Genomic DNA, 72089 nt, shown 5'->3' with positions numbered 1-72089 from the left:
TAGCTTTGAAAAGTGATTCAACAAAAGACTGACCGTTGACAATTATCGGGATTATGATTGAATTTAAAATTGAGTTTTCAAATTATAATTTTATGATTGGGATGTTTTAATTCAGTCATCCATTATATTATATTTCGACAACAAACTTTTAAGGTTAATGACATTTGATTATTCACTAATCATTCAAAAATACATAGCTTTAAAAAACATGATGTATCTTTAGGCTGGAATTATTTTTACAAATACTGGAAAGAACATATGTAATGATCCACATATACACTGTTATCAATGTAAATAATATTTAGTAATATTACATCATATTTTTAAAACTCGATAATGATTTAGCATTCCACAAAAAAACTATATACAGGTGGCATATTAAAACGCATACACTACAATCGTTTCTCGAATGTTCCAAATAATAGAAATAAATTTCTTGCGATTGGCTATACGCCTAAAAATTTTACTTCATGGCTTATTTTTTTTGGGGAAAAGGGTTAAAAGTTTTATTTTTTATGACAAGGGAAAGGCAAAACCCCCATTTCTTTTTGGTTTTTAAAGTTTTGGTGACTTTAAAAGCGGGGTTTCCATTTCCCAATTAAGTTGATCCCCTGCAAAAATTTTTTTGACACTGAATATAAAAAATACAATGTTTTCCCATTTTTTTAATCCCAATCTATGCTTTTTAAAAAAGTTTTTAATTTAAAAATTGTTCTCTATTTTGCTGGAACCCGTATTTTCCTACATGTTATGTGGAGATAATATCCTGCTAATCGGACATGTCTATGTTACAAGAAACTTTTTCAATTTCACCTAAACTTTAAGAATATATTTTGTCTTGAACTTATCTCTGAAACGCTGTTGATTTCACTGAAAAGCCACATTTGAGCCGCGTTTCACGGCATCCGCGCAGACTGTCAGGAAAATCCATGCTGTTCGCTATTTAGTTTCTCTACGTTGTAAAAAGGTTTTGGTGAGCGAACAAAAGGCATTGATTCCCCCCCCCATGATCCAGATGCACGGTGGCGCAGGTTTGGTCTGGATCCATGCTGGTCGCAAACGACTATGTTGGTTTTGTTCGTGACGGGCTGCTTCTATTTTTGTTACAAATCTCAATTCTATCCTATTCTGGAGCAAAGTTTTTTTTATTGAAGTTCTTTAGTTTTAATTGAAAATTTTGCCACTGGCCTAATAATCTGTAGATAGAATATGGGTGTTGAGTAACAGAGACATATAATCTACAAAAGGTAAAACTGATATTGTTCTATAATGTATTGTCAATAATAAAAGAATTGATGACAGAAATTATGCAGTCTATAATAGAAGGTATCTATGAATAAATTCCTTTTCTTTACACTAGCTATTGTACCTTCTAAATGTGTAAGTATAATCATTCTTTGTACCAGATCTCCAAGATGCGAGTAATAAATTTCTTACTCGTCACCTTTTACATCAAACTTGCAGGTTAAAACAGCCATGTTATTCGTTTATTGAACAATCTGAAGACAGGGACAGTTCTATAATAGATCTAAATCAATTAACGAGTTATTTTCAAAATCATGGTGGAACTTCTTGGTCAATCAAAGAATGACAATTACCACTACTGTCCATGAACCGGCTTAACCTTTGGCGATTCTGTTTTCATTGTTTATTTTGGAAGGGCAGCCATCTACTATTTCCTTTTGGGTTCAATCTTGCAGAACATGTAGGAACTAAGCCCGTGTGCATAATATTTCTTATAGTTTACTTAAATCATATGATGAAAATACGGAATAATATTTTGAAAAGTGGAATCACTTCACGATGTATTATATATGTAACATTACCTTGTGGCGTGACCAATCAATAACAAATGTTTACACACTCCATTTTTATTGCCGTCATCAGAATGATTTTAAAATATCTAGATAATTGACAAAAGCACAAACGAATCTAAAAAAGAATAAATAAAAATCCAAAACCAAATGACATTTGAGAGAAAAAGAAAGGGAAAAATAAAAAAGGGGGAATGAGGGCTCCCCTAAACACAAAACCCCCATCAAAAAAGCCGGGCCCCAAGGACCGTCAAATTTAAACAATTTAGTAGGGGGCAACCCTAAAACAAAGGGGGAAAGGGCAGGACTGTCCCAAACAAACCAAAAAAATAAAAATTTATTAAAAAATTTAAAGGGAAAAAAATGATAAACAAATTTTGAAAAATTTTTTTTGAATTTTAAAAATAGGGGAAAAGGGAAAAACGGGAAATTGCAGTCAGGTTTAAAAAAAAGGTGCATTTAAACACAAAAAAAAATTATATGAAAAATTTCAGACTCGATTTTTTTGATTTTTTCCCCCGAGGGGTAATAAAAAAGTGCCCTCCCTCACGGGCCCCCTAGCCACCGTACTTTAGTTTTCAAAAACTTAAAAGTGTGTAAAGCCCTGGGTCCTGAAGAACCAGAAAAATATAATAAACACTGAAGTTACACAGTAATGATATGCGAAATGTTATATTATTACCCTAATCTTTGAAAAGTCGACATCAATGGACTTGACCCCAAAGAAAGACTGCTAAGCATGTATAATAATCTTATGCTGGGTTTGATTTGATTATTTAAGAATATAGTGACCATTAATATATGAATATAGTGAACATTAATATATGAATATAGTGAACATTTATATATAAATATAGTAAACATTAATACTAAGAGGATATTTTTTCGTTTGAGTGAAATATGGAATATATTTTCACGAAACATGATAAAATGCCACATATTTTCACGAGCCGGGACGGCGAGTGAAAATATGTGGAATTTTATCATGTTTCGTGAAAATGGATACCATATTTCACGGAAAACGAAAAAATAAAATTTTTATTTAATTTCATTATCAAAGAAACTAATGTTAAAGACTGAATTAAAGATATTGGTGTTCGGATTTATTTCCTTACTTAGACCATTTTCTATCATTCTAGATAGTTTTCAAAACGAAATTCAACAAAAAGTTGTTTTGTATTTCATATTTTTCAAACAAAATGGCGAAAGAAGTCCCTTAAAATAAACATGAGTTTTGACTCCGCCCACTTTCATATTTATATTTCATATTTATTTTTAAAAAATATGAAATATATTTGACTGATATAGCACCATATGTCATGGGGAAAATTAAATAAATGAATATCGTGAACATTAATATATGAATAAAGTGATTATAAATGTATAAAATATAGTGATCATATATACATATATATATATATATATATATAATATATATTATATATATATATATATATATATATATATAATATATATATATATATATATATATATATATATATATATATATATATATATATATATATATATATATATATTTATTTATATATATTATATATATTTAATTTGGATCGTTTTTTAAAGTGTATTTTTTCCAGGTAACGAGTGAAAAAATATGGTTATTTTGTATCGAAAATGTATAAAAAAAAAGTGTTCTTTTGCCATTTACTACTAGGTTTTGGCATCAAACCTTAGAACATATTGTTTTCAAATAATACTACAGAACTGGATGGCACATGTTTAATAAGATAAAACATAATATGGCATAATTGCTATAAATATGCTTGGGATTATTAGCTATTCCCATAAGTTGAATATTTAATTCCATTCCATTATCATGATCAGGTTCTACTGTTTTGTCTATGATAATGTATTTCTGTTGTTTGATATCTCTTATATTCATTTTAATACTAAAATTGATAATCTGTCACCATGGCAACCAATTAAAAACACTGTAAATTTCTTTCATTTACCGACATGTATAATTTGAAAATTTCACCAAATTTTCAACTTGTGAATCTAGGGCGGTTAAAATTCCCGAATTTAATATGACTGAGGCAAATTTTGATACGTTAAGCTGCGTACAGTATTTAATGTTTCCAAAAGGGATCAGACATTAAGAAATAGGGAAAAAACAGAATTCATAGAGAAAGCCCAACACGGCAAAATTGAAAATGTCACAGGCTCGGTTTGATTGAGTCTGTTCATAGATGGTAGTGGTAATTGCAAACACAAGTACCACACACACAACAATAATTCATCGAGTTTGAACGATCTTCAAGGATATCGGAAATATAACATCTCTGGGTGACTAATTACTCACACGGCACAGACAACGCTGATGTGACGATAAAATAAAGATGAATAGAATAGAATCCCTAAAGAAAGAATGGATATAAAGAGGGAGAGTGCACAAGGGAGGGGTGAGAAAGGAGGTAAATGTGTCAATAACTATTACATTAAACAATATTATAACAATATAATACGGAAATTATAAAAGAAAGGAATGGGGTGTAAGAAAAAGAATGGGAGGCACAAAACGGGAGATATGGCGAAAAAAGTAATACGGAATGTTATTATTTTCCAAGAAAAGTTTTAAGCAGTACGTAATGACTCATAGTTTATACGTTATATACTAGTATATTTAAAACAATAAAAGTTTATAATATTGTTATGAGTTTAGTTGCGTATCAATTATTGCAAGATATGCAATGTAATGTTAACAATTGTCTAACTTTTATATAGTTTTAAAATTTCTGTAAATACAATTAAAATATGGTCCTCCACTTTTGGTTTTATAGCAGCTGAGGTCTTCAATCAATGCCTCATTTTTGAATTTAAATAGATCCGCAGATGTGTTCATTCTAAATATATGTAAATAGTAATATGTATGTTAACCTTTTTGTCAATTTGAACTTTTTAAACGTTTCAGTGTTAGCGTAGTCATTATTATATGAACTGAATGTGTCTGTAGTTAATGGTAAAGCTACTGATTGATAAAAATTGTTTAATTATAAAAAGATATTTGTTGTGATACAATTTGGAACGCATTGCATAAAAACGTAACTGGTGATGAATAATAGCATTCTTAAACCTATGTTATTCTCAATCTTGAATATTTGAATATTAAGAAAATTACATGCGTCAATATGTTTAAAATTTAGCCAATATTTATGGAACAATGAAATATCATGACTGCCATTTTAATGATTCTCGATAATGAATATATAAAGTTTTTGCAAAATAAGTACATAAATGGTGGGCGATTAGAAGTTTAAGGAAGATGACTGCAATATATTCATGTTTAGTTTTTATGCAACATCGTAGTTCAGATGTTACGGTTTTTTAATTAAGAATTAATAAATGAAAATATGATATAGAGGATATTTGTTAAGTTCAGTGTAAGATCGGAATATATTTCGAGTGAGCACCAAAAGGTATATTTCACGAGTGGCGCAGCCACGAGTGAAATATGAACTTTTGGTGTTCACAAGGTGAAATATATTTCAATCTTACACTAAACTAAACACATTTTCTTTTTATTATATGCATAGAAACGTTTTAAAAAGACATTTAACCTAATACTGAATGAAAAGCGCGCCAAATAATAATATAACGTGACGTCATTTACGACGTCACGTCATTAAGTTGGTTCCCAGTACTGTGCACGCTGGTATTTCACTGAAATAACGTAAGGGGTTTAAATTCAAAACAGTGAAATTATCAAAGTGGTAATTTCACTGTTTCAAACAGTGAATTTTTTATATCACTGATATATAGAGGATATTTGTATATTTCTGTGGAAGATTATAATTTATTTCATCGAGTGAGCGCCATGTCCATATTTTCACGAGTGGCGCAGCCACGAGTGAAAATATGGACATATGGCGTTCACGAGATGAAATAAATTATAATCTTTCACAGAAATAAACAAATTTTCTTTTTATTTTATGCTTACTTTAACCAAAATTGCCATGTTTTTATATTTTACCCGTGCGCATCATTAATACAAAACCCTTGGGGAGCCCCTGTTCAAGGAGAACGTTATTTTGCCAAATTTGTAACTCCGCACATAAAATAGTGCATATATTTTTTTCGTTTATTTTTTACGGCATAATTTTGCCATTGTAATGAAACCCCAATACACATTTAAAAAACATGTAATTTCATTTATTCTTTTCATTCGTAACAAAAATCAAATACACTTTAAACATATTTACGATAAATATGAAAGCGGATTAATTCAAGTTTTCAATACATGTAAAAATTCATTCATAACAAGAGCGGCCATGTTGGTCAAGTACATGTGACGCTAAAAACGAGTTTAAACAATCTCAGTTTAATTCAGTAAATGTTTTCATTCTTCTGTGAGCAAAAAATTTGTGCACTTCTTTGGATTTTAAATTAGTGAATTTCAAGTCAATCACTGTCACTGTCGGATATCATGCGGATCCGTTGGTATTTTTTTGGGTGCAGTGGCGAGCTGTCAGCGCTTGCAAACTTCTGATTCAGTACTTGGGATTTATCACCTGCTGTGACAGCTTTTGTGTTGAAGTTTGTTAGAGGAATGAAAATTAAATGTGACATTTCCATGGAAATGGCTATTAATGAAGAAAAACCTCTAGATGCAGCACCTTCACTCTTTCCATTAAATGTTGTGGGTGGGGTGTTGGTATCAAGTGCTGAATTGCATGGAGCTACAGACTGATATGATGTTGATTGGCCTATCAGATAGAATATTTCAAATATTTTTTTACATTGAGCATTGTTCAGTTTACTGTAATTATTCAGACTGTTGACATTCTTGTGGCCGGATATTTGAACAATTTTTGATTGGCTGGCACGCCATCATTAGGACAGCTTTTGAATAAAGACGTTTCCTTGCACTGAAGATAAAAAAAACAAAACAAGTCAGGTTAGTTTGTTACTCCACTCGAGATAACTGTTTTTGTATTTTGTCTCATCTACAGTTATTTTGAGGTTGTGCCGAACGCCTGTTATCAACTGTGTATTCATTTTTGACATCAATGTAACATTTATGAAGAATTTACCATCAGCAATCAATAATTGTCAATCAAAAAATGATGTTTTTTTTGAATTCATGCATGTGTAACTGTGTGTTATGCGTGCTACAACAAGAGAGATGCTTCTAAGTTGTAAGTAACAAATTGTTGATTTTTTAATAAGCTTTTCTGTTTGAATTTATTTCATATTTTTTTATACAAATATACAGTAGTGGTAATATCATTTTTATTTCATTCACTTGAATAATAGTAGTATTTCACTGAAAATACAAGTCACCAATACAACTGAGTAAATTCTTACCTATATGGGGTTATTGCGTGGGGCTTTCAATCCCTGCATCTTCCTTCATTTCTTTCATGATGGAATTAGATTTTGTTAATTCCCATTGGTGAGTTCCTAAACCAGCATTTTTGTGATGATTACCGGGAACCAGGGGAAAAATGGGCTGTCATCTGTATTTGAAGCATTTGGGCGCTTTAGACTGTATAATTTGTACAGGTAAAACAGGGTCTCGCTGTGGATTTTCTGGATTGCTGAATGCTTTTGGTTTGATTAGGCCTGTAAAATAAATAAAAAAAAAAAATTCAGTTTGCTCTTTTCTTATCTGGGCCACATTGATTATCATTCATAAAAAAATAATAATATTTATGTTTTGTTACCAAATTACTAACAACTTGGTTTAAAATAATTTAAAGAGAAGATACATTTTTCAAAGAAAAAAAAAACATGCATTATATTAGGCCATCCTTAAAAAAATGTTTGTTTGCAGTAACCCGACCCAGAATTTTCAAGGTGGGTAGGTAGGTCGCATTTTTTTTTTGATTTTTTTTTTATTGAGCTGTACTCCCTGTAAACATGGAATTTTCAAAAATGCTGGACAATATATGCTTTTGATAATCTGGTAACAATTTAATGAATTGATAACTGAATTCTAATTTAATTTTATTTCTTCTATTAAACCTTTAAAAAGAACAAAAAACAAAGCACAAGGCATAATTTTCTGATTCAAAAAAAAAATTTATTCAGACCATGAAAAAAAAAATTTGAGTAGGGGCAATTTTTGTGAGTCGGTCGCGTTACTGCAAACAAACATTTTTTTAAGGATGGCCTTATTGCAGACTGACAATTGTGAATTTTTTTTATAGCTTTACTGTACTCAATATTGTTTTTGATTTTTTGTATCTTTAAAGAATATTTTTACCTTGTATCCTTTGGATTTGCACCAGTCCTTGTTTTTGGTTTGTCTTTCTGTGCTCCAAAAAATTAAAGTATTCTTCTCCTGTTTGTCATTTCCATTTCTAGATTTATGTCTCCCCACCTCAGGTTATGGATTTCCTGACCAGTTCTCATTCCAAAATATGTTGTGCAGATGAGCCAAAGGGAATGAATGAGAGCACGTGCATTGTCGTCACCCAGGTTTTACATTCGTACATTTATTTATGTGTTTCTTCTGTTAGAGGTTCTGCTGTTTTTGGGTTTATTTGCCATATCCCAAGCTTTTTCAGCTGTTTTTTTGCTTTTCCCTTTAAGGACCATTCTAGTTTTACAGAATTCAAAAAAAAAAAAACATCATTAATAATTTTTACATTTTTATTTTCGAACTTTTTTTTTGACTTAAGATATCGGTCAATAGAGCTGACAAATCCCTTAAAAGTAGTTGGTTCATATTTCTTTTCCATCAGGTTTGTTTGCACCTAGCAGAAATTCACAAAGATAAGTGTTTCAAAGTGTCTGGTGGAATGAATTTCTGGTGTTCTTATTTTCATTTCTAGACTGTAGGGAATGCGTTAAAAATTATTTGATGTCACTGTCTGTTTTCTTTTTAGTGTTTTTTGTTGACAAGAAGTTTCTAAAAAAATTGATCAACATTTACTGTTTCTGAATGTTTCTGTCATTTGGCTTATTTTGTTTTTTCTCATCGTTTTGTATTTCTTGGGATGTTACCTCCTCAAAGTGTGCTTCTTTCATCAAAAAAGATGTCCAAAAAAATGCTTCAAATTCAAAAAATCTCCAATTTCTTCTAAATCCTCCATTGTAAAATTATGCATAAGCAGACGGTGATAAAAGGGGAGGTTATATATTGTAGATTCTATGTTGATGATTTTTTTTTTTTTTAATAAAATTATATTGTATGTTGATATTTTAGTATTAATTAATATCATATATATTTGTATAAATAATAAATATTAAAAATAAATATAAAAAAATTCATGAATATCAAAGGGGAAGTAATTAAATGGAATAAAGTAAGGGAGGTAATTCAATTTGGAAAAAAGTAGTTCCGTCAAAACAGTGAAATTACCATTTTTGTTTTGAAAACAGTGGATTATCAATTTTAAATCACTGATGAAATTTCTATTAATTCATTAGTAAGCATAAAAATAAATTTCTATAAAACCACCGAAAAAGCATGTAGTAAAAAGTTTAATCAATCTATTGACGTCGGGTTGTACCCAAAATTTAAGATATAGCATTTTGTAGAGTTCCACGCCTTATCTATGTATATTGAATGACATAATTTTTGATGTGACAGGGCCCTATACCGTTAATATGTACATATACGTACTATCAATTACAGACAGTCCCACAAGATGCTTTATTATGTTGTTGTTATTATTATTGTTATTTATGTATTTGTTTATTTATCTCGGCATGTTTGTTTAATTTTGCAGATGTTGTGTTGTCTGGCGCCTGTATATCTGTATTTCGGTAATATAGAATACAGATGAAACAAATATTCAGTTACTTTTTAATATCGAATATTTTAGATTATGGCCAGGTCTAATCGAAACAAATTCTTTCTTAAAGGCTTTTCTATTTAAAGTGTAATATAATATTATTAAGAAATCATTTGATATAGAAGTATTACCTGAATGTTGTTTTATATTTGATGTTTATGCGATTGATTCAACCTTATTATATCATATACTGACAAGCTAAAGTTAGATGTCAAAACAAAATAATTAATAGTTTCTTGAAAACAGGAAAAAAATTTGTATTTCTTTTGGGGTTTCTCCAAAAACCCCTTTTTTACATTAAATTAAGATCCCCAAAAATTTCCCCGAAATATTTAGGGAAAAAATAAAAATATTATAAGCCCTTACGCTAAATGACTCAAAAATCTAAAAACTGGGTGATTTTTATTCGCGGGCCCGGGGCCCTACAAATTTAAAATTAAAAATCAGTCAATATTTTTAGTTTAATAAATGAGGCCGGTTTACGGGGGCAAAAACCCAAAAATAAGGGTTTTTCGACCAGGGATGGGTCCAGACCCCGGGATGCGCATCGCCGCACTTTTGATCAGGGTCCATGCTTTTTTCCCCCTAAACAGTTTCTTTTACTTGTTTTAGGGGTTTTTAAGCGAACAGCATGGAAACCCCAAACAAAATAGGGGATTTTCGGGAGGGCTGGTTTTGGGTCCCAAAGCTGGTCCAAACCCATTTTTGTTGGTTTTGTTTATGACCGGGGGCTCCCAAAAGAAAAATGCAAAAAGAAACAGGAAAAAACCCAGACAGGAAAAAATCCCGCTTTCCCCCCATCCCCTTCGTTAAAAGGAAACGACAAACCCAAATTAAAATAGGGTTAAATTTTTCCATTTATGTTTTATGTTTTTCTCTGAATTTTAACGACAGAAAGGTTTAAATTTCAATTTCATTCTTACTTTTAAAATCAAAAAAAGAAAAGTCATGTGCCCTTTTTTTTTATGGTTGTTATTTCCCTTTTATTATTTTTAATTTCAGGGGTATTTTTTTCCCTAAAAATGAAAAAAGGTTTTAAAGTCATTTTAAACAAAAATTTACGTGTTTTAAAAAAAATAAAAAGGGCAAAAAAAGGGGGTCAACAAGATCAATTTTCAACTTGACATCATTTCTTTATTTGAAGTACATATTGTGGTCAACTGTGGTCATTTACTGGATATTTTTAGAAAAAAATTATTTTTGTATAAAATATATAAATAGCGACCAATAAATTTTTCGGAATTCTAATCGATTTCATTTTTTCAAGCTATGTTTGTTTGTCGGTTTTTTTTTCTTCCAATTTCATTTAAAGCATATAACTATACCATCCTTTGAAGGTAAAATATTTTAAATTCATAGGAAAAAAAAATTGAAATTCTTTACTGAATAATTATCTCATGTGAATTAAAACTAATGAAAAAACATGTATGGGGAGCTGCATTCCCCTATTTACAGGTTCAAGTAAAAGCTGGTACCTTTTTCTTTTAAAAATATTGCCAGTTTTTTTAAAAACAATTTAACATATCTAACTTTTTGTGGGAAGTCAAAACATGGTTTTTTTTATATTTTTAACAAAAGACCGTGTTAGAATTAGTCAACATTTTTAAATTATTAAATTTGGCATAATATAATCTATAAAACTTTCGCCGACTGCACCCCTTTATTTTATATACAAAAAGAAATTTTAAAAAATCTATTACGCCTTTTTTTGACATTTGTTTCTCTTTCCTTTTTTTACCCCATAACACCAACATTGAAAATAAATTGGGAAAAAAAAACATTTAAAAATAACACTAGCTTTTCAAACCCAAGTATTTTTTTCTATTTGGGCCCTGTTTTTTTCTTTACATTAAATTATGGGACTTTTAGACGTTTCCCCGTCCAACTTAAATAATCTTAACATTAAAAAAAAATTTAGGTTTTGAAAAGATTTTTCAAAATGTTTATTTAAAATTTTTATGGGGGTTTTTTACCTGTTTAAAATTTCCCATCCTACTTTAAAAAATTTTTTTCCAATTTTTGGCCCGGGTTTATTTGGCAAAATTTTCAAATTTTTCTTATAATAGCCAAACAGAATTAAAAAATATCCCCTAACTTAGAAAAAGGGCGGATTGTCACGTTAAAATTAAACCAAAAATTCAAATAACAAATTTTAACTGAAATTGTATAGCTTTTTTTCCTCGTGATTTCAGGATAATCGGCTTTTCAACAAATTTGACTTTGGATAAAAATATAAGCAAAATGGTTGATGCGGGTTCTAACTTAATAAGGGGTATAAGTCCACAACTGTCAGGCACTGAGAAGACGGGGAAAAACCGTTACATGTCACCAAATCCCCAACTGTCCTTCGTTAGTATTAAACTTAAAGAAAATTCACTAATGCGAACTTAATATATGTTTAATTTTTTTTTCTAATTTGAATACACGTAATACAATAACTAAGGGATAACAAGGCAGGCCAATGAGACCCAAATTATAGCATTCATTGCTAAATTTTATTTTTAAAAAAATATGTTGAATTGATTGTTGCCAAAATAAAATAAAAAAAAATAGAAAGTAATACCGGAAATTGATGTTTGTTGGCCTTGAAACTATAAAACACTTATAAAACTATTTTACAAAAAAAAAACAATTTGGGGCATGAAAAGAAAATTCTTGCATATCAGGGACTGGCGTTTCCGTTAGTTTTTACCCATGGGCCGGGAAATTTTCAATCTGGCCATGGGGGTTTTCCAGATGAGGGGTTTTTTTTCCGGGGGGCCGGGTTTTTGGGCTTGTAAAAACCCAAAATGGGGCGCAACGATAAAAAAGATGACGTCATTTAAAAACCGTTATTGAATGCGTTTTTGTAAATTTATAACGCTGTGAATGAAGAAAGTTTACGGTTGTAATTTGATATTAAATTTTTTCATTTGAAAAATAAAGGATAAAGAAAATTTAATTATAATGGAATTTATGGATAGAATATTGCAAAAAAAAAAAATATCTACATATTTTTGGGGGTTTGGGGATCGGGAAAAAATCCGTCCCTGGGGTAAACCCCGGGGCCCATGGGCGGTAACTCGGAAAAGCCTCTTTAAAACCCCGCCCAATGGGGGGAAATTCACCTCGGGGACAGAATATTCCAAATCCGAAACCGCAAAAAAATTGACAGATTTTTTATTCGGGAAGTCTCCTAAAAGCAGTGCCAGCCCTGGGGGGGCCTTTTGTATACACCCCGGGGTTCCAAAATTTTTCATTTAAAAAACCATGTAAAACAATTTTGGCAGACTGTTTTTCATGACGTTTTTAAACATTCCCTGAATTTTCTAAAATAATAATTTTTTACAAATAAGTTTTTTCCGGGGAATATGTTTTCTGTATTGGAAAATTTAAATTTAAAAAGGGGTTTCCTTTTTTAAATTTTTCCTCTTTTTTTTCTCAAAAAATAAAAAAATGATTTTTGCTTTTAAAAACCCAAAGATACATTCGACACGGGCCCAATACTTTTCAGGGCAACCCAAAGCAAACAAACAAAGGGTTTTTTCCCTTTCCCAAATTTTTAAAATAAGGTTTAAAGAAAAATTAAAAAACGTTTTTTAAAAAACGAGGGGGGCAGGCATGTAAAAAGGCCCAAACCCGCCCCTTTTAAAAAAAAAAGATTTTTTTTCTTTTAAAAATGGGAAAATTAAGGTTAAATCAATTTTTTTAATCTTTTCCCAAAGTTTTTTCCCGGGGTTTAAGTTTTTTTAAAAATTAAAGATACAAAAAGGAACCTTTTTGGGGAAAATTTCAAAATTCTTTGGAATTCAAAAAATTTTACTTCGTAAATTTTCCACGTTTTCAACCCCCAGGAATTCACAAATTTTCGCGTTTTTCACCCTTAGTAAATTTTCCACTTTTTCCCTGTTGATAATGCTGTTCAGTTGAAAATTGTGAATTCGTGAAGGGAAAAACCCCCGTGAATGAATTTGTTAAAAAAAATCGGGGGAAAATTCGAAAATTTCTGCCCAAGAAAAACATAGATAAAAATTTTTTAAATCTGATTCTTTTGTTTTAAAAATCTTTTGAGTAAAGGGATAAAACTCAAAGGAATTCTTTGAAACCGGTTTTTTTTAAAGACCCACACGAAAAAGGGGGAAAAAAAATCACAAAAAGGAAATAATGAGAGTTTAAACTTTCTGAGTTTTTACCCCTTTGAAACTTTTGGGAACATCGGCGCGATCCCATTAAAAAAAAATGAAACTAAAAACTCTGTCTTATAAAATTAAAAAAACTGTTTTTTATTTGATTTATTTAACCCGAAGGTTAAAACGCGTATTATTATTTTTTTTGCTATATCACTATTTTTCAGTTGCAAACAAAAAGTGAAAAAACGGGGTTACAAGTTTGGGGTTTTTTTTTACTTATTTTAACTAAAATTTTTAATTTTGGTTTATTAGCTTTTGAAAAAAAACGTATCGGGTAGTTTTTTTTCAAAAAATTATTTTTCAAAATTAGGGTTTCCCAACCATTTTAAAATAGTGAGGTTTGGAAAAATTTGAAGATGCAGATTTGTATTTTTGTTTTTTCTTTTTTTACCCTTTGGATTCCTGAATTTTTTAAGGAATCCCAAATTAAAAGGTTTTAAAAAAAAGGAAAAACTGCCCTTTGGGACCAAAACAATTACTTTTAATTTAAAATTTTTGGCCCAAAAAAAGATTAAATTTCCCTTTTGAATTTGCACATAAAAAATTGGGGTTTTTAAAAAACTTTATAAAACAGATTTGAGTTTTTAAAAACTTTGAATTTGAAAAAAACCCCCACAAATTTGAAAAAACGGGAACATGTTGAAAAAAAATTTAAAAGTAATTTTGACAGAAAGGGGGTTTAAAATTTTGTTAAAAATTCGCAAAAGGGCCCATAACTTTTTTAAAAAATGGAAAAAATTTGTTTAAGGTTTTCAGACGAAATTTAAAAAAAAAAGGAACTGGAATTTTGGTTTTAAAATCAAAGATGATTTTTTAATTTTAAAAATGATCTTGACTGTAAAAAAGGTTAAAAATTAATGAATTTTTTCATAAAAAATTTGGGCCAAAAAGTTAAAATGGACGGGATTTGTTTTTGAAAATTTGGGACAAAAAAAAAAAACTCTTATGCTAAAAAAGAAAAGTTAATAATTCAAGTATAAAACCTTTGGGCCCTTTTAAATTTAACTTTAGGGGTTTTTTCCCTAAAATGGGGTTTCCCTTTTGGGGAAAATGGAATTAATTTTGGGGCAGGCCCCCCCCCAGAGGTTTAAAATTGTGGGGAAAAATTATGGCCCTTGGTTGTTTTTTTCCCAAAGAAAACCCATTGGTTTTTAAATCCCAAAAAACCCCATTTGGAACTTTTCCTTTTAAAGCAACCAAAAGGTTTTCCCAAAACAAAACCATTTGACTTTCCCATTAAAAAACCCAAAAGGGACTTTACAAAAAAAAGAAAAACCGGATTGACTTTTTTTTTTCCCCAAAAACCACGGGACTTCCAAACCCAAAACCAAAAAAAATTTTTTCAGAGAAAAAACGGGGCCAAATTTTCCCCCTAACCCAAAAAAAAATATTGCCCTTCCTTTTGAAAACCGGGTTGATTTTCCCAAAGCAAACCACAGACTTCTAGGGGGAAAAACCAAGTGATTCCCATCCCAACCACTAAACTTACCTTTGGAAAACCCTATTTTGCAACTTTTTGGATTTAAAGAAAACCATTTACTTCTATGGGAAAGCTAGTGATTTTCCCCAAAAGGCCCCCCAATGGGAAAAACCCAGGGGGACTCACTTTACCCAATTTTTTGATTTTGATTTTCTTATCCCTTTTCGGGGTAAACTTTCCTTAATATTAAAAATTGGGATTTCCCAAATTTTAGAAATTTCATTAAATTTTACCTTTAGAAAACCAGGGGGACTTCCATTGAAAACCATTGTTTTTTCCCCTTTATTTAAACCATTGATTTTCCATAGAAAACCAAACGGGAATTTTTCCAAAAAGCAACCTTTAAAACTTCCCAGGGAAAAAACCAAATTTATTTCCAAATAAAAAACAGTGACTTTAAATTTAAAAACCCAAATTGATTTTTCAATGGGGAAACCCCACTGATTTTTGCCATAAAAAAACCATTGACTTTCCGTAAAAACCCCCAAGGGACTTTCCTTTAGCAAAAAAAATTTGGGACTTTTTCGTAGAAAAACTGCTTTCCCATAAAAAAAAAACCCCTTTTAAATTTTTCTTTTTCGAAACCCGTTTGATTTTTCCAAAGAAAACCAAAAAACCCTTTTTAAAGTAAAAACCAGTAAACCTTTTTTTTTGGGCAACCTTTTGATTTCCTTTGAAAAACCAGGGGTTTTTTTCGAAAAAAACCATGGGACTTCCAGGGAAAACCATTTAAACCTTCCTATAGAAACCCCACTGATTTTTTCTTTAACCCAAAAAACCTTAAAACTTCCATCAAAAACTTTTTTGACTTTTTTTTTTCCAAAAAACTTTTTGGACTAAACCCAAAACCATGGGGATTTTCCTTTAAAAAAAAGCCCAGTAAATTTTTTCCTTTAGCATCCACATTTTTCCCAAGAAAAAAACAGGGGAATTTCCTTTAAGAAACCCAAATTTGGGGATTTTCCCCTTAATAACCATTGACTTCCAAAGAAAAACCTTTGGGATTTTCCCAAAAGGGGTAAACTTTGGGACCTCAAGTAGAAACCCGCGGGAATTTTCCCCTTTAAAAGCAAACCTTTAGACATCCAAAAGCAACCAATGTTTTTCCAAAAAACCCAAACCCATTTTGTCTTTGAATAGAAAAACCACGGGGATTTTTCCATAAAAAAACCATTAAACCTTTCCTTTTGGGAAAACCAATGACTTTCCATAAAAAAAAAAAACCCCAAATTTGATTTTTCCTTTAGAAACCCTCCCTTTCCATAAAAAAACCCTTTGGGATTTTTTTGCGGGTCTTTTAAAATATTCATAACAATCGAAAAAATTTAAAAATAGAAAACCGGGTGACTAACATAGGGGAAAAGGCCCCGGGGGGCCCATTTTAAAAATTTTCTTTGGAATTTCCCCGGGTTTTTCTTTTTTAAATGAATTAAAAAAATTTAAAAACTTTTTTTTAAATTTCCCCTTTTTCCCAAAAATAGGAATTCCCCGATTTAAAAGGCTTAAATGAAATTTCACGATTTTCAACTTCACAATTTTTCCCCGTTTTTCAACTTCAGGGAAATTCATGATTTAAAAACTTCAGGGGAATTCAGGGATTTCAATTTTTCAGGGAATTCACAAATTTAAAAACCCTTCCCCAAAATTCAATTTTCGTAATTTTCCACGTTTTCAAAACTTCACAGGGAATTTCAGCGGATTTCAACTTCATGAAATTTCCACGATTTCAAACCCTTCAACGAAATTCCCACGAATTTCAACTTCACGGAATTCAAACGAATTTCAACCCTTTCATGAAAAATTCACGTTTCAACTTTCACCCGAATTCAACTTCGGTGAATTTCACGATTTCAAAACTTCCCACGAAATTCACGATTTTTTCAAAAACTTCCACGGGAATTCAGACCAATTTCAACTTCACGATTTTTTCAACTTCATGGAAAGTTGAAATCGTGGAAAAATTTCTTTGAAGTTGAAAATTCGGGAAACTTTCATTGAAAGTTTTGAAATCGTGAAATTCATTGAAAGTTTGAAAATCAGTGAATTCCGTTGAAGGGTTGAAAAAATCGGAATTCACCGAAGCTGATATCGGGAAAATTCATGTGAAAAGTTGAAAAAAAATTGCCTACCGGTCTTTTCGTACTTAACATAGTAAACCCAGTGACTTCCATAATCAAACCCCATTTAACTTTACTTTAGGAACGTGTGAAAATCTATTTCAATGGAATTTCATAAAGCATTCAGTTTCTTTCAAGTAAAACCTTTGATTTTTGCATTAGCAAAACAATGAACTTTCATTAAAGGGGTCATTATTGTTTTCCCATAAAGCTAAAAGCAAATCAGAATTGGCTTTCAGAATTTGTTCTGCCCCATTTTGGTTTGTCAAATTGGTTTTTTGCCCTATAGACATATATTAAAATCGGCTTCTAAAAGTTTTTCGTCTGAAAATCTCTTAGATTTATGGTGTGTTTTGAAAGCTTACTTTAATTTGGTCTAAAGCCCCTTTGGAGTCACAGAACTGTAAACTTTAAATTTAAACAACCTTTTAACCCAAATTTGCTTCTGTTCATTTAAATTGTAAAGGTGCAACCATTTACTTTTTTAAAGGGAAAAAAACAGGGGGGGAGGAAGTGTTACAGGGAAGGAGGGGATTTCTTATGATAATTTTGTTCAGGATTTTTCTTTTTGAAACTTTTTCCCCCGGGGGTTCGAAAAGGGAAAAAAAAAATCTGATATACTAAAAAAAACCACTCTTTAAAAAAAAAGGGGGTTTTTTTTCATTTTTCCCAAAAATTTGAGTTTTGGGGGTGCTAATTAAAATTTAATGATTAAGATTGTCTTACAAACCCTGTATTATGTGTCAAAAAAAAATAATTCACAGGGCCCTTTTTAATCGGGCCCCTTGCTTTTAAATTTTTTGGGTTAGTTTTGAGGTTTTAAAAATTTTTTGCCAAAAATTTAAAAAAAAGTATTTGACCTTGTTTATTTCTGGGTCCTTTCATCCTTTCCATCTACATAATTACCTAATTATAATTGCAAAAAATTTGCAAAACCATAAGCATTCGGCTAACAGGACTTTTGTAGCCGATTTTTCAAAAAATGTCCCGGAGTTCCTTTTGATAAACTCTGGAATGTCAACAGAGTTTCTTATTGATAAAACTTTTGTTATTGCAAGTGTGTTGTCCTTGCCGCTAAAAATCACGGCACCGTTCGTTTTAGCGTTTTTTTTAGTTTATCTCATTTTGAGTGATGGTGAAAATCATTATGACAACATGTAGGTACGCTTCATCCTTTGCGCAAAAAAAATAGGATATATAAAACGTTGGTTTTTGAAGTGAAATTTTAGTTCAAAAGAAGATATTTTTTTCTTTCCCCTTGTTTTCTTTTTCGATAGTATTCTTTTTTGTTTGACTGAAGATTTCGTTAAGACTTTGAAAAAAATGATTTTATGTTACTGGTTTTTTCCTTGCGCAGGTTTCCGGCCCCTAGCAGGTTTCTGGCCCCCTTTAAATCATTTTCATTTCCAGGCCCATTTACAGTCTATTTTTTCTCAGTTACAGCATTCTATGTTTTACTTGCATCAATCAGAGAAAAACATTTTGTTTTTCTATGTAATAAACAGCAGTTATATTAGTACAGCGATTTTAATATGTTTCAGAGTTTTGTCTGTTGTTTTAAAGTTTACATTAGCAGGAACTTTGCGGCGACACTTTACAAAAGGCAACCACCTGGGGGAATTATTTAGTTTGAATGCCCATGCACAATAAAATCCCATTCTAGGTAAATTTTCTTGGGGAAAACCTGAGGCGAACAGTTTCAAATTTTTTTTTTCGAAGAGGATTGGTTAGTTTAGAGGTCAACGCCAGTTTTTTTATCATGTATCGTACTTTTTTAGAGATATAGGTTTTGGAAATTATCCTGGTTATATAACTTATTTTATTTATTGGTATAAAAAAATGATACAAAATTACTTAGCCCTTTAGGTAAGGGAAGCATGGGGCCTATATATTGTTCTGCTTAAAGAACAGGTGGTTTGCTTAAAACATGTGAAACTGAGAACAACGTGTACGTTTTTGGAGGACATTTTTGTTTTGTTGTTTAAGCCATTATACTGCTGAATATCAGTGGCTGCTGGGTTCAATTTTACTACTGTAGATGATAGCCTATCACCTATTTATCCTTTGCAGACACTTGAGACCAACGTTGTATCCACATTTTTTGTGCAATGGATGATCGTACTGCATTTCATAATGATTTACAATCTTATTGAATGATAATAAACGCCAAAACGTGCCGTGATTTAGCCAAAGAAACACACTAGCAATAGCAAAAGTTATCATAAGAACTCTGTGACATCTTCAGAGTTATCACAAGAACTCCGGGACATTTGAAAAATCGGGTATAAATCTGTAAGCCGGTGCTTTATATTTGCAATTTTGCATTATAAATAGGTAATTATGTATGGAAAGGATGAATTCCAGAAATAAACCGGTCAAAACTTGTGAATTGGCAAGTAATTTGGAAATTTTACTCAAAACTACCAGATTTGAAGCAAGAGGCGATGGAAATTAGCCTGTGAATTAGTTTTTGACACATAATACAAGATGTAAGACAATCTTAATCATTAAAGTTTAATTTAGCACCTAAAACTCATTTTGGAAAGATGAAAATAACCATTTTTGATGAGTGTTTTTGTAGTATATACATATGTTTTCCTACGAACTCCGTGACAGTTATCATAAGAACTCCTGAACAAGTTATCATAAGAACTCCATCCTTCGTGTAACACTTCCTCCCCCGTGAGCAATAAGTGATAATTCACATTCGACAGATACTTATGTCAAAACTGTGACTTCTATGTAAGCCGTAGCAACCAAAGACTTCTAAAGCAACCATTGACTTTCCTAAGCAACCAGTGACTACCATAGCAACTATTGACAATACAAAACAACCAGTTACTTCCATAGCAGCCATTGACTTTAAATAACACCCAGTAACTTCATTTTCAATTTTAGATTTTCTATTTCAACCCATTAGTAACTTTCGGAATTTTCTTAGCCACTTAAGGGAATTACTTCTATTACAAGTGACTTCCATAGCTACTAATTAATGACTTTTTATAGCAACCACAGACTTAAATAGCAGAAATTGACTAAATAGCTGCCAATGACTATCACAGCAGCCATTAAATTTCCAAAGGAACAGATGACGTTCGTAGCAACCAGCGATTTCCATAGCAACAAATGACTTTCAATAACAACTAGTTATTTTCCTTATTTTCTTACAGTAAATAAGTAGAGCGATTTTTAAATTTCACCAGTACACGTCAAAAATGATTCTTGTATCATGGTGTTAATAATGAATGTTATAGATCCTGCATCTAAAAAGACAATTTTCATTCGAATTTCACAAGTAATATTTGTAATATGAAGTCATTTGGATAATGGACGAGCTCATAAGCATAAAATCTTTTTAACATTATATAGAACTATATCGACCAGTAAACAACGCACTATTTGCAAGCTCGTTGTGTTCTCCGTATACTTACCTAGTTATCTACCTTGTGATATGCTGAGCTCTTAAAGATCCTGTATGTTGAAATTAAGGTTGTTACCGCACTTAAGTGAAATTAATTATGCTTCTAAAACAAGCTTCAAACATCAAAGAATATGTAAAATATGTACTGCAAATATTTGTCCACCTTTATATGTAATCATTTAATTTATGCATTCATTTCTTATTGAAAAATTTGACTTAGACTTTATAGAAAATTAATTTCTAATTACCTCCCTTTATTAACATGAAATGTAAATTCGGTAATATCATTATAAATAATGCATTTTGGAACTAACAATATTGATAAATCTTTATTTTAGCATTATATTTATGATATAAAACCATAAAAAATGAGTTACAGGATCTTTAAATGACAACTAATGCCGAAAAATATTTTCAAATAATGAAATAGAAGATTAACATTATCCACTTCTCGGATAAACAAGTATATTTAAAACAATTAATATATTGTGTGCACTATTTTCACAAACAAAATGAAAACATTAACAACAACTCTCATTAAAATTTTAATTTTGATTAAATCATATTTAACATGATAGCATAACAATACAGTTCATTCAAATACATGTCAGCCAACGTTCCGGCACTTTTCCGCTGAACTTCGGATAATTATAAGGATTATTTATAATCAGCAAGGTGTTCCGAATATATTAAATATAAGTTAGTCGAACCCAAATCGAATGATTAAAGCGCTGTGATGTAAAAATCAAGAAAATTGTCATATATGTTTTAACTTTTTAAATGAATATAAACACTTCAGTGCTAAATTACACACACATAATTATGAATGTTTTTATTGGTTGTTAAAAACGAATCATCTGGAACATAAAGATGCATTGACTATATCGGCAATAATCTTTCTTTATTCCACTTAATTTCTTAATTTGTCACTTTTGAATTAGCAAACTTGCACGTTGTTTTTCTAGCCTCATTATAAGCACGGAAGTTTTATTCAAATCCGTGTTATATGTACGTTTTTGTAATATCCCGTTGTAGACTAATAAATATTCCGTCCGCTAAGTCACAACGACAAGTTGTTAGATTTGTATTTAAAGTGACTATGAATATAATACACAATTGTTTATATCAAGATTTTTTTTATATAGATACTCCGGAAGTCGACAAATGCTGTGTTTCCCCAATCTTATCCCGGGAAACAAAACAAACTTTTACTATAACAACTTGGTACATAAATATATCGATGATAAGTCACTCTGCACCGTGTAGCTATATAGGGGTAACTGATCATTTGTGTCACGGGATAAGACGGGAAAACCCACATTTGTCGAGTAACATCTATTTTCTTCGCATTAGGGTAATATATTGTTTATGTTGCAGCATAATTAATTGTGTTAATACACGAACTTCAAATATTTTGCTCTGGTAAACTCACAATGTCGCACAATCGACTAAAAGCGTTTATAATGAAAACTTTGAAATATTCAATGGTTGCAATGCAGTGGAACGATACACCACGTTAAGATTTTGTTACGGTGGACATGGAATAAAGTTATTACATGTTCTTATCGAGACATATTCGTAGTTTACGTTACATTTTAACACTTTAAACATGGATGATTTTTAGTGGTACTTTTTAATAGCATGTATACATTCTTTAAACGTTTATATTAGTAGACATCCGCTTCCCTTTGGTTTCTTTTTCTGTCGTGGACAAAGAACCGCTCGTATGGCTTCGTCGAAAACAGTCTTTAGCCCTTTCTGTGTTAACGCTGAACATTCCAGGTATTTCACAGCATTTATTTCTTTAGCCAATGCGAGACCCTGGAATTGATATGAGTAACGTAATGTTGGAAAATAAGAATGACCAAGGCGCATAGAGAACGAGTCATTGACCGAACATTTAAGGTATAAACAATTATTTATTACATGCTTTTCGGTGGTTTATAGAAAAATATCAGAGAAACACAATGAAATTTTCAATGAAACGCATCAATTTCGTGAATACAATGAGTTCATCTTTCACTCGATACTGCGCCACTCGTGAAATATACCTTTTGGTGCTCATTGGATGAAATATCCTCTATTTATTAACTAATTTTAAAGTAATGAACTTCGAATACACTTGTACAACTATTTGATATACTTATTGTGTCGCCTTATACATACATCAAACATAACTTTAACGATGAAAAAAACAACATCATATATGCTGACATCTAATAATTTGTCATTATTTGTCACATAAGAGTCTGTTCTCTATAATTCTGCAATTTTTAGTCGACAAAATGCACTTATATACTTGAAAAGTATGCTAACATCTTATAAATGTTCTCAAAATTGATGCGTTTCATTGTATAAAGGGAAATTTCATTGTATAAAGGACATAACTTATTAACAATGTTGTTTATCTCTAGCACATTCGTTTCCTTTAATTACAACATAATACTTATCGTTATGATACTGCATATAATAAATATACAAATATAAGTTGCATACAGAGTATATTATTGGTATATACATGTACATGTATTTCAATTTAACCACTTTCGTACTTCAAAATCATGACAAGTTTAATGCATTTCTTAGAAAAAAAGATTTTTACACTTTTAATATTAGGAGGGTCTTTCAAATATCTTATCACGTGACTCAGCCGAGACAACCTTTTTCGTAAAATTGGTCCGACTCCAGCCCATTCTATTTGAAAGACCCTGATAATAAATGAAGCAACTAGAAGTATGAAATAATTGGTTGTTCTAACCTGTGGGTAAGTCAATGGTGCTAGTTTCTTGTCTCGTAATTTTTCTACAGTATCTTTATCATCCCTCAGATCGAGCTTGGTACCAACTAGTATGATGGGCGTGTCGGGACAATGATGGTTTACCTCGGGATACCACTATAACATAATATTAATAGAGGATATTCAGGTTTTTTCTATATAAATTATGTATTCATAGAAAAAAAAAACACTTGAATTTTCTGTTTATTATACATGTAAACATTTTTCTTTTTTTTAACATTACAATTTGAAAGATTTCCTCTAAACGTTTGTATATTAGCCGAATTTTGAAGAAAGTAGTTCGGCAAGACACCAGTGAAAATACGGAAAATATGTTTCACTGCAGTGAAAAATATTTTTTTAAAGTGAAAATATGGAAGATGAAAATACGTATTTTATTCTATCAATATTTCTCAGTATTTCATTTACAAGTATATATTAAATCATTTCACTTCTTATTTACGTTTTTGATCGTATTTAAATGAAACCTTAAATTGATTCGTTTGGAGAAGGATATTGAAATTACAAGGGAAACATTTTTGCTGATGAAAATTATCAATTAATAATAGAGGCACCGTTTTTTTGTGCAATCATGAGGACGCATTTAAAGCCAGATCCCATAGGGCAAGGGATTTATTAATAAATTCCGAACGCTTTTGCAGATGTTTATGCACGAAAAAAAAGTTCCGCAACTATGGCGCATACTCAATTGCTTTTATCAATCTCCTTTAATTCACGTGCATGTGCAGTTTTTAAGGACATAATATACATTGTATGTGTAAACAAATTATTAATATTTTTATAAGATACCTTTATATGAAACCGAAAAATAGATAATACAAGGAAGGGCTTGTGGTGTCTATTTTTCACCAGTATAAAATGTTAAGTAACATGAAGAAAGTGGGTGTGATTTACAACCATATTATACTACATACTGGCCTGAATCATATATTTTAAATCACATTAAGAGGGTTTAACATTCATCATAAAATGCACAAGTACCTTCGAACGCCTCCATATAATACATATATAGACATATCACTTAGGCCAGTGTGTATTTTATACATGTTTTTTTTTTAAAAAAGCACATTTACGTTGTTTATGTCATTTAACTACATTTTGTACTGGTATAAAGATATTTCTTGTGACCTTCCGTACTATTTTTTAGAGAATGAAAAAAAATCAAGTCAAGTTGTGAAAAAACTATATATGTTAACATATCAGAGACTCATATTAATCTACTTTTCTGTCAATCTGATTAAAATGAGCTCTAAATACCGGGTAACAGAACAGATAAAATAAACTTTAAAATAATCGTCTGAAATCAAATATCTTCCGTTTGTGCATTCAATAGACAAGTTGACCTATAAACATTTGTACTGTATTTATATACATGTGTTACGCAGAAGATATTGACTGGAAAACAATGATTATATTTATGAGTTTGTAATCACTGATTTTATTTTCACTTGCATTCATTTTTTTTCATTGTAAGGAACATAAATGATACATGAGAAAACACAATATAATTTACCTTCGCCCGTACATTTTCGAAACTTGCCGGGCTAATCAGTGAAAAGCAAATAAGGAAGACATCCTGAAATGAAATAATATGTTTACATGTTATAAATGAATCTGTGTTTACATGTTATACTTTCATGAATATGCAAGTAAAATGATCAACACTTAAAGATTTTATGTAAATTAAGGCTCTTATATACTAAAATGATTATAGCAAACGCGAAGAAAGTCTTTAAACAAATCAACCTACTTTATTCGCTTCTACAACAGGCCCTTTTGAATCTCATTAAAAGTTTTCAGTTTAAATATTTCTAGAAAACTACAAAATGTATATTCAATTTTATAATTGATACGTTGTACTTTTACATACGTACGATTGCTCTTAAAGCTAGCTATGTTATATAATTATGTATTTACGGTTTGTGGGTAGGACAGGGGTCTGAGTCTGTCATAGTCCTCCTGGCCGGCTGTATCCCAGAGTCCAAGATTGATAGGTTTACCATCAACCATAACATTAGCAGAATAGTTGTCAAATCTTTTAAATAAATAAAACATAACATTAGCAGAATAGTTGTCAAATCTTTTAAATAAATAAAACATTCATACCATATTATTGTTAAATTGATCGAAACATAAAGCTAGTAATAAATAAGTAAAAGTAAAAACACACATTGTCGCCGTCGCAGCTTGTCCATCAAAGTAACAGATAAATATCAAGTGTGTTATCGTTTTGGAAATGTATATGTTTCTATTAAAGAAAAAAACAGAAAAAAAAACTTCTTTCTATTCTTTATATACATATTGTTGCATTATACGTTAAGAGGCATAAAGAAAACATTCTAACTATTTTAGAGAAAATCAGTTTTTCTGTGTAAAGCAACCATATGAATCCAATTATATTGTTTAACTGTTGTTAAAGTGATGATAATGTACTTACACTGTAGGAATATATTCTCCCGGGAAAGCGTTTGTTGTGTAACTTATAAGAAGACATGTCTTTCCCACGGCTCTGGTATTAAAAAAAATGTGATATACTATCTAGTGAAGCATATTTTAAGACAAATAAATCTAACATACAACATTTTGAATACAAAATAATTGGTTGACCGAAATGATTAGACAAGCCATTGAGGTTATTTAAATATTTTCACAAAAATATAACAACGCCAAGGGAGGTAAATAGTTTCACAATTTATTTTTAGGCTTTCGTTTATAAAGTAAAGACTAAAGTCGAAGAATTTTTTTTAAAAGTCCGCAACAATGCTGAGTTAACGATGCATTATTATTAAAATCCTTCTTACAAATTATAGTTGTTCGATGTACAATTTTTTAAATGCCGCCTTCATTTTAACAATTCGCGTCTCTTAAAAACAATCAATTGTTTGTTAATTAAGTTAATGTTTGTTTAAGATTCTTATATTTACTTTTTTCCTTGACTTAATTATGTTACTTTAACATGGGTAAATGATTTTATGAATATTATCAAAAACATCTGAAGCGGCACACAACTCTAACGCTCATTAAAAGATGAAAATACAATTTACAATACAAACATGCAGTCAATGATAAATTGATAAAGTATATAATATTATAGTCATAGAAAACAATTTACATTTAAACGGGTTCTTTAACAAAGAGTAAAACATGATAAATTATAAATAAACAAAATCAAGGTTTATTAAAAACGTTACTCACCCGTCCCCGACTACCACACATTTTATAGCCTGCATTTTTAACAACAGCTATTTTTGTTTAGAAATTTTCCTGTATATTGTATTGTGTAAATCATGAAATCCATTAACTAATCAAATGCTCATCCTGTCCTACTTTTATGATTTTTCACAAATAATTCACGTGATACAACAAAAGTAGTACTGTATACGGAAGATGTTAAAGTGGTAAACTTAAGTGTTTGTAGCTACATGTTGAACAGTTTAACTTCCTTTTCAGCAGGAAGTAAGCGATCTTAAGCAAGTTTATAGTTTGAAGTACAGAAAACGTTCAAGTATTATTATCTTTGCGCTGTAATTTATTGTTATGTACGCCAGTAGTAATAAATTGTTAGACTAAATATGACTATATTGATATTCTATTAAACATATACGCTTAATTTATACAATGCTTTAAGGCTGTTGTATGTTTTTATATAAAATGAGAATTGTTCGTAATCTAAACATAATCTTCTATTTGAAAGATCCGGATCTAAATTAATAGTTTATAGACATAAACATTTGTAAGATATCTTATATAATATAACACTATAGTCAACATTTTCAGTTGTAAAAAGTTTCTTCAATTCAAAATGTCCTAAACAATTAAAAATTACGTTTTACAAGACTAAATGGTACAACCCTAATTATAGCCGTATTTTCAGTTCATAATTGACTATATAACAGAAAAGATATCTTACAAGACACGGCTTTTTGTCTTTATATAATCAATGACTTTAAGTATTGGGACATGTTATATCATTATACCGGATGAATTCAATTCGCTTTATGAATATGATATATGTTATCGTTAATATCAGTAAAAAGGAAACTGTCAGCAGTATAGATGAGAGCGGAGTTGATGATTGTCGAAAGAAATGTACGTAACTATATAGATACATATATATATATTTCGTAGACAAAATAATGCCATAATTAATAACAAAGAATGAGGTAACTATTTTAAAACAAGATTTTAAATGTTTTACTTCCTCCCCTCACAAAACCCTCGCTTTCACAAAACTCCCCCCCCCTCGCCTACACCCACTTGCCTCCCACACACAACATACCCACTTGCCTCAACTCTACCACTCACCTGCATTTTTTTCCCCTTCACCATTACCCACCCCTTTGCCGTCCACAACCAAATCGCCTAAAACTACCCCTCACCTGCCCCAAATTCCACTGCACACACACTGCCCCCTCACCCCACATGCCCAAAACCAATCACTCTCTACACACAAACCCCCACGCCGCACACAACCCCTCGCCCAAACACCCCCAAAAACCCCCACTTCCCCCAACAAAAAACTTACCACTCCTATCAAAAGAAAGAAGATGCCCGGGCACCGATAGGGAAACTATACTTGAATTAATATTTCAATATCTTCATTTTGAAAATTTCAAATTTCACTGACCATAAATCAATTATTTCTTTATCTCTCACTGCATAACTTCCCCCATTTAATAAAAGAACCAGCAAGTAATTAGGAACTAAACATAAACGATATTTTCATATCAATAGGTAAAGTTATAACATAAAGTTCCTTGCTAACTGTTGAAAATTGACTGTATTCTAAAACCCACACATGTGTTTACTGACTGTATTTCTTTAATCCAAACAATTGTTTCCCTTTCAAAAGTGGATGTTTATATAAGAATAAAACAGTCTTATAACCGATCAAGGTTTCTGTATAGTTTATCTTTGCTATGTTTCTATGCTCGATATATATGCACATGTATATCATTCGTCTAAACACATTCAGGGTAACAAGATTATAATTCATGTGAAAAATAGTACTGGTATAATTGGAGAAGTTAAACATTGAATAAGTATCATACCCGTATTGTAATAGAATTGTTGAATCACTTCTTTTAAGTTTGAATACATCAACATAGCGATTTTATGTATGGACAAGAAAACATTTAGTAATAGAAAGAGCACCGAAACACGAGGCACCGCACTGTGCATGTATATGTATACGATTTAACTCTGACACTTTTACAACAGAAAGTACCTAAACTATGATACAATTTAATATAATGCTTTCGGTTGTTTTCGGCTTTGTTCTGTGACATTATGATATGGTCAAGCTTTATTTCAATGCTATGACAATCGATTATATATTTATTGATAAGAATCCCTTAGAAAAAAGAACACAATCATGTTTGTGACATAACTTTATTCAGTGCAATGATATGTAATATTTTGAAACTTCATATGGTTTGGTAAATTCTTGATTCTGACCCTGACATTTCCGTCTTTAATCAGAGATCAATAAAGAAGAACTGTAACGGTTTTAATCCTCATTTAAAGCCTGTATCAGAGAATAACACATCTCTTCTTTCCTTTCTTTTTCGGTTTCTTTGGGTTGAAAACTGCTTTAATAGCTTCATCAAAAACAAATTTTACACCTTTCTGAGTCTTTGCTGAACATTCTAAATATTTAAATGCATCAATTTGCTTGGCTAAACTAGCTCCCTGTAAGTAAAACAAAAGCTGATATAACTTACGAATTTGCCGTAAAATGTATTTTATGTAACAGTTACTATGGATTTTGATGCTGCAAGTATTTCATTTTGTCGATAAACGCTTTTTTTTCTGTAAAACGCATTGTTTACCCAATTTATCAGGAATGTGGAAATAACACAGAAACTGTGAAAAGTAACGCGAAATCTGTGCAAATCTATTGCCTTTAAAAACAACACGGAAAATTATTAAACCAAATTATAGTAAATCTAATCGAAAAAGAAAATTAAGAAAATCAATTAGCGCATACGGCTGTTAAGATATCATATTTTTACCAGCATTATAATTGTTTGTATCTATATTATAATAGTCTCATCAATGTAAACAGTATAAAATTAAATAAATAAACACATCATTTGATACAGTACTTTACCAATCTAAAAAAAAAAAGATTTGTAACCAACCTTTTATACATGTATTTATATTTCTCTTTTATATTCACGATATGATACAGGTTAAATGTTGAAGTATCCTATTAAAACGCCGTTAGAATTAGATTTTAAAGAATTTAAGTACTGCAAAATGCTACACATTCTCAAAATGTGTGCACACCAATAATATGTTTGTTCCTCAGACCAGAAGACATTTTAAGCAACGATTAAACTAAGGTACTAAAACATTGGATATATCATTAAACACTAGGACAGGAACATTTAAAAAAACAACATTACTCCAAATTTATTTATACAAGACATAGGTTTTATGGTTTCTTATGTTATAAAACAAATTTTCTTATATAATAGGTTTTGGTACTTAAAATTGCTATGCCTGTATCAGATGATGTATCACACCTTTTTTCATTCAGTTTTTGACCGTACTGTCAGAACAATATCATTTGAACAATGTTACTCGGAGGTCTTAACTGTTTAGACTGACGACCTGGAACCACGTTGGCGGCGACTTTTGTGTTTCGTTGTCATTAATAAGCATTAGAAAGCACAAACACTTTTGTTTTGATTTTCGGTATGCCTCAGACATTTAAGCCATATGATATTGAAAGATAACAGTTAACTTTTATAAAGTCACAAGCGTTACCTCGGTGCATCATTCACGAAATAACATCATTCACAAACTTAGCGTTACTTCATAAAAAGTGTCTTTGCTTATTTCAGTATTATATGACACTGGTAATTTGACAAATGTGTTAGGTAATGCGAATATCAAAATAATGTAATATGTGCGTTATTATATTAATAATATCGACGAAACACATAAGCTGCTTTCAATACAATAGCCAGGTCGTTATCTTGAAAGGTAAATTCTTTTAGAAATAGTTTAGTGAAGTTTAAAATATAATGTTTAAGCTACCGTATAAACTAATGCATTACTTTCATTTTGACTTCCTACTATGAAATTACTTGGCGCTGTTCTCTTCTCGGTCATAGATTTGCACACATCGGCGTTAAATTCACAATGCTTCATTACTGGATATACATGGCGTTACAGCTTATTATTTTATCAGTTATTAAGTTTGATGTTAACATTATTTACAATAACTATGTTGTTTCATTTTTTATTTCAGTGGTTTGGATGATACAGACATTTTTCATAAACATATTACCTCAGATGTTGTCACATAGCCTTTATATCCATTGTCTTGTCCACCCTGCTCTCTCAGGTCTTCTTTTGTTCCTACTAATACGACAGGAGGCTCGGGGCAATGGTGTTTGATCTCTGGATACCACTAACAACAGTAGGAAAAATGCCTTACTTTTCACAATTATCAAATTGAACCCGTCCATTGTAAAGAGAAAGCCGGTTTCAGTTACTGTCCCCAGTCAAATTACACTTTAATAAATTTTGGTTCAAGAAAATTTGTAATACAGTAATACGTAAAGATTGTTATTGTTAAAAATATCATGAAACAAACTATAGATTATCCTGCCATGTAAATTCTAAGGTTTTAAAACAAGATAAAATATCATAAAGCTCGCGTATATGTAAATTAAAAGTTATGATTTTTATTTCATAGACTTGCATACTTTTTGTTATGTCAATGCATATTGTATCAGAATAAGCATATTTCTTAACTAAACCAGCTGGAACCAAAGGTAATTAAGCCTTAAGGACCAGCATGGAGCACATGCATGCAGTCTGACCAGGCTGTAAACTATTGGAAGCTAATGGTTTGTTTTTTTATTTTAATATCAAAATCCCTGAAAGTATCTCTGTGGCTCCCGGCCACTGGTCCCTGTTGCTGGGTCGTGTGGGGTTGCGTTCATTTAACGCCACCTTTCCATGTTGATCTTACTTACCATATTGAATAAAATGTTTCAAATTCAAAGATGAGCAGATTCAATGCTCGGCAGGTAAATTGTTTGTTATAAGATAATAAATTGTATTATAGTCAACTACTAAATTGGTGTGTCTCTATAAAGAACTATAGTTAATGTTATGAAGTGTCTGACCATACCTTTTGTAATATATTTGAAAAACTGTCTCGCCTCACTAAAGAGAAACACAAGAGAAATACATCCTGAAATTATAAGGTATGTAACAAATAATATGCTGTTGTAAAAACTAAAATATGAAGTACGCATCATTTCAATATCGATACAATTTTGCACATAACTCGGCCGGCTTTTAATGACTAAACACATGCATGCCTCATCTGTATTTTCAGTTATTAACAAATATCTTTACTCATTCTGTATTCTTCAAAATGAGTGCATTCATAAGCTTTATTTACTATAAAAGCATGATATCATATATACAGTATATTCATTATAAATTTATATTTTCAAAATATTTATATTGATTATTTGCGTTATTTTTAGACATCCCTAGTTTCTTGGGTAAATTTTTCATTTCTTGTATTGAATTTTACCAATTTTAAATAGTCAAAATAATCCGTTTCAGTCAAAAAATGAATGTGTATAAAGTGAAATGTTCATGTTAAAAGCAATACCACATTTTATTCGTAGTATAACAAATTCATTACACTTTGAGGAAGGGTTATTTTTTATGAAAAAAAAATGTCTTTGCCTGAGATTTGTTTCATATCATGTATTATTAATGTTGAGCTTAAACAGTTCATATTGAACAATAACTCTTAACTGACTAGAGGATACAATTATAACAGAGACAAGGACCTTTATTTCCGAAATAGACAATATGACTAACACATCAGTGGCAAATTCGTTATGTAACAAGCAAACAAATTATAAAGTAGTATATAGCATCAAAACACGAGGCTATCTGATTTGTACGAGACAAGGGGTTATAACCGACGAGTATAAATCAGATTGTCAAGTATTTTGATGTTCTTTCTCTTTTGTATCGTAGGCAAAAATAACAAAAAAATCCCTGTTGTCACAAAAAGAAACGCTAGAAAAAATAACCGATTGCGAGCCTCTAAATGTGACTTCTATTGTTATCTCTTTCCCCAGTGTTCCCTGTCGTCACAATAAGTGAACCCCAGAAAAAAATGAGCCATTCAAAGAGCATGCTGCTATACTTATCCCCGACAGACAGTGCGGTAACGGAAGTGAGTCTGCACTTAGTTAACGCACTGTACATGTATGGGTATACAATTTAATTCTGACACATTTTCAACAGAAATGTCTCAAAACTATGATACAACTTTGATTATTGCTCGTACGTACAACTGCATTCATATTAGATTGCTGATTAATAAGAAACGGTTTCTTGTCATTACAGTTTTGCACCTAATTCAGTGAATATAAAGAGATAATCTTACAGTGAGAGGATAGGACAGAGGTCTGAGTCTATCATAATCTTCTTGTCCCGCTGTATCCCATAGCGTCAGTGAACATACTCGTCCATCTACCATTACATTAGCTTGGTAATGATCAAAGCTGTTAATAGATATAGTGACGAATATATGAATAACGTAAGGTACAGACCTAATTCGGTATGTTTCGCTCATGTTTTCGTCTAATTACCGCTGTTTTTCAAATGTGTAAAATCAAAATATTTAATGAGGGAGGCAAAATATGGAACTATCCGATTTAATGATCGAAAAAACAGATCACGCATAATGTCTCTCCAATTCTCAAAAAAAATCTTTATATTCATTTATAAATCTAATTAAGTAGTTTAATTATTTGAAATTCAATAACTATATTTATGTTTTGATAATAAATATGTAGACGAAAGAAATCCCGACAGTCGTAAACTGAACATTCTTAAATATATGACTAGAAACAAATGACACATTTTAAGATAAGAAAACCTTAAAATACACTATAGGTATGTATTGTTAGATAAATGAACACATTATTTTACACTGTAGTTATGTATTGTTAGATAAATGAACACATTATTTTACACTGTAGATACATGTATGTATTGTTAGATAAATGGACACATTATCTTACACTGTAGATATATATGTATTGTTAGATAAATGAACACATTATGTTACAATGTAGATATGTATGGTTGGAAAAACGAACACATTAAAATACACTGTAGGTATGTATTGTTTGATAAAAGAACACATTATCTTACATTGTAGATATGTATGGTTGGATAAACGAACACATTAAAATACACTGTAGGTATGTATTGTTGGATAAAAGAACACATTATCTTACACTGTGGGTATGTATTCCCCCGGAAACGCATCCTGTGTATAACTCATTAGAAGACATGTTTTCCCAACGTTCCTGCAATGTTATTTGCGCTATTGTTAGTCAAAACAATGGTTGAACTAAACAATGGTTTGTTTTGAGATATAAATAAATAACTGCCTTATTTTAATTGCATTTTAAAGGAGCGGCTGCCTTGTTGTTACCAAGGGATATTAATGTGTTTCGTTTGACGCCAATAATTATAATCGTGTGTCTTTATGTTCATATCTATACAAGCGTATGTTAATTTGTTGTTTGCAGTGAGAATTAGGAAAATTAGGAAATAAGTTTTCTGACTTTAAACAAAAAAAAATATTTATATTTGCTGGCTTATTCGTTAATCATAATTGTGTACATTAAACTAGATGTTACACGTTTTCAACAAATGAATAAAAGTTGCTGCGAAATTATAATTAAATGTGTGGTGTGACCATTGTCAAGAACTAGAATGATATTTTATAATTAAAACTTATTATAATTCGACAAGCTATAAGCAATATAAAATCATTTATGACAAATGTTTACATAACAGTTAAAAAAGACACATCAACCTTTTATCAGAATATTAATTATGAATGTTCATATAAGAAAATTAAAATATAAAACACAAATATAAACATACCCATCTCCAACAACAACACATTTAATAGGAAATGCTTGCATTACTTCTGAATTATTTTTCTAGTCAGTAATCAAATCATTATCCTAAATAAATTGAACCCCCTTTAAACAGCCTGGTACTTTGAACGAAAGGAAAAACAGAATTTAATTTCCTGTTTTTGTTAAAGTCAATATTATGAATGAGCAATAAGTTTCTAGCATGAGATCACGATCATCGGGGGGCAACTCACAATGTATACACATACATATGTGTGTCTAATCAACTGTTTTCTGAAAATGCCAACGAATATCTCATAAAATCTTATTTCGTTTTAGGTAATATTTTATTATATACAACGTTATTGTGAGAGAATATTTCTCCAATGCCTTATGTTCATATATACGTTGCTTGAATACGTGAAGAAAAATCTTCTATAGATAAAATAAAAGATAAGACAAGCGAGGGCTGAGCTCTGCAAACGTTTGTTAGTCGATGATCATCCCTTGTAAGTTTACAACATAATCCTTACCAGTTTTAGCAGTTAGCAGCAGCCTTATTCAGGGAAAAAACTATTGAATTACATTAGTCACGAATAAGGAAACAGTTACATCTCTTTAATTAATACTTTTTTGTTCGATGCGTGCTATTATGTATTATCTTAAATTATGCATGTCCGTTTGTTTTTGTTTTCCTGTTGACTCTTAACACCTTTAAGGTGACTTACGCAATATACATGCTATTTATGACAGGCCGGATGACACATTCCTGGATTTTAAACAAGCAATTTCACTAGCAAAAATATTACAGGTTCGGAAGAGAATATCTACAATATCTACATTTGAGCCGTGTCACGACAAAACCAACATAGTGGGTTTGCGCAGGCTAGTCTGGATCCATGCTGGTCGCAAACCCATTATGTTGGTTTTGTCGTGACGCGGCTCATTTGTTGAATTCGAATCCACGCCATTCACCATCAAACTGTTTCTCTGTACATGTTAATGGTACGAGATAAACTCCTCGTCGACATTGTTGGTCACTGTACTATAAAAGTACCAAAATAGGAAAGGTAAATGCAGTAAAATATCATATAACATCAGTTGTCAACAATTTCGTGTCTTCTTACAAATAGTTCTATGTTTTTTTTTTATTTAAACCAAAATTTCTCAGAACAGAAGTCAGGGTTTTCTTTGAGCCGGCCTTAACTCATCACGTTTTGCCGAGTTATTGCTCCTCAAAGGACACAAACAGGAAAATTGACCTTATTGATGACTATTTTTATAGAATAGTCTCTGTTATTTGGGGAACAACTTATACCCTGCCCTGGTTATGACGTAGGTACTGTATCTACGTCATATCCTTTTAACGCTGACGTCGAATATTGTAACAAGGAAGAAATGAATTGTTGAAAAAAATGAAAAAAATCGCTGATCAAAACAACAATCGATAGTAGTATCTTTTAAATATGAATCGATAAGACGTCGGTGATTTTCTGTGTGCCCTATAAGCAGCAATTTTGTTGATATTTTCCACGATTGAAGCGGATTTGTTCTTGATGTCTTTGGTGGGAACATGGAACACTGAATCAAGCAAGATATTATATGGACAGAGAAGTTTTATTAGTCAATTCAGATTTAGATCTTCAAAGATTGTTGTCGAAAACAGTTTAATTTTAAATTATTTATATGCATTGTTTTGTGAAATGAACTGTGTGTAGCTTTACTGTATGCTGACTGCTGCCGTACTGTAAATTGTAATTGACAATTTTATTATGACGATCCATGGATCTACTTTCACCCACGGCTATTCATTTAGCTATGTCTGTATCTCGCTATAATGATAAATCATTCGCTGTGTGGTAACGATGATGATTGTAATGAAAACCTTGAAAAAAATGATGGAAGGTTCATCTAGCTAGGTGCACTTTGCTATTTTCAATGGCGTTAAGAATGGTGGAAGCAATAAATTTTTGTTAACTTGTGCTAATTGTCCTGAATTCGGAAAAAAATGTGTCTATAAGTCTAACACGTTCATAATATCAGTTATTATTAATCAGTTTTAAAATATATTTTATTTGCTTTTAAATCTTCAAAATAGATCTATAATTTTCTTTTTGCTGGACGAGATTGGAAGAATGTGATTAAAGACAATACACTACTGGTCTGTATGGGAAATGTGGAAATAAATGCGATGGTGATCAGCAGCGTCTTGTGATGACTCCTGACATTTGATGAATTGTTGTATGAGATAAATTGGTGACTGATGTTAGTAGAGCTAGTAGTTTAGTTCCTTACAGTATTAGGTGAGGTATTTCCTGTTTAAATGTTTATTTTATACATTATTTTACAATGTGGAAGCTAGGTTTAGATCTACATGTTGAACAAATTAATTATTCAGTTATATTTCAGTATTTGTTATCATAGATGTGAATACATTGCCTTATTTTAGGGCCTGTTGTTTTTATGGTAAAATTAAGTATGCATGATAATTAACAAATTATGTTGGATAAGAAGGGGTTAAAATCACATTAAATAGAAATTGATAAATAAATAATGCACAAATAATTAAAAGATACAGACTTCAATGCAACATCAGTCACATGATTAAGATATTAGATAATAATAATTATAGTAAATTAATAAACATTATATAAAAATAAAATGATAACAATAAATTAATAGATAAATTAATAGTAAAAATAATAATAATGAATTGATAATAATAATAATAATGATAATAATAATAAATTATTAATGATGATAATAATAATAATAATAAATTAATAAAAATAATAATGAATTGATAATAGTAGTAATAATAAATTAATGATAATACTAATTTTAAATATTTGTCCTTGTTTGACTATGTTGTTTATAGGCTACATTATAGTACAGATTTATAACAAATTGTATTTGTCACACAATTTATTGCAATTTTAAGTTGACAAGTTGTAGTTCACTTTTCATTGTAAAATTTATTTTCCATTGTACCTTTTATTTACTTTACACAACCTAAGGCTAAAAAGATAAATATTTTAATATAATAAATGAATAGGTTATTTATTAAATTATTATGAACCTCTTTTAATGATTTAGACATAGTGAACACCATCCAAATATAAAACTTTAAATTTGAAAGTATATCATTTATTTTTTATTTTTTCTTATAGTTTGACCATACATAATTAAACTTAAAACTTTAATTTAGAGGTTAAAAGTTTTCCATTTCTTTAGGTTTTCTTATAATCTTATGCTATATGATAGGTACTCATTCCCCTAAACTAGTAATAAAAGTGAACACGCTTCTTAAATTTTTGTGTTAAACACTGTTGATAATATTTACACAAAATCATGCATTCAACGTTTAACTTTTATTTGTTGAATGTTGTTCAAAGGAAAATCATTCAAGACAGTTTTTTCTTGGCTTTAGTATAATTCCCAACTTTGGTGGAATTGCAAGACCAATTTTTATGTAAACTAATAGAGGGTATGACGTTTGATATTTAAAATGTTAATACAAATTGTGTTACTTTAATTTCAGTGTTGAAACAATATTTTATTGTGAGAAAGTACACCCTATTAAATTTCAAAATAACATGGTTATGATATTAAAATGACATTGTGCCTATTTTGTCATGGTCAAGTTATGCTGAATTGACTTTATGTTTCAAATAATTGACTGAAACAATGTTATTGACATACAGCTGATATTTTAAAATGTTTATGATAAAATATAAGTAAGCCTAAAATTTAAAAAGACTGTCCCAAACTTATATAAATTGAACATTTTGGGTAATTTCCAATCGCATTAATTTATCGTTCATAAATGGAAAGTACATTATAAAATTGAAAGGAATAATGGCAAGATTTAAACTTATTTGACTTTCACCTGTTCACTCATTATAATTAAAGCCTTGGATGGGCATTATGCATTATGTCAAAAATATCTATTACATACTGTTTAATACTGTTTACATTCTATTTAATTAGTGTCAATTAAATCATTTAATGTACAAATATTTTCATAATTTTGTAATAAATTATTATGCACTTCAGAGTCCATCTAAGCTCTTGATATTTATATAATTTTTGTTCTTAAAATGATTGTCTTTTTATCTTCATGGTAATAATATTTGTCGTTTTCTGTCTGGATTATTTTATTAACAATAAACATAGTAAGGCACATAAAAATACTAACTTTACAATGTTTAAATAAAATGATGCAAATACTTTGGCAATGTTCTAAGGTTTCTCTTTTTTCAAAATCTTAAATTACCATATTATTAAGCTAATTTTTTTTTCAGCAGCTATTTAATTTGATAATCAAAAATATCTTGGCTGATAATCAGCAAATGCTTTCTGTATTGCAGATTAATGAATGCGGCTTTCAATTAAAATAAAACGTAAATACATTAGTATTATTATAATCAATTTTTATTTAAGTCTATTAATTGGATGAATTGACTAATAACCAATACAGAATCAAACAACTTTTAACTGACAGTATAGCTGGATGCTGCAAACTGACCAGTGAAGAATATTTTGTGTAATTGCTTATAACACTGGCAGTAGAATTTATGTCCAACAAAAAGCTTAAATCATTATTCTTGAAGTTCGGGAATTTAGTATGTTTTTGGTTTAAAGACATTTTATTAGTAAATATTCCATGAAATCTATTATTAATTGTTTCAAATCTTTTTACAGCTCAGTTAAGTATATTAGTATAAGTACCTATTTTGAATATGCGCTTCACATGTTAGAAAGACAGTCCATGACTGACCAGGATGGGTGGTGTGAAATGCTGCAAATTGAAAAATATAGCTCGAACCTATGTACAATTGTGGCAACCTATGTACAATTGTGGGATAAAAAATTAGGACAATTTCTAACACGTTAATAGTGCATGCTATTCTAATGACAAGAGCTGCTAAGCATACTAAAATGTAATACCAGTGTTCTGCCTTGTCGACGATATGATGCAATAAATTGTTGCTAGTTTTCTTTACCACATGGAGTGCAAGTGTTTACATCATGCCATTTAAAAACAAATGGAAACCTGATTACTGTAACATTATTAAACATGTTGGTTGAATTGGAAGGATTCGAACCCATGGAGTGCAATTGGAAATATCTGCTCTCGGAGTCATGCAGGTCTCACGATCTTGATGGTCACTATTGTATTGGGCATATGTTTTCGGCGCGTTGGTTGGTGGCTGCCCCCGGGGGACCCTCGCCCACTTTGCGGCCCTCCAATCTGTCAGAACCATAATATTGAAAATTGGTGAAAAAACGTTGGGATTATGGAGTTCAATTATTATTAAGATGAGTGCTGACAAATATGTAGCGAGTTGCATACCTTTACTAAATATGTATATATAAATCATTTTTTATATTTTTTGTGGGAAATGAAGGTAATTGAATTAAAAGCATATACCAAATATTAAAACATGTTTCAAATGAAAAATACTGTAGTTTACATGGTTTTGGAGGGTGGGAGGGTTGTGGGGTGGGTGGCCGATCAGTGCGCCGAACACCTATGGCATAGAGTGGTTCAGGAAATGTATATTTGAAAAGTTGATGTGTTGATGCATAATTTATAGTTCAGTTGATTGAATGCACTTATTGTATACATGTATCTAGCACATATTTGAAGCAGTTTGAACGTTATTGCTAAATTAATATCTCGAAAAAATGCACTGTCAAATGTATATACATTTAGCTAGCACATATTTGGAACAGTTTGAATGCTCTTGCTAAATTCATGTCAAGAGAAATGGCACTGAACTCTAGATCTTGATGGTTACTACCCAAATTATTGTGTTTCAGATAGTGTCATATTTGATTTATGAGAGCTAGTATAATAGTATATGCATATTTGTTGGAATGCTGCTTTATTTGCTAAGTTGAATTACCTACATGGCAGCGTTGTATTATAAATCATAGAATGGCTGGGCACGACTAATTTTTTTTAAGTATTCAATTCGCCGGAGCCAATAATAGTATGATATTTGCGAAGCCAATATTATATGTTATTGGCGGAGCCTTCGACTGGAAAACGGGAAATCTCCCGTTCACCATCCGAAGTCTAGTGGCGGCCGGCGAATAGACATTTTGTGATACTGGCGATACTGGTTTCTGCTTCCCAGAACCAATTTCGCGCAACAGTGTCAATGCTGTGTTGTTGCTCATATACATTTGTTAAAATTGACTATTTTGTGAATGAAGAATTGAATGACTAGTATTGCTTTGATCAATTATTTTCTAGAACATACTGTTCCAAAAAGCTATACAGTTTGTTCCATTTGCTTGTTTTGATTTTGTGTCATTTGTTTGCTTTGCTATGGTTGCCCTAACAGGGTTTTGTATGCCCGGTATCCAAACCTTTTGGCTTTTATTAATGGAGTCGTGCCCATAAAATGCCAAAGATAAATTAAGACATTACTCAGTGAGATAAATTACATATGCCACTATGAATGACTATAAAATAAAATTAGTTAAAGTATGATATTGTTTTGTTGTTGTCCCAAATAATGATGACTATTTTTATAGAATAGTCTCTGTTATTTGGGGAACAACTTATACCCTGCCCTGGTTATGACGTAGGTACTGTATCTACGTCATATCCTTTTAACGCTGACGTCGAATATTGTAACAAGGAAGAAATGAATTGTTGAAAAAACCCACCCGCCCTCCTCGGTCAATTATGAGTGTGAAGTGTCAAAGATTTGAGCTTAAATATAATACTAGCGTCATGCTTGTTTCGTTGTTTCTGTCCTCTTTTGATACGGTATGTTTTCAGATTAACCAACATAAGCGACGTGTTTCAAGACAGCTAGCCCTACTAAATACCACGGAAGAGGTATCTTTTAGGAAAACTGCTTGGGCCAAAACCACCAGCAGAGAGAATTCGACAACGGTGCGACTCCAGAGATGTGTTCTATGAACTTTCAAATACTAGATTTCACATGTTGTGTCTGCTAAATTTGCATTTTGTGGCCGGCGAATAGACATTTTGTGATACTGGCGATACTGGTTTCTGCTTCCCAGAACCAATTTCGCGCAACAGTGTCAATGCTGTGTTGTTGCTCATATACATTTGTGAAAATTGACTATTTTGTGAATGAAGAATTGAATGACTAGTATTGCTTTGATCAATTATTTTCTAGAACATACTGTTCCAAAAAGCTATACAGTTTGTTCCATTTGCTTGTTTTGATTTTGTGTCATTTGTTTGCTTTGCTATGGATGCCCTAACAGGGTTTTGTATGCCCGGTATCCAAACCTTTTGGCTTTTATTAATGGAGTCGTGCCCATAAAATGCCAAAGATAAATTAAGACATTACTCAGTGAGATAAATTACATATGCCACTATGAATGAATAAAATAAAATTAGTTAAAGTATGATATTGTTTTGTTGTTGTCCCAAATAACTGTATAATATTAATTTCAGTTATAGTTTAAACCAAAGGTGAACATAGGGTTTTTTTAATGAGTCAGATCCCTTCATGTGTAATGGAGTTGCCCTAAAAGGGTAAGATGGTGGATATCTTGCCCTCTACGCATGATAATTGCTTATGTTTTAATTTCTTTACAACCTTATTCGCACCAGAAATTGATAATCAATAGATATTCGTTCCGTCTTTGAACTCACTAGAAACGGTTCCCTCTTTAAATTCGGTTCCCTCTTTGAATTCACTAGAAACGGTTCCCTCTTTGAATTCACTAGAAACGGTTCCCTCTTTAAATTCACTAGAAACGGTTTCCTCTTTGAATTCACTAGAAACGTGAATTCACTAGAAACGGTTCCCTCTTTAAATTCACTAGAAACGGTTCCCTCTTTGAATTCACTAGAAACGGTTTCCTCTTTGAATTCACTAGAAACGGTTCCCTCTTTGAATTCACTAGATATAGTAATATGTTTAAGAGTTGTAGGCTCTCAAATGGTCAAACTATTGAGTATTTGTAGGTTTTGCTGGAATTTGTTATTCATAGATGTTAAATTTTGGACACAACGGCGTGTTAAGAAGTATTGTCATACTGCCTAAAGTGAATATTACATTGACCCGTAAATAACTCTACATTGATAAAATGTATCACGTTACTTTATCAGACTCAATCAGACCGAGTCAGCAATTATCATTTCAAAGTATTTTTTCTTTTCCATATTATATAGGGATGTGGGGTTGTTTGAAAGTTTGGGGTCAATCTCCTTAATGTTTTCTCACAGTTGTTCCAATTTACAGAATACACGTTTGTGTCGCAACAAAGTGGTCAGCTTGTATTTCAATTTCTTCATTCTGTAGCTTAACACATACTGTCTGATATTTCAGTACTGTCCAGTTCACACCCAATTCTGTAAAAAAAACTGGTTTTTATTTTTCGGATGGTGTCATATTAAACCCTTGCAGACTTTTTCTCAGAGTAATCCCATCTGATGTATGTATAAATTGTTGTGTCCACACTTGAACTATCAAGTTTCAATATTTATTTTGTGAGTAGCTGAAGTAAAACGTAAAAGTGGACATTTGGCATGTTTTTTTTCTCATTCCAGATTCAACTGTTTTGGGGTTTTTAAGTCCATAAAATAAGAGCATTTTGTCAAATTTTCAACATCCATATGTAAACAAATTGTTTAACATATATAGGTTCAGGTTTCATTGTGTGGTTCATAAAGTCATTCCGTTGGTTCGATATTGACCCGGCCCTAAAGGTCACTTGATTTATTATATAATATAGACTTATAAAGGAACAACACACATGGGACTTATTATATGAAACACAAACTATGAATCCAGAGCTTAGATATTTGACATGTGAAATCACTTTGTGGACCACAAAAAAGCAAGTATTAATCATGCCACCTGGGTCAATATTTGCTCCAGTCCGTGGGTCACTCAGTTATCATAGTTTTGTATAGGAAAACAATTTTCAGTCTTATTTTGTGAAACTACAATGCTAAAATATTTAGTATGTACCATTACCTTGTGAATCTAATCCCTGCAAAACTGATACTGATTATGCCCCTTTTCTGATACAAACTTATGTAGGATAACACATTAAAGTCTATTTGAAACTACAAAGCCCAGTGCTTAGATATTTGGTACATGTATGTAGCACCAATTACTAGTAGTAGATTTCAACATTATGACGCTCAAGTCAAAATTGACCCGGCCACAAGTGTCACTTGTTATGTAGACCAAGTTATAGTTTAGTTATATGTGGATAAATACTATGCCTGTATATTTGGCATATATGATTGACTGACTATAATCTTTGAAACACAGAAGATACCAACGCTAATTCGTAATGCATAATTTCTTTAATACATCATTTGCTTGTTTACACTGCTTGCACAACATTTGAACGTACAGAGTCGCAACTTTTTTCGGCCTTTCCGTAAAGGACATCGAACACAATTGCAAGAATTTCAGAGAAAGGAAACTCCACTACCGGCCTAAACTATGCTACAAAATGTAATTTTCTAAACAAATAGTAAATGATTGGATTAAATCAGTAACTTTATTTCACTGTTTCGTGTAAAAAAGAATAGACAAACAACATTATTTATTATCTAATTACTATATTTCAACAAATCACAAGTAGCAACACCATATCTCTTTAGCAGTATTTCGGAAATGATTTTAATACAATACCCAAGCGATAATCTATAATTCATTATTATTGTCATGTATATTTTTCAATCATTACCAACATGTCTTTATTTTTACGGATGTCAAATTTGCATTATTGCAAATAGCGCACATTTTTCCTTTGTTAACCTTAAAAGAATTCTTTCAAATCCGACGGCTATTGGTAACCGGTGAGGTGTTCAGAATGTTATGATTTTACTATTTGACTTTTGAAACTCTACGAATACGTACATGCGCGACACAATGTTTGTTTCGTTATGTCCCTCGCATCATCTAATTGCTAAAATTACATGGTGGTCAAATGAGTTAAGTTCCTAGATGACATTAATAACAGCTTATTGTACTATTTCATATACATGTTTACGTTGATATTACTCACAAATAATGTTTTTCTAAAACTTCATACAACAATACACTCAGTGTCTTTATTTGCTTGTTTTTGTTCAACAAAACAGGCTCGTATTACCTCATCAAACACAAATTTGATATTCTCCCCCGATTTCGCCGAACATTCAACATACTTGACAGCTTTTATCTGTTGTGCCAAACTTCTACCCTGTATTTGAATAAAATCATTATTTTAAGTTAACAATTGTCTTTGAATTAGCCGCTAATCTCATGTATACAAGAAAATTTCTTAAGCAAGGCAGATAGACGTGTATATCGTTTGATTGAAAAGGAAGACACACTTACATTCACTAACAAAATATCGGTAAACATGCCAAATGTAATTTTGAAATTTACAAAATAGTAGTTAAATGCATTATGTAAATGAAATGCATGTAAATTCATGGGAAGGAAATTTTTCTTCATAAGATAATAAAAAAAACCCCAACACATAATAGAATATATAGATATTTTACGGACAAAATGTATAATGCATGTCGTATGATTTCTCCATAAACAGTGACGTAAAGACTGACAACATTAAGCACAGTGTTTGAAATGATTATGGTGCCGGAAGATTTTTTTTTACCTCAGTCAATGTTATTAATTTCCTCGACTTTTCATCTTCTTCCCTAGAATCTCGCAAGTCCTTTTTTGTTCCAACTAATATGATCGGCGTATCTTTACAATGGTGCCGTATTTCTGGATGCCACTGAAGTGAAACATTGTATATATGTTACATTTGTATGGCAAACTTTATTTTTGCAGTCAGATACCTATCAACCCGAACACTTAGTACAATGTATCTACCACATGCACATTGTCTCATAATTATTGGCAGTATAAACGTATTTTGTAACATGAGTGTTGTACATTTTTGATATAAGATACCGCTGTCTTAATTTTCTAACTGCATTTGATAGATTAATTTCAATGTGTAATGTACATGTAATGTTTTTTATGATGGAACTTGGATATCTAAAGACTAAGATAATGCATTTCATGATTACCTGTTGTGTAACATTGTCATAACTATCCTTTGAATCCAGAGAAAAACATACCAGAAAGACATCCTGGAAAGAAACGAATTTGATAATCAGAAGGTGATACACTCTCGTTTGTGGTGTTTAGATTTTTAGTGTCGAAAATACCAGAGAGAGAATGATTAGTCATCTCCTTTCAAAGTATTGATTTTATATTTAGAAATAAACATAATTTTGATTTTTTTTTTAGATTAGAATAAGTATACATATTTATTACTGTTTAGGTATCGGACAGTATTTGAAAGGAAAATAAACATGTAAATAGATATGGTTAGACGAACTGTTTGTGGGTAAGACAATGGTCTGAGTCGATCATACTCGTGCTGTCCGGCTGTATCCCATAGGCTTATACAGCATACACGTCCATCTACCCTCACATTGGCCTGATAGTTTTCAAACCTAAAAGAAAGGTATCAATGTAAGACTATTTCAATAACAAAATTACAATGTAAAATAAATGAACAAGGCCTTGTGTCTTATAACCCAAAGCTTAATCAACCTTAATAAATATGTCATTAGCTTACATAAGTCACATAGCGTTAACCCAAGCCCACGTAAAACTTGCATACCATATACTTTAGGTATTTCAATGATAATAAAATTTATGCCACATAAATCATTCTTATTATCTGATAATCATCCTGGGTTTAGTTTATATGACTCAGCATTTATTTTCTCTTGGCTGTCTTTGTTTTGAGGAAGTTTGCGGATGACTTCATCTTTCATCTGATTAGTAAAACGGGGCGATCTTATCTACATCTCGAATAATCACTAATAAGGAAACTACGTGATCAATTCTTCAACTGTACTAAATACACTATTCGTCTGAGTATTCAAACTGTTCAGATCAATTAGGTTCTCGGTAGAAAAGTACATTTCAAAACTAAAGGTTCTGTGTGAAAATATAACATTGCATAATTTAAGAAGTCTTACTGATCTAATTGACATAATATTTGTCATGTAAATATACAAAATATGTTCAAATACAAAATGTGTTCAAATTATTGCTACATATATTTAAATGTCTTCCAAAGTTACTCATATGAAATACAAATTTTGTATGTTCAGACATTCCGAAACGATACACGCGCAAAACTACGACATAAAAGTCCCGAATAAATCAAATACTATTGATAATTGCTAAATGTTGTTTATTAGTTTAACATAATGATATAAAATTATCCTCGAATTTTCTTTCATAACTTTATTCAATTATGTCTGGATAAAAACATTTCAGGTGTTATTTCTTTTACAAAAAGTGATGAATTAAAATAATTCAAATATGTATCAGATACCTAGAAAATTTGGTTTGTTTTAACGAAAAATGTATTTTTAGCTAAAAAAGAAATATTAAACATTTAACATATCTTTTAAAATAGTTTTATTCACAGGAATTTGAGTTCTTAATACATTTTTTCACAATAAAAAGACAACAAAATAAACTAAATTATACTTACACTGTAGGTATATATTCTCCAGGAAATGCATCTTGTGTATAAGACATTAGTAAACATGTTTTTCCGACACAACTGTTGAGTGAAAATATATAAATATATATAGTAATTAAAAATAACCAAAAACAATAGGTATATGATAAAAGGAAATCAACAATTTACGAACGTACACTAAGTTGATAAATTATCCTATTTTATTATAATTGTATACCTATATGCTCGTGTATTTGTGTTTGTTTCACATATCACATTTCAGAAAGGTTGATATTTTATTAAGATTAAATAAAAGTAAAAACTTTCTAGAACAACATACCCGTCTCCAACAACAACACATTTAATAGGCAATGAATACATTGTGACTGTATAAAATATATGTTAATATTATTTTATTTCTTATCATTTTATCCGGTGACACAATTTTAAAGAACAATTTTCAGACATATATATGTTCAACTGGAAGTTAATCGTGTATGTATATAAACTTCCTATGGTAATATTTGCAATTAAAGAAGAGAAGAGATCATTTCTTGTATTGAGGTTGATCGGTCATCGAATACATTAAACTTAAGTTCAATGACTAATTCACACACCTAAGTATACAAGCCAACGACTTCCCTCTTCTTTAACATAACAAGACGTATATACGTGTATTTGAAGACACCCTGCATATTATTAGATATTGTTTTGTCATATTATATGGTCATGTAAGAACAGTTATATTGTAAACAATGTTTAAAATATGGCCATTTAACCTATCAAGAATCTTTATTACGAATTTTTAGCAAACTTCCTTATTGTATGACATGAATGCCACAAATTTTGAAAAACATTTCGTACTAGATTGCTTGTATGAGTGAACTTTGAATATTTAGTTAGTAACTTTGTTTGAAAATAAAAGACGTTACTGAAATTATATCCGCGTTACTAACTACTTCGTTATAGGAAAAGAACAGCAAAATTATCTTGTATGTGTATTGACTGTTGTTTGTAACTCTAGTTGAGGTATATGTCATTTCATTTAATTCCTACTTTTTGTTACTTTCTAACTTCACCACTCCATGCCATGAGATATCAGTCAAAGAGTCATCATTTACGTTCAAGCATTTTACCACAGCCATGAACTTATTTTTGTAGAATTTACATAAATCAACGAGCAAATGTACAACATGAAAAATGAGTTAAATTGATATCCCTTTTACGCGTTAAAAAGACTTTTTAAGATTTCAGAAAAACTTCTTTAGATTAACAAGACTGCTAAAGATTCGAATGCCGTCGTACTGCAGTATGATATTGTTTGTATCACCGACACTGTAAAAATCATGTGGCGACTTTCCAGTTCCACACCCTAGCTACACATATTTCATATGACCATTATCATTCATTAAAAGGTTATGTATTTCCAGCTTTACTGGTGAGTACATGTGCGGGTAAGCTGTTTTATGTTGATGAGTGTAACCTTTTGTCAAGGAACAAGAGAAAAAACTCAATCAACATTAAAAATTTTGAATACAATCAGAGTAGTCTCTCTTATACCAAAACACAATAACTGGCAATTGTTAGCATGGTTAAACTAGTACATGCTTTTATATACCCTTTCACCCTTTTTATAAGGAGTCCTTGCTTTTATATATAATGGACATAGAGAACAAACTTCATTACTATAAAAATGACTTATAAACTGTGTGGAGATTAACAATAACTTTATTAAAGTATTTCTGCAGCGAAACTACCTTTCATTAATATAATAATGTCACAATCGTATTGAGAATAATGTGCAGTCAGGTTAGGTCCATGACCTTCGGAGCTTACCTGGCTGCCATTACGTGAATAATTTTTACGGGGAAATATATTTATGAATAATATACCCTATATCCACTAGACAATTGTTTACTCCAGTGTTGCAAGTTTCTGAACTTTTACAAACAGTTTCTATATCAGGTGCAGTATCACATTTACAACAATGTCCGTCTATGTTAACCCATATGCTGTAAGTGTTAACCTATATGCTATAAATATTAGCCCATATAAATGTTAACTCATGTGTCATAAATGTTAAACCATATGCTATAAATGTTAAACCATATGCTATAAATGTTAAACAATATGCTATAAGCTATATTTTAAATATCATTAATTTGATAAGGGATATCATATTGTATTGACTCCTAAATAAGTTTATTCATTGTACAAGAGCAAAACTCAATAATCATTACATAAAATCATATTTTATTTTAACATAGTATCAACAGTGTTTTTTTTAAAAAGACATGTTTGTTAAATAGGATAATGACATTGCTGTTAATATACGTTTTAATACGGTCAAAATTATTTATTGTTTTGATTACTGCAATGGTGAATAAGTTTGGTTCAGACGGTCACCTACGTGTGTGCATAAAATTTGCGTTTTGCTTTTTATGACATATTTCTCGATTCAAATGCCATTAATTCAAAAAGATTAGTTAAAAGTACAACCGCTAAGAAGAGTTTATACTTGAATTACTTTTTATTATATACCCGTGCCGCTCTTGACAGTCCGTAAAAATGGTATTGTACGGCCGTGCATTTACGAACGTATTTTCAAACAACATTTGCGTAATACAAACAAAGCTTAAAGACGGCTAAGTTTCAATGAAAAGAGGTCTCTTTTTAACTGAAAAGAAAAGAGTTCTTATTATGGGTATGTGATTGACTGAAACACTTTGTATATTATACTGTGTATACCATGAAATCTCAGTTCGAATGCCGTTACTACAATGAAATAGGCCCATTATACCTCAGAAATGCTTTTATTTTTATTTCTCAGAAGCTTTTAAATTTGTACTTTTACAGTATCCATACTGTTTCTCATTGGCTTATTACCTGAACCATCGTTTTCATCTGTTGCCTTTTGACAATAAGTACAATTTTAATGAATAAGTATTTGTATGGAAGTCAAAATACTTCTTTCTTACATTTTGCTACTTTTATTTCATGTTTGCCCTTTCTAAAGAAGTAAAGTTTTTGAGGCATAATGCATCTTTAAAAGTTATACCGCACGTTACTTGACTCACTTTTGTTTATGTAGCTGTTACTTTACAAGTGTCTTTTTCCCGAACTTCAGTAAAATCAACCAAAAGTTGCTGTTATTTTATGAACGAGTCATTGATAAGAATTGGCGGGAAGTATTTCCTGAATCAGATAAATATGACCGAGGCGCTAGGCGAGAGTTAAATATATTCAGCAAGGCTATACTTGTATATGTTTATACAAATATTAGTGAAACAAACATAAAAACTACTAGCATATACAGTATAAATAATAATTGCTGAATGATACCAGTGTTTCAAACATACTACTGGAGGAAAGTATTGCCTTGCTGGCGTATATATTAACCTCACACCGGATGATTTATATCTCATTCAGGCTATAAATCTCCCGTATATCCCAGTCAGGCTATAATCTCCCGTATATCCCAGTCAGGCTATATTCTCCCGTATATCCCAGTCAGGCTATATTCTCCCGTATATCCCAGTCAGGCTATATTCTCCCGTATATCCCAGTCAGGCTATATTCTCCCGTATATCCCAGTCAGCAACTGAGATAATGCAATCTGTTATTGATGACAAGTTCATTATAGATACGTACACGCTTCCGTTTTTCACAGAATAGTTTACAAAGTGTTTAAGCCAATCAAAATTCAAGAACTTATTATACGTTATCGTAAACATGTATGTTCGTATCATTGAAGTGTTCACTAGGTTTATCAAATGACCAAATTACTTTAAAACATAATAAAGACTTTGTTGTATTTTATTGCAGCTTTTATTTTTTTGACTAGTTTTTAAAAAAAGATAACAAGTGATGTAAACAAAGAACGACATTGAATGTTTATATATTTTTACATCATACAATATTGTAGAATCATTTCAACGTTCACGTGGGTATTTCTTTTACATTATAGGGAGAATGATAAATGATTCAAGTGGCTTAACAAGATAAAATGTTCACAGTTGATTGGTTCGTATTTGTATTCATATTAAACTGGAAATGTTACGTGACGATATTCTACTTTTTTTTCTGGACCCGTTTATTATGCCAGGCACACTCTTGACTCGCAGACCTGTGTTATTTGTTATGCCATTGTACTATTTCCAATTGACCCATTTCACAAACAGGGAGACATGTATATATATGCACAATGTTATATATCATCTGCTCTCGTATTTCTATAATTGTAGTCAAAACAACCATAATCTTCTTCTATCTTCCTTTCAATATCAATGAACACATGTTTTTGTCTGTAATTTTCGTCAAAATATTTTACATATTGGATTCCTATTCCTATGAATGTGTGGTGAAAAGCAAGCTCTGATGGCCTCATCAAAAACCAGCTTGACATTTTGCCCTGTCTTAGAGGAACATTCTACATACTTCACAGCTTTGATTTTATGTGCCAAATCTCTGCCCTAAAAACATAACATTAGAGCACATTAGTTGGATAAAGTAATGCAAAAGAATCAGCACAAATGCGACACATTTAAAAGAGTCATATTTGGTAAAGTTAAACAAATAGGACAAAAAAAGAAGAAACTGTTACTTGGAAGAACCGGTTTCATTTATAAACTACGAACATACATGGAGGTATTTCGATTATACATGTATATTTTGTCTATGATGTGTGTCTTATACATAGATAAAGAAGGATATATGTAAAGGGTGTAGTCTTAACTCTTTATAAATATAAATAAAATTAATATAACTTAAAATTATTGTAGTGCTCACGCTTATCCACACTAATAGTATTTTGTAACAGCGATTTTGTAATCTGGGAATTACAATATATTACATTAACTCGTATGTCTGCAGTAAATCTTGAAAGCTATTTCCTTCTTCAAAATATAATGGACTGTATTAAAGATTTGCTATGAATTCTTCAACGGTTGTCGCCTGGCTTAGAACCGTTTATGTATAGTCATATAACCTTTCAAAAAATATAATTTCGTATATGTTTTTATATAACTAAGAACATATTAAAATAGTTTATAATTGTATCAATTACCTCAACAAGGGTACTTCTCACTTTTTTCCCATTTCCTTTAATATCTCTCAAGTCCGTTTTTGTTCCAACCAGTACTATTGGCGTATGAGGACAGTGGTGTCTTATTTCTGGGTACCACTAAAATAAATATCAACTTATATTATGATAAATAGCATAAAGAAAGGATCGAAGACGATTAAACAAAACTATGCGAATGTTCCGTAATGATATTAAATCATTTAGGAATATTATACTGCAACATACTGGCAAATGTATCCTTAGATTTATATATTATAATAAATGGTACATGTATACAATTAGTATTAATTTGTAAATACTATTATTTTTGTATGTGTAATAATTAGAGAAATTAGAGAGTCTCTTAATGCACAGGTTCATAATAGAGACATGTATATAGTTTTAAGTGTGTTTCGTTCTTTAAATATGGAGGGACTTAGAGTATATACTTAGATGTTGAAATAAACAGATTTAGCAAGTGCTGATAAGGTCATTTTGTAAGCAATCTTTAGGTTATTGTTATAAATAAAGTGATATATGTAACATTAAGTCGATTTTCTATTTTATCTATATTTACCTTTTGTTTAACATTTTCGTAACTGTCTCTTGAGTCAATGGAAAAACATACCAGGAAGACATCCTGCAATCAAACATTTCATTCGTAATTTATAGAAATTGATTCTTATATCAAAGTCGCATTTCTTTCGCAATTTATAGTAATTAATTCAAATAAAATATAGCATTTACTTCGTGATTAATAGTAATTTATTCAAACAGCATGTCCATCCATGATTCAGGCTGAATTTTAATCTGAGATAATTTCATCTTACTGTCTGAACACATTGCTATTTATACTCGGACGTTCGTTTTGGGGGAATTAAACCATTTTTTCAAAATGTTGTTTACTGTTGTCTGCTGTCTACAATTACAAGTAAAATTTTCTTTCTTTTTTCTTAGCATTGAATCAGTTATGAATAAAGCCAGCAATATTCCAAACGATAATATAGCAAAATGAAGAAAGATTGTAATTACTGTTTGTGGATAAGCGAGCGGTCTAAGTCGGTCGTACTCGTGCTGACCTGCCGTGTCCCATAAACTTATACAACATACACGGTCATCTACTCGCACATTAGCTTGGTAACTTTCAAACCTGTAATGTAAAACTTATTTATACAACATATTATGAATGATATGTCTTCATTAAACAGTAAAAATATGTTTTATTTTACAGTTAATAGTAACCATGAAGTAGTATGGCACTTGAGTTTGATACCAAGGAAAAATAAGATCGAATTACCAGTAATGTATATAACTTTATTCTTTTTTTTTACTTTTGATATATATCATAGAACATTACGTTTCAAAGATAAAACATTTACGCCGAAATAATCTTAAAACGTTACGTTTTCGGAACAAAACAGCATATATTTTTATTTTTAAAATCGACAATATGTATAGATGGTGTACACGATTTGTTGTTGTTGTTTTAGTGTCAAAGTCTATAAGTCAATACTTACACTGTTGGAATATACTCATCAGGAAAAGCATCTTGTGAGTACATCATCATTAAACAAGTTTTGCCAACACACCTGCAAATAAAACATGAAATATACAAATAAAAATATTCTTTTAAATTTCGTACTGAATTTAATGGTAGGGTCTACACGCATTAGTGAAATAACAACATAACATAACAACATAACTTACCCGTCTCCAACAACAACACATTTAATAGGAAATGCTTGCATTATTTTCTGATTGTATTATTACTGACTGATTACTGATTATTTATTTCAATACTTAAATTCTTGATTTTGTTCGTCTTATATAGATATGCGATTAAATGTAAACAATGACTAAATATAGATATCTAAATATAAAACTAAAATCCACATCTATAAATAGAATACTAGTCAATTGTAATTTCTTTTCTTCCTGGTATAATTCGGTTATTTCACGATATTCTCAATACGTAAAATTGACATGGGATTATACTTATACATGCTAAATCGTGTTTGTTTACTATTTTAAACACTTGAAAATGTTGTTCTTTAAATTTTGACTTTGAATGATAATATAGTAACTATTTATTTAACGAATGATCATTTGTATTCATATATAAAATATCATAGCTTGATAACTTGATAATTATGTTATATAAACATACGTATATTCTCAGGCTCACCTAATCTAACATTATAATTCAAAGCTTGTTAACGTAGCTTTTATTTTATAAAACATGTTACTTGGTTGTTATAAAGGTGTACATTTACTTGATAGAACATGTCTTGCGTTTAAACGGAAGACACACTCGTTGAGCGTCAAAAAGTAGCAGTTGTTTTCTAACTTTTATTTGGTCAGTTTATCACATTAATTAAGAATTGTCAATTGCATGATACTTTCAAATAGGCTACTGATAATAGTATAACATTAATGTATACTGAATGAGGCGGAAATAAATATATTACACAAACATATGTTTATGTGAAATGTATGTGAAATAATGAGATAGTAGCAATGAATGCAACACAATTATCTGCTATTTTACAGTCTGCATTACACACATTTCTATGATAAATATAGATTTAGTTATATAGATACATACATGTTTTGCATGCATACATATTTGGTTTAAAATTTGTTTTATTTATTGAAAACATGACGGTGCAAATCTAAAACATCACACTTGAATGTAAGAAAGTATAATGGAAGATACGGGGTTGACCTGCTGATTCTTTTTTAGCATTGATATATCATTTCCAGAATGTTAGATAAATGCTCAGGAATAAGATTAAAACTTGCAATATTCAGAACTGAGAATACGCAAGATTTGTCTGGCGACCGAGCACAAATGTTTTGTTGTTGTTGTTTTTGTTTTTTAGAATAAATCTTACCTACCATTTCTATAAATTTTTTACTTATGATCTTGTTATATGAGTAACTAAAACGAACCTTTAACACTTATTTATCACTATAAACATTGACAATATGTGGTGATGGGATTTCATTTTGTGGTGAAAGTTGAAATATTATGACTTGTTTTACAAATACATCTTATACTTAACTATCATTTCCTGTTTACTATATATTATCGTAAGTAGACCAATGGATTTGTAATATAATTTCTAAGTTCCTGTTTGAACCAAATGACCTACCTTTTGTTTATTGTTTGACTACACACCCTTTTTTATAGAAGTTCGAGTGTGACATTAATACAAATAATGTCTTGATAGTTTAAAAACAAAACTTGAAAGTTATTTGATTATTTCGCCGCTTGAATGTTAAATGGTCAAATGTAGATAGATGTTCTACTACTTTATGTTTAGTACCTACCACTTATTTTTCTAAACATACAACTTAATTGTTCAGCATCGAACAGCTAGATTTGTATGTCTATTTGTCATATGGCTATATTTTTAGGTATCATACCACAAAATGCGATTTATAAGCATTGTGATTTTAAAGTTTAATAGATGGATAGTTAATCTGTCAGAAAAGTTATTACTTCTCAAAAGAAAATCTTTGTCAATTAGCACTCACCTTAAAGTTTAAAACCAAAATATTATAAGTGGTAAAGAGTAAATTGAGTATATTATCAGAAAACTATCTAAATCTGGAATAGGAAGCGATAAAAAACAAAATTACATGTATGGGAAGTAAGCAGTAAAACAGCAGTAGCAAGAGCAAAATAATTAAACGTAAAATTGTCCCAGAAGAAGCACAGCAGTAGCAGAAGCAAAACTATAAACGTGAAATTGGCAGTAGCACAGCAGTAGCAGTAGCACTGCAATATCAGTAGTGCAGCAGTAGCAATAGCACATCAGTAGCACAGCAGTAACAGTTACTGTAGCACAGCAGTAGGGGTAGCGGTAGCACAATAGTAGAAGTAGTACAGCAATAGAAGTAGCACAGCGATAGCAGTAGCAGTGGCACAGCAGTAGCACTGCAGTAGCAATAGCGGTAACACAACAGTAGCAGTAGCGGTAGCACAGTAGTAGAAGTAGCACAACAATAGCAGTAGCAGTGGCGCATCAGTAGCAGTAGCTAAAGCAGTAGTACAGCAGTAGTACAGCAGTAGAAGTAGCCATAGCACAAAATAGCTGAGCAGTGGTGGCCCATATGGTCTCTTTCAACAAAACCTAGTATAGTTGAATGAAACGAAATACTTGACGTATGATTTTTCAAGGATGCAGGTTATAAAAAAAACAAATACAATCTAAAATTGACAAAGGAAATGACAAATACAGGAAACTTAAATATATACATGTATGCAAAAAGAGGATTGTGGTATGCAGATAAAGCATATATAAGTAATGATTTAACAAAGAAAATAATAAACACACATGAAGATTTTTTTTTTCAAAAGTCAAATGAGAAGCTTTATATGTAAATGGTGTAATTAATAGCATTTTCTTGCCTAAGTTTCTTGCAAACGAAACAGAAGTATCTCATAGATATAATACGAAAGATCGATGAGGACATTTCAACTTCATGAGTTCATGAATTCACGATTTCAACTTCACGAATTTACAATTTCAACTTCATGAAATTACAATTTCAACTTCACAAATTCAACGTCGTGAACTTCAACAACTCACGATTTCAATTTCATGAATTCACAATTTCAACGTCACGAATTCACGAAATTGAGAGTACAAATCGTGAATTCTTGAAGTATACCAAGAAAAATATCTACATATAGTAAATATAGCTGCTACTTTAAATAATTTCTATATATCAGACTAAATTTCCATACAGTACATAGAACACAGAATTCACACAAATTCTTAACATTTAGCGAGTATGACAGCTTGATGCAGGTAAAACGTAGTATTAAAGCGGATTACCAAGTCTTTTTTGTCTCTTTTCGAGTCTTTTTTATAAAAAAACTTACTAAGCGCACAATTGTTTTTTCCCGCAACCAACTGATCTACTTGCAACCAGTTAACGGGTGTGTTTATTATTCAAGTCAAAATTTACAAAATAAAACGTTGCAACGATTTAAAATTAGAGCTGGACAAACATTGAATCATACAGTGGTCACTAAATTTAAATAAAATTGTATTTTATACGAATTCTATTAATCTTGTCAGTCTGTAAAGGAGCAAAAATTTTAAATCTCGAAGCCAATTTCTGACATTTATTAGTGTTGAAGAGATTGAACTTGGATTTAGTTACGAGAGATTTCACAGTAATCTTTATCACGGGCAGACTTGATAAGTACCGGTGCTGCCAAGTCGTTAACGCACCGGATTAGTTACCTAAAGAATGCTAGTCGCAAGTAGAATCCCTGTCAGAGGCAATCCATTGTTTTCTTGAGCAGCTTGTGAAACTTTATTGCTTAGGACTGGTTGGTTCCAGAAAAGGATTCAAAACTGTGTCGATAGCAGATAGGCATATAGCTCCCTTCCCAATCGAACTAAAAGAAATTGTATAAACGATCTGAGTCCGGGAAAGTCTACAACTCACAAGTATATGTAACTGTTTTGTGCGCCTTGCTCTCATTTGTATACTAACTACAGAAAATGTTCAGTGTCAGTTGTGAAAAGTTGTCACTTACATTATTTGACATACTTACTTGTTTTCATTGTGTTCACGACATGTCCCATTCTAAACCAATGAACATGATATAAAGCTAAACCTTTAAATAAGTTTGAATTGTCAAACATGTGCTTTGTAGGCAAAGTCTCATTTTTATATATATTTTTTCATTGCACTTTGTCAAAATTATGTTCCATTTTTTTAAATTATAGTTACCTGAATATATCTGAAACATGTATTGGTATTTATTTTTATTTAAAGGGTCATCAGCCATGTTTCATAACTGTAACTTGAAAAAGAAATGCCACTTTATATACACTATCTATTTCGGAAACCAGTAAAGATTTTACTTGAAACTTGAAATATATACACACGTATGAGGAATTACAGACAAGATCAGCATGCCATATTTTAATAATTTTGTATAGCAATTCGCGTAGTGATGAGCCTAATTGACTTTAAAACGAGTCTAAATTTACATTTATAAGTCTTTAAACCGGAAACAGTGTTAGATTCAGAAGCAAGCTCAACAGATTAAGTTCTACAACTCTTCATTGCTTTTTTGACAAAGTAATGCCCTTTTTGCTTTCAAATTTTAAAAGATTTAATATAAACCTACATTTTTTTCTGACACATGATCAAGATATATCAAGATATTCACTTGAATCATTAGATAAGATGTATATGATGGATCTGAAACAAGGGGGCAACGTTCTACAATTCTTCATTGGAGTCTGGCCGAGTTTAAACCACTTTCTGACTTAGAAAACATTTCCAAGTTTCATAAATATATACTGCATTTTGACAAAATTATGATGCCTCTTTTAAGTATTAAAATTAACATTTACATCAATATATTATCTTGTGTATCTGAAAGGTCACAAGTAAGCTCAACAGGCAAAGTTCTACAACTCATCATTGAATTTTGATAAAAGCTTAGAAAATGTTCTGAAATTAACAATCATTATAATATTTGAATATCGCAGATCTGAAACTAGAACAAATATCGACTTGAAATTTGAAATTTATTTCAAATATTACCAGCAAGGTCATTATATTTCGAATTTTGCTAGTTGATATCTTTGATAATTAGAACGACTGACACTGCAGGCAATAAAAAATACAAGCAGTTTCAAAGAGATCTGGTCTGTCATCCCGAATTGGCACTAAATAAAGATCTCATGAAAGCGTGATTTAGTGGTTTGTATGGAAGCCTTGGAGGGTCACTTTTGAGTTTCGACTGATAGATTTATTTTAGTCTTTTCTTATGACTTTTGATTTATGACTTTTGATTTTTGACTTATGGATTTTGTTATTGTCCCACATGCTTGCCTCATAATTTCCAAGGAAAATATGGCAGAATATGACAACAATTCAGACGAGGTAAGTTCATTTACCTAAGCTGCCTGGAGACTTATTTAAAAAACAATATATGTGGGCTCATATGCAATAACAGAATGCTATTCTTATATAAGCCTTTTTAATTGATTAAGAAAAGAAATTACTTTGCTTGCTTGCATTGCCCTGGGTATCCATTTTTCATTTTGATTTCCGGAACAGGGATATATAATCTCAAATTGACATACAGCGTATGAATCAAACGCTTTATTTTTTATATGGGTTCCAGTTTTAAATCCAAATCAGTCTCGCATTGTTGTTTGCTGCAGTTTCAATCGGTTTTTACCCGTAGTTCATTCTTCGTTCATCTTATATTGAATATAGACCAAATTATAGGCCTTACTTTGACAAAGAAATTTGTAGTGAAAAAGTTTCATGAAACATGGTATTTCAAAAACAATAAATCATACAGTTTGAAACTGCACACACTTGTTTAGAACACGCTCTAGGTTTAGAAATCTCTGAAATTGCGATTGTTTATCAAATTATGCCTCTTTTTTCGACTTTGATATTTTGGTTTAGAATTTTCATGAAAAAATTTTGTTATCTCAAAAACTATTTTTAGCGATTTCTTCTGAAACTTAAAACCACATGACCAAGTTTCGTTATGAGTGCGCACAATTATCGACAATTTGATGCTCGTTTCTAAAAAGCTTAAAGAATGTTTTGACGGAAGTTTATGAATATATTGTCCCATTTAAACCAGTTAAATGATTAAATATTTGAAACTTTATTTTCATTTTTCATCAATAACTTGGGGACACTCTACCAAAGTACAAAGTACATTGTTATTGATATATAAACTTTTGTTATTACTAGATGTATTAAGGGGGTTTTTTTGCATTTCATTATGTTAAATAATTATATTTTTTTGATTTCAATTGAGATAACAACTATTTTAAGTTTTCCCAAATTTAATTTGTAAAGCTCCCTTTTAAAAGGAAAAAGGGACGGGGTTCAAAATGGTTTTTTACTAAAAGGGCAGTTGCAGAGCAATCAGCAATACATTTTTTCCCAAGTATTTTTTTGGGAAGCCATTTTAGAATACAAAAAAGTTTCTTGAAAAAACAGCTTTCTTTCCCGAGTGGAAAGAAAGAAACGGGTTTAAAGCAAATGCAAAAGGGTTCCCAAACCTGTTTTTTGGGTTTTTCTTTTATTGTTAGGGAAAATTTTTAGAATTTTTGGGAAAATACGAGTGAAATTTTTAAACCCTTGTTTTAGAACGCTAAATTTAATTTTCAATTTTTAACCCAAACTTATTGGGGACGTTTGGAAAAACCCAATTTGTCAGGCCCCGGCCACGTTTATTTTATACTGTCCAAATCTCCAATATGGTATAAAACTTGTATCGATAGACAGGTCATGGTGAGACAGAGAAAAGTGTGAAAAATCATGAATCTTAATTTTGGCTTTCATCATTTTTAGTATTTGCCCATTGTAAATTTCCACACTTATATGAAAGGTATCGAAATCAAACTTTGCATGTTCATATAGCTTGGCGAGGCAGAAAGAAACATACTCGTACTTCTTGCTATCATAGCTATCATAAATTTTAGAAAGTCCCGTTTGTTCTTGTTGTTGTTGTTTTTTTTTTTTTTTTTTTTTTTTTTCATACGTAGATTTTGTTCAGCTCATAATTATCTCAAAAACTGTTGAAGGCATCAGCTTGAATTTACTGGCAGATATATCTCGGCGAGACAGAGTGCATTGTGTTGTTAACAAAACATTTGATTATAACATTTAACCGTTCTCATAAGTTAAACATTCCCCTTTTCGACATGCTGTGGGTTGGGGGTATGCTCATTACGAAAGACTATGAGATTTCCATTACATATAAAATTGGTCATTCTTCGAAAAAAAACAACTTGTGGACGTTATTTAATATATACATTATACAATGTAAACAGTTTCTTAAAGTTAACTAGGAAATCTTTGGCTAGACACTGTGTTTGTTTTTTCTTTCTTTTGAACATTTAGAAATGAAGAAATAAGCTCTGACAATGATTTTAAAAAAATCTTGACTTCAATAATAATTTAGACACTCTAGCGTTGCTAGTTTACCTAATTTATCTTATGTTTTCAAAAGCTTCGATGAAACACTCGTGATTTTCTTAGTTTTTCATCAGTAACGTATCAACAATGTGTTGTTTTGTAGAAATATTGCATGTATATATTATGGTGGCTGATTTGTGCCATTTGTGTTTTCGTCCCGCGACCCCGCCAAGCGAAAAGTCGAGAATAAACAAGTTAAAATGGCGGGGTCGCGGAGCGAAAACACGCTAATTAGCGGGGACGCGCGGCGAAGTTTAATAAATAAAACTTCGCCCCGCGAGGGCGCGGAGCGAGAATTAAGAAATAAAACGGCGGGGGCGCGGGACGAAGTTTAATAAAATAAAACTCCGCCCCGCGCCTTGGCTATTTAGCGTGTTTTCGTCCCGCGACCCCGCCAAGCGAAAAGCCGAGAATTAACAAGTTTAAATGGCGGGGTTGCGGAGCGAAAACACGCTAATTAGCGGGGGCGCGCGGCGAAATTTAACAAATAAAACTTCGCCCCGCGAGGGCGCGGAGCGAGAGTTAAGAAGAAAAAAAACGGCGGGGGCGCGGGGCGAAGTTTAATGAAATAAAACTTCGCACCGCGCCCCCGCTTATTAGCGTGTTTTCGTCCCGCGACCCCGCCAAGCGAAAAGTCGAGAATTAACAAATTAAAATCGCGGGGGCGCGGGGCGAAAACACGAATGGCACAAATCAGCCACCATAATATATGTTTTCTGTGACGTGAAGTTTTTCTTGATGACAGTGTTTTTTTTTAGCTGTTCCTTAGTGTTAGCTTTTAAGTGAGGCATATGTGCTATTTAAGAAAAAAATGCTTACCTCTGTATTTCTTATCTCTTTTTTTTAAATTAAATATAATGAAGCTCAAATGCAGTTTGTTTTGCATATCTAATACATTTGTTTTCTTATAAGACAACAATTTTGTTAAACAAAATAAAGCACGGTTGTAGAATTAAAAATTTTGTTGTTATCTGTTTAAAGGCATTTATTCCTAAACATTATTGATAGCTCTGTAAAACCTTTGGTAGTGTGGTCTCCCGGTAGAGGTATATTTAGGTAGTCTGTTGAGGGAGTTGGCTGGTTCCACACAGCTTACTTCTATAGTAATTGCTATTCTATTTTTACTTTACTCATTTCAACCTCTCACTTATAATTTAATGGTACACTACATAGATAAATAAATTCTCTGTAACATTTAAATACTGTTTATTCCGGTAGTAAATTGCAAGTTTATTTTGGTTATAACAAAGTTACAATAACACAATAATAAATTGTCAACAAATGAGGACAATGTATTTTTATCATTTAATATGATAATGTAAATAAGTACAAGTTTGAAGTAGAAATCATCAAGAGTTTTCAAGTCATATTTGTGTCAAAACCGTTTTCTAAATTTTATTTTATACCTATAAATTTTCTCCCAACGGATAGAAAATTCCGTATTATGTTAGTGACAAATACAGAACCATATATGGAAATGGTGGATTATTTTTTGACGTTGGTTCCGATCTTAGCTGTGTCTAACGTAAGCATTAGGAAACGGGAACCAAAATTATAAGAGGCGTCGCCGGTTTTGCATAAATTACGTATTCATCCGTCAGTCATAAATTTATTTTTCATTTTCTGAAATTTCTTATAGAAGTGTAGTATAATGAAAATCTATTTCAAGATGTAAAATGTTAATAAAAATTTGTAATAAAGCTACACATCTAGAAATAGCTTAGAACTGTTTAATCTGATATTTACTTTAATACTTAATGCTGCAGACGGCACTTATAAATGAATGTCCCGAATTAAAACTTCTATACGTAGGATTTCACATAAACAATTGATGTTGATTCTTCGCGTAAAAAAGATCAACTATGATAAAAACATATGAATGCAATAATTCTAATGCAAAAATGAGGCTAGTGGCTTAATGTACATGTAAACATTATATGACTTCAACACCACTCTCGGCTGATGTGCTCCCTTGCGTTTGGTGATTGTATCACAAATTTGCTCATTTAGCATTAATCTAAAATCAAGTAAAACTAATGTTTATACCAAGGCAAAGAGTAACAGCAAATGGCAAAAGTTATAAATCAAAAGTCAAAAGATAAAAGTCATAAGTAAAAAGTGATAAATTATAAGTGAAAAGTCACAAGGCAAAACCTAAAAAACAAAAAAAAAAAAAAAACTAAGTCAGCATTTATTACATTTCCAACATAGTGGTCAAATTTGACATTTTACTTTTTTCAAACATTCTCAAAATGCAATCTTTTCTAAATCATTCAAGACAAATTTTATTATCTTTAGACATAGAAAACTTGATTTATAACGCTTTTTAACATTATAAGTGACGTCGTTTTATTTGACGGATTAAAAATACAACGTGAACAAACTGAATCATCGTTTTTCTTGACATATACTCCTATATAAATGTATCTTAGCATGTAAATTATTAACGTTACTAACGACGAAGCTCACGTTTTTATTGTTGAAGAGTACCGTGTCAATTGTAAGCCATCTTAAGTACATGTAAGGACTTGTTGCACGAATAGACATAAACAAGTAAAAATGGAAAGCCTTGACTGTCATTTATTATAAACCTGAACGTTGTTATGCCCAACTAGCAATATATTGAGTCAACCTTTCCGTATACAATTTGCACTCATTAATATATTATGTGGATCCATCTTTATATGTAGTCAACTGAACAATATTTAATGTCAATGTGTCTTTATATGATGTCAATATATCAATATATACAATGTGCATTTTTGAATATAGTATGTGGAACCATCCTTATATAAGGTCAGGTAATGAATGTGCACAGAAATACAACATTTATGTTTCAAAATATTGCAGGAATAAATAAAAAATGAGATATCACTTTTTGAATACATTCAAGAATCATATTATTTCCAAGACATGATATAAACATACAATATAAATATTGCGTAACTGTGACATCATATCCTCAAAGCAGCACGCTCAAGATTTTTGCTCTAATTTTCATGAACATTTTAGATATATAAAAATAGCCCTTGCTGTGTTAGTAACGCAGTAGAAATATGGTGAAAAAAATCTGAATGCTCAGTCAAGCTTCGGTAATATTTGTCTTCTTTACGAGAAATTGTTCTGGAATAATGGTCGATACAAGGTCATCTGATAGGTTCTAGGACGGCGTTATTTCCGTGAATAGTCATAAACGTTTTACTCAAAAATGTGCGTACATGTAAATAGAGGATATTTAGTTGTTCTGAAAAAATGCTATATTATATCACACAAAGAAGTAAGAGAATTATTTTTCACAAGTGCGTATGGACATGTTGATTGATTGTCACGTCGTTGTGTTATTATATAAATGTACATGTAAACCATATTGGAAAAAAGAAAAGAAAAACAAAGCAATCAACAATATAATACAGTAGGGGCTATTTTACGTAGATTGTAAGTGTAAACTGCTTCCTTTGTTCACTTCACAATATTGTACTTTTAAATACATTTTCCGAATTGTTATGAAAATAAACATGGATCTTGAGGTATGCTGCTTTAACGATATCATAACATTATGTTTAATAATGAAATTTTAAAGAATTTAATGATTTCAATATCTCAATACTATGTTTTTCGGGGTCATTCAGCACGTAGCTGCAATTTACTGAAATTATCCGATTTAGTCTGAATCACTCAATTTTCATTCAGTTTTACCTGATTATCATCCATTTCCGGCTTCTTTCAACAATTTACGATGCCATATTCTCAGAGACCAAAACTGGTATTGCGCAATAATAATCATAAAACAAGACAAAATTATTTCGGTTTATTTCTTCCATTTAATTTTATATAAAAGCAGGAATGTATTTCAACAAACTTAAAGTGTCTTACTCACATTCACTTAACAGAACAATTGTCTCTTAATTATACACTCAGCTGTATATCAGCCCCTACATGTTATTCATATACATGTATATGATTAAAAAGAAATACTTGGAAAACAACTTGACAATTGGAAATAAAATAACAACCGAAAGACAAAATGGGATTATTGTGTAATTACTTAAAGTAAGTAAGCCCTGAAAGTGTCCACTGTCGCAAGGACAATATATCAAGTGTCGTTTTGAACAGATGAAATTAAATTTGTCAACTCATAAATTTCCTTGAAATTCTCTTTCTTACGGTACTTAAAATACGATTGAGCAAATGTCTGTCAAGGGTTAAAGGAATCCCGAAAAAGTAATAATGTCATCATTGCGGAGGAAAAAAATACTGTAGTGCAGTAATTGTCATTGAATCGAGAAATATGCTTTGAAAGAACAAGATACACAATGCATTTATAGGGAAACTTACGGAATCATAACTTAATACGTAGGCCACAAAAAAAATCGGCACAGCTATGTTAACAACACTATGAGTAATATACTCTGAATACTATGGGTTTTATATCATTAAATAGAAACCCAGACTTTTATTTATAAACATAAACTATTACAATGATTTGACAGAGTATTTCTTACATATCAGACTGGTATTTCCGTTAATTTTACCCATGCCGGATATTTCATCTGTCATGGGGATGCCAGATGAGTCGCGTGCTATACAATGGCATGCTTTGAATGACGTTATTTCGCCGTTGTGAATGAAGTTGTAATTTCATACGCTACTGTACGAAAATAGTTACGGGTGTAAGGACATAAATTTCCAATCGGATTGTAATATCCGTCCTTCGGGAACCTGCCGATTGGCGAGTCCCCTTGGGACGAATATTAAGATCTGTACAGCAACATATGACAGCTATAATTAATTTCAAGTAACAGCCCAAACTGTTGACAAAAAATATCTTATCGTTAAGCAACAGTAATTCCTAAACAGGTAGCTTAGTGGGCGGATTACAGAGGTAGAACGTTCGATTCCTAATTTATTAAAACATATTTTAAACAATATCTCTGTTTTTGATTATCATTTAAAAACATCAATACAATAAAAAAAAACAATGTTAAATTAAATTATCAGGTTTCGCCATAAAAGCAGAACACAAAACCTTTAACTGATCAAATCATCCATTGCAATTGCTTATTTTTCTCTGTATAGCCAAATGTATGGTAGAACAATAAAACTTAAAATATGTGTACTTCAGACATGAAATATGCTAAAATTGTGTAAATGCATGTCTGCCGGGGGTTAAACCGAATGAACAGGCAAACACGAATGGGCCAAAAACGTGATGTGTAGTATATCTTTATACAGATAAAGAGATATTTGAATGTACAAGTATAATGCTTGCATGTTTACCATGTTCTGTACGTTCACTGACGATATTATCAGTTTGCAATTGACGTATTAATAAATATATATTATATATTCCTTTTAAATACCATAATACTTGTTTAAAGAACTTGTTTAAATGAGATGACACGGATTTTTTTTAGACTTTCAATACATGTGCCTTTTTAATGTATATGTTCTGACTCATCATAATGCCTACAACTCCAAACCCGTACGGTAAATTTTGCTTAAATTTTGCATACAGGTGTCCTTTAGGTATACCACTCAACAATGTTGTCAATTTTACAATCCCTTACAGTGCAAATTATAGTGGATATAATTTAAATGATAATTTACAAATATATTGTAATTTGCTCAATATTTACAAACCAATATCTTAAAACAACCATATAATGAAGTGAAATCGTAGACTATCGTCTTTATGATTTTAAAACATCATTTTTTGAAACTTAACCTATTGTAACCTAGTATATATCAATAACTCGAAAAAAATCAGTATAAGACGTTTCAAAGCGTATTTATATTAAATCTATTCTCAAAATTAAATCGTTCAACTCGGTTCACAGTTGTAGTGCTGAATCAGCGTCCCATGGCATCTGTAGGTCTAGGTTCAGAAGGGGTGCTAATTCTACTAATTCCTCACATTGTCTTTTGGGGCGTGAATACATGTTCTTTGAAAACATATACGCCTCTCAAGTTAACTGCATTGCCGAAGTCGTGAGTTTCATACAGACCTGGTTTAGGTTTACCACAAATAACAGAAGAACTGGTTTGTTGCCTTATTTCATGTGCAATCCGGTCTAACTCGGTTTGTATGAGGTCCATGGACCAAAATTTTAAGTTCTCACATTGTATCGGGTCCAGATCATTAAATACACATGTATCGCGTAAGTCTTTGAAAAAAACTAATTCACCAATAGATTCCATTTTGTCGTAATGTACACCACCACTTCTCAATGCGTTGGTTAGATGTGCTTTTTCCAACTACAACGCTTCGAGTACCAGAACTCGGATCTGTAGAATCGTGTCTGAAGTATTGCTTCAATAGTAAAGCAATGCAGTTTTCCGTACCAATATCATAACGTATATAGTATTGGGTTGGGGGACTTAATAATGTTCATTAAATGTGTCTAAAAGTATCTTGCAATAAGGTGTGGGTCGTTATTTGAGTCCGAAACCTCTAACCATATTTTTATTTCTACAGCACTATGGATACAAAATCATTTTGGTTTTAGTTTGTCTTAACCGTCCATATGTCATATTAAACTAGTCCTTTGGCGTAGTATACGCGTCGGCAGAAGCGATGAGCTTTCCGCGACTCATTACCATCTGGATCAAGCGCTCTCATTATTTCCATGACGTCGTCCCCCTTGACGTACATGTTGTAATCCAGCATTAACCTACGCCACATTGTACGGTATCCTATGCATTGTCCACTTGTTTGTATTTCTCTGTTTATAACATCAGACACAGTCTCAAAAGGATTATATATTCCATTATGCCGTTTTAAATTTAAGCGTTTAAAACATTCTGTTCTCTGTACTAAATGACGTCGTAATGCCATACCGTACCAGAAAGTACTCTATTATCAGCAGAGTTTTGTTTGTTATAGATGTTGAGGGTAGGTATCTTGGCACGGTAGCTTTGGTAATGCCGAACAGTATAATGATGAAGACACAGATCAACATCAAGGTTTTCATCCTCGTTACCTTTGTCCAGTAGTTGTGTCTGAAATAAGAATTTATCTTTTATCTTAATCTTTATACATTCATAGTATATACAAGAGCGATCAGTAATCACATGTGTCGCCTCATGATGGCCAATTTCATGTTGGGACAAATTTTGTGACAGACGGACAGTGCACAACTAGACTTGGTACTGATCATTCCTGTAAAGTTTGGATAAAATTGCACCAGTAGTTTATGAGGAGTAGTCCGGACAAGCTTTTGCGTATCTGGCAACACACAGAAAAAAACACCTTTTTATCAAAGGGCCATAACTCAGCCAAAAATCATTCAACCGGAAAACCCGTGCAATATGCACAAGGACTTGAGCTACAGATCAATCCTGTAAAGTTTCATTGAAATTGCATTAGTGGTATAAGAGAAGTAGTCCGGACAAACTTTAAAATTAAAAATTATTAAAGGGCCATAACTTTGGCCATAACAAAAATCATTGAACCGGAAAATGCTGACAATATGCACAACTAGACTTGGTACTGATCATTCCTGTAAAGTTTGGATGAAATTGCACCTGTAGTTTATGAGGAGTAGTCCGGACAAGCTTTTGTGTATCTGCTGGCAACACACAGAAAAAGAAACCTTTTTATCAAAGGGCCATTACTCAGCCAAAAATCATTCAACCGGAAAACCCTTGCAATATGCCCAAGGACTTGAGCTACAGATCAATCCTGTAAAGTTTCATAGAAATTGCACTAGTGGTATAAGAGAAGTAGTCCGGACAAACTTTAAAATTAAAAATTATTAAAGGGCCATAACTCTGACAAAAATCATTGAACCGGAAAATGCTGACAATATGCACAACTAGACTTGGTAATGATCATTCCTGTAAAGTTTGGATGAAATTGCACCAGTAGTTTATGAGGAGTAGTCCGGACAAATTTTGTGACGGACGGACGGACAGACGGACAGACAGACAGACGACGGAGAAGTGATCCCTATATGTCGCCACTACTCCGTAGAGGCGACACAAAAATGGGTAAATCTCTTAGCTACGTCTTTTAAAGATTGATAGGTGCGAAAAAAAATATAACATTTAAAATGCTAGTAGGATATTTTGTTCTAACTGGTCCTATATCTATGTTTGTTCTTAAGTGTTCTTTTCTCAATTGTTAAAATATACAACAAAATTAGACATTAAAGGAACTCCACTGAGGTTATTAAGCCTAAAAACATAAAATTTTAATTTTTCGCATAGATCAACACAAGCACTTAAAACAGAAATATAAATAAAATATAACTAAGAAATATACATGAAATACATTGAAAATCGTATGTTTGTGCTATTCTCTGTCCGATTTGAGTGAAAAGCGTTTAAACGCTTTTCAATTTTGGGTCATTTTTCACTATTATAATAATTATTATGGAAAAACGGAGCGAGTTAATGATCTGAAATGTTGCACATAAGTTATTAGTATAGATCTACATCAAATAGAGTAATAATCTCAAAAAATATATTTCCAGTCCCGTCATGTCAAAAAACTTCAGTGGAGTCCCTTAAATTTAATGCTAAATGCAAATGGTGCTCGATCACAATTATAAGTTAATTTGTACTTGTGTGTATGAACATAGCACTTGCCGTTCTTTATGAAATTGGTCAACACTAAGTACTTCAGAGAAATACCGATTCTGTGTTAGCTCAATAAAATGCTGAATTGCGATACATGTTTAATACTGTGCACCATGCCATTTTAAGACGTAAAACTTGTATTCCCTGTCTACTTGTAAAACAGTTATTTGTTTGTTACTCATGGACAGATTTTGTGATAAGGACAAACAATGTATAAGCACTAATGTAATGAACATATTTATAACATAGCAGAATGCACAAAACACACAGTCACACTTGTGGAATTAAAGTCTGTGATATATTACCACTATGGGATTATATCAAATAACATTAAATTCCCTCCTTAACACATCCTCTCCTCCATGACAAATCTCAATGAAATTATTTAAAACGTTTAAGAAACATACCTGAAACTTAAGTTGCTGCTTTCAGCTTCTAAAGAACGTGTAAAATGAGTTAGCCAAAAGTCATAAGACGTAAGTCACAAATCAAAAGTCAAAAGTCGAAAGTCAAAAGTAAAACATTCGTAAGTCGAAACTCAAAATTGACCCTCCAAGGCTTCCATAGGTTTGTGACAAAAACGCGCATGCTAAAATTTAGCACGTGTTTACCGGATGTTACATGACTACAGCGAGTCATGGTAAAATGTGCTTTAAAAAGGAAAAAAATATATGACCTTTGTCTGTGTCCTACCTTGAATATATAACTCTGTCAAAATATAACATATTGTAACGTGACACGCACATGCTAAGTAACATTTGTTCGCGGTAGAACTAAAATTTTCAATTTTGTCGAACTCACACGGACGAACGTTTATAAATGGACATAGCCTCATTGACTTCGATCACTTTACATCCTGTTTATGCCATGTTTATGTTTCAATATTTGAGCCGAGTCGAGATATGGGACATAATATGCAATCTACGGAATCAATGGGATGCCACCGTCGCAATTACGGTTTATTGCGCTAAAATCGTTGAAAATGATGCAGTTTATGCTGTTAAACTTAGAAGTCACCTGAAATTTTAATATATCTTAAATCAAAACAGATATTACATAAAATGAATAATACCTTACAAAAAATGGGTCATACTGTTGATATTATTATTAATTTTCCTGCTCCTAACCACATTAGAAAGGTTCATTTTTATGATATCTTGTATTTTCACAAAAACTAAAATGTTTGATTGTTGGAAAATGTAAGATGCAAAAATAAAACATAACATTTGCATTCAAGTGTTTGAGTAAAGCTTGTAAAGCTATAAAACGATTTCAAATATTGATGTTAACATTTATCATTGGGATAATTAAAATGCAACTTAATATTCCATTCGGACTTGGATTCTTTTCAAGGATGGTAAAATAATCATAAATCAGTGAAGAGTATTTTGTATAGGTACAGGTGTTAACATATATCAGAAATTCCCGCGTGCAAACCAGACGCCACATGATAACTGTGCTTTCAGAAACATACATCTGTCACACTGGGATGTAATGAATTACACAGGCGCGCGAGGAACGCACGTACTCTTCATCAACTGGAGATTCCATAGACGTCAAGTTTCAGAGAAAATGTGCGCATGGAACAGCATAGAAAGTTCAAAGACAGATAATCGTAATACTATAGTTTTGTGGGGAAAAGTGTAATGTTATATTGGATATTGTTTAAAATCTACAATAAGTTATCTAAATATTATTTTATAATTTGATCAGGGAAAAAACTGGGAAAAAATCATTCTCCTAACAACACAGAATTAAAGCTAAACAATATGAGATTGGCAAGGTAAGATTTATTAATTTTACGTAGGAATGTAACATGTTTAACATAAATTATAACTATACCGCGTGTCACTGAGACATTGACAAGTTGTTATAAAGTTATCCTTATCAGATAATATTGTCACTTGTGATCGTTAGCGACGCACAAAATAACTTTTCATATCATTTAAGCTGATTTACTTTATTCAAGTTAAACCCTATGTATATATGCACCGCTATTTGATCAAGATTTTTTTTGTATACAATCTTTATCAAATATCTGCAAATAAGTTTGATAAGTAATAAAGGAAAAGAAAATGAATCCTTTTTTTAAAACTAGCAGTTTATCTAAAGCATTTAAAAAAAAAAGATATGCATTTTAACGCAATATTCTATGTATACATCTATTTAAAATTCTACGTTTTCCATTAGGGTTGAACACTAATATTCTTTAAACCTGATTTTATAGAAATAACTTTAGATAAATATTTCGGTATGACCTACGAGTTATAGCATAAACGTTAAGTTCAGTGAAGGATTCATCTTAATGTAAGATGTTTTCAAGATAAGGTGAACGATCAGCGATAAACAAAACAGTGTGCGAGCATCTGGTTTCAAGAAATACCTCATAACTTCCTATCAGGTACACCTAGGCTCAATCCAACAACTTCTCTTTTTTTACTGTAGAAAAAAAAATTA

The 72089-nt window shown here is 31.3% G+C and overlaps 4 protein-coding genes across 4 annotated transcripts in view; 1 reads left to right on the top strand and 3 right to left on the bottom strand.

The window, feature by feature from the left end:
• Positions 1 to 21296: 21296 nt before the first annotated feature.
• Positions 21297 to 34665, bottom strand: LOC132739601 (rho-related protein rac1B-like). Its single transcript, XM_060727351.1, has 12 exons — positions 34518 to 34665; positions 33860 to 33931; positions 33001 to 33118; positions 31714 to 31776; positions 30862 to 30984; positions 29106 to 29252; positions 26757 to 26803; positions 25999 to 26070; positions 25479 to 25596; positions 25075 to 25137; positions 23523 to 23657; positions 21297 to 22585 (listed from the first exon to the last, which is right to left on the bottom strand). The coding sequence occupies exons 1-12, from the start codon at positions 34556 to 34558 to the stop codon at positions 22427 to 22429; spliced, it is 1158 nt and encodes a 385-aa protein (XP_060583334.1). The 5' UTR covers positions 34559 to 34665; the 3' UTR covers positions 21297 to 22426.
• Positions 34666 to 44076: 9411 nt separating this feature from the next.
• On the bottom strand, positions 44077 to 47508 carry LOC132739587 (ras-related protein ced-10-like). The gene is made up of 6 exons (XM_060727325.1): positions 47340 to 47508; positions 47030 to 47101; positions 45854 to 45971; positions 45540 to 45602; positions 45119 to 45241; positions 44077 to 44698 (listed from the first exon to the last, which is right to left on the bottom strand). The coding sequence occupies exons 1-6, from the start codon at positions 47378 to 47380 to the stop codon at positions 44543 to 44545; spliced, it is 573 nt and encodes a 190-aa protein (XP_060583308.1). The 5' UTR covers positions 47381 to 47508; the 3' UTR covers positions 44077 to 44542.
• Positions 47509 to 50815: 3307 nt separating this feature from the next.
• On the bottom strand, positions 50816 to 53923 carry LOC132739597 (ras-related C3 botulinum toxin substrate 2-like). Its single transcript, XM_060727337.1, has 6 exons — positions 53769 to 53923; positions 53579 to 53650; positions 53094 to 53211; positions 52639 to 52701; positions 52065 to 52181; positions 50816 to 51471 (listed from the first exon to the last, which is right to left on the bottom strand). Exons 1-6 carry the CDS (start codon positions 53807 to 53809, stop codon positions 51316 to 51318), a joined length of 567 nt encoding a protein of 188 aa, XP_060583320.1. The 5' UTR covers positions 53810 to 53923; the 3' UTR covers positions 50816 to 51315.
• A 17140-nt stretch (positions 53924 to 71063) lies between these two features.
• LOC132739579 (alpha-(1,3)-fucosyltransferase 10-like) overlaps positions 71064 to 72089 on the top strand; it is a 9580-nt gene continuing 8554 nt past the window's right edge. The window contains exon 1 of the mRNA XM_060727313.1: positions 71064 to 71415. Within this exon, the coding sequence (XP_060583296.1) occupies positions 71402 to 71415 (14 nt within the window). The 5' untranslated portion in view covers positions 71064 to 71401. The remainder of the gene's footprint in view (positions 71416 to 72089) is intronic.

The sequence above is a fragment of the Ruditapes philippinarum genome, unplaced genomic scaffold, assembly GCF_026571515.1.
Source record: "Ruditapes philippinarum isolate M1 unplaced genomic scaffold, ASM2657151v2 ctg655_1_1_1_1, whole genome shotgun sequence".
In the NCBI taxonomy this organism is placed as follows: domain Eukaryota; kingdom Metazoa; phylum Mollusca; class Bivalvia; order Venerida; family Veneridae; genus Ruditapes; species Ruditapes philippinarum.
Note: the sequence above shows the minus strand (reverse complement) of the source record. Positions and strands in the feature narration are given on the sequence as shown.

Excerpts from the sequence above, each read along its gene's own strand:
- LOC132739587 (XM_060727325.1), bottom strand. The coding sequence starts at position 47,380 with ATGTATTCATTGCCTATTAAATGTGTTGTTGTTGGAGACGG. Across the intron at positions 45,603-45,853 it reads CATTGTCTTACCCACAAACA|GATGTCTTTCTGGTATGTTT; the intron begins GTTCGTCTAACC and ends GTTTCTTTCCAG. Across the intron at positions 44,699-45,118 it reads AATTAATAACATTGACTGAG|GGTAGAAGTTTGGCACAACA; the intron begins GTAAAAAAAAAT and ends ATTCAAATACAG.
- LOC132739601 (XM_060727351.1), bottom strand. The coding sequence starts at position 34,558 with ATGCAAGCATTTCCTATTAAATGTGTTGTTGTTGGAGATGG. Across the intron at positions 33,932-34,517 it reads TGTGTTGTTGTTGGAGATGG|GAACGTTGGGAAAACATGTC; the intron begins GTATGTTTATAT and ends ATAACATTGCAG. Across the intron at positions 23,658-25,074 it reads TCGAAAATGTACGGGCGAAG|TGGTATCCCGAGGTAAACCA; the intron begins GTAAATTATATT and ends ATTATGTTATAG.
- LOC132739597 (XM_060727337.1), bottom strand. The coding sequence starts at position 53,809 with ATGCAAGCATTTCCTATTAAATGTGTTGTTGTTGGAGACGG. Across the intron at positions 52,702-53,093 it reads CGCTCGCTTATCCACAAACA|GATGTCTTCCTGGTATGTTT; the intron begins GTAATTACAATC and ends GTTTGATTGCAG. Across the intron at positions 52,182-52,638 it reads ACGAAAATGTTAAACAAAAG|TGGTACCCAGAAATAAGACA; the intron begins GTAAATATAGAT and ends TATTTATTTTAG.